Here is a 72,089-nt window from a genome sequence, read left to right as displayed (position 1 = left end):
CAGATCTCCACTGTCACACTAAGTCAGTTTCTGCAGGGGACAGTGTATCCTCCCTCTCCCAGAAAATCTTCCAGTAATTTCTTTACAGTACTCTTGGCAAACAGAAAACACAAACTTTCAAATCTTTATAGCACAGAACTTAAATCCCCCATTAGTCTTAGATATAGTAAGGAAATTCTTTATTATCCCTACTGAGTTCTGCATTTGACCCCAATTTTCAAGTTGTTTCGGGACAAGAACTTGAGACAAAGTGGGTTCATTTCACAGAAGTGAAATGAGTCAATGTATGAAAAGCAGAATTCCCTAATTTAAGGTTGGGTTTTTTTTCCTTCTTTAAAACAGAATTGCTGGCAATTCTGATATTTTAAAATACATATACATATGGAACCAGCAAGGTTATTGTTTTCCTCTTGCTATCACCTATCTTCCTCATTTTGTTCTCCAGATGAAGTTTTGACTTGCTAATTTAACTGCCCCATTTCAGTAACACTGAAACTCTCACTTAATTTGGGGCATGGGTTTTCAAACCTATTTGTCTAAACGGAGGGATTAAATTCTTTGAACTGTGGCTTAGCTGTACTGAAGCAGAAGTAGAAATAAAGCTTCCTAACAAGCCTTTTACATAAATAGTCAGCTTTACAGTTTCAGTCTATGGACTAAAGGATAGATGGATGGACAAAAAGCACCAGGGTTGTGAAGGAAAACAAATAACACCTTTAAGCTGAAGTTTATACTGTTATTTCAGAATTTTGTCAAAATCAAGACTCAGGAAGACGATAAACCAGATGTCATGAAAGGTGTATAAACTGTACTGGAACATGAGAGGAAAGTTACTTGTCTGCATCAATTTTTTTTTTACACACATAAATCAGGCTAGATCTTGTAAGAGTAAAGTCAAAGTAATCACACACACCAATTTCAAAGCATACATATGCACTGAGAGTCAAAGGAAGTTTTGCTACCAAAATCCATGGCCATATGCAACCATGAGGGTAGTCTAATATTTTATAGAACTCACATTTTAAGGAGTACTTTTAAATTCTCCTTCTTTTCTTTCATCATAAGGAATATCATAGAAGACAAAAGCATGAGAACAAAAAAAATAAATCTTGAATTCATCACATGTTCGGGAGAATGGAGTATATCCCTACATCATATACCTCCAAATGAGGACCAGATAGGTAAACATCTGTCTTTGAAGAGGTTGAAGAATTTAAAACAGAGGAGTAATGATACGCAACAGTTGTGCAGCATATTACAAATATTTCTTTTAAATAGCTTAAGATTTTATAACAGAACATCCACAAAAATGGCATGTTCTTTTGTTTAAAGTCTGTTCTTAAATTGTTTCAGAAAGTTTAAATAACTTAATGGCGCACCAGTGTGAACTGACATCAGTATTCTAAACATTGCAATATTTGCAATGGTAGAAAAATATACAAAAAATACCTGTTTTTTTTTCTCTAAAATCCAAAAACAATGGAAAATTTTTAAATCTCATTTACAAGTTTTCTAAAAGGCTTACTGCTGTGACAAGCCCTGAATGTATTTGGCTTGTGGATTCAGGTTCATTTCCTAACTAAAAAAAAAAAAAAATTTAGAACCAGCTCTTTATTTTACATAAATATGTATAGCATGCTTGATTGTGCTGTCTTCTTTACAACAAAAAATATAGCTTTCACTGACAGACAGTGAAAAAAAGTTAAAAGTAAAAAACAGATTAAAAGGAGATAAAGATCTAAAAAACACTACAACTGGAAAATCATTTTCCCTTGCTGGGGACAATAATCCATATGTCTGCCTTTAATTTCTTATTACAAGTCAAGTTTTAAATAACCTGCTTTAATGTCCTTCTCGCAACCTACTGGCACATAGTGCTGCATTTTTATCATAGCTGTTATAATAACTTTATATTTATCTTCAAGCCTCAGCTCTCAGAGTCAGGTGAGTCAGGTGACTGTATAAGGATCAGAACAGTCATTTCAGAAAACAATAAATTCTAGCTCTAGTAAGTGTAGGAAAAAAAACCCCTGAAAGTCTGGTTCAGTTATGCTCTAATGACTCAAAACTCAAAAATATATTATACTATGTACCTCTTAAAAGATTTTGAAGATCCCTCTCCTTAGTTACAAGCTCTTGGACAATGGCAAACAGGCACACGGCTTTCAGCCTACTTCCCAAGTGGATCCCCCAAACAACAGGAGATTATTTGCTGTACAGAAGAGAAATACTTATCACTAGACAGACAGCACAGAAGAAAAAAACCACTATCATTTCTCATCTGTTTTAACCAAGACAGAGAAAAAAATAAGGAAATAAAGCTCTTGGCACTTGTAGCAAAGTCAATAGCATTCTCGCAGAAGTAATCCTCTGAGAAGTTTCCATGTCAGAATACTTTGAAAATTGAGGATCTTAACAGCTGTGGTGAAAGTTAAAATTATGCAACAAAAGGGAAAGCTTTGAAGAGCACAGCTAAGTTGATTATTGTAATTCATATCTGGAAGTGAAAACACACATCCTGAAAAAACCCTCCATCTGGCATTAGAGGTGACAGCCAGTTCAGCAATACAGATAACACTGAACATGTCTTCTTTATGCTCTCATTGAATACTAAATCCCATCAAAGTCAGAGTGCTGACATTCAAAGATCTTCACAGAATCTGGCCAAAGGAATCACCATCTGATCTAGGCTCATGTTAGTCAGCTGCATTTTACTGGTAAGACGTAATACTTGAAAAGGAAAAGACAAAAGATTCACTAGAACACAGTTCACTCCCAGAAGGTAAATAAACGAGCAACAATTCTTGCTACTTCCCAAATACCTGGGAGTCAGATTTCCTTCTGTAATATTTCTATTTCCTCACCTATAAATACATCAAAGTCATCACACATTAATGTTTACATGCACAACAGTGAATCAGTGACAACTCAAAATGTTCAGAGGCAACAGTTAAGTAATACTACGAACAGCCTATCAGTTTCTCACCAGTATCAATCCAACAGAAAGAAAATTTCACAATTACTACCACAATTCATGGGAAACGTTATATGAGGTCTAATACAGATAGTTTTGCTTTCAGCAGTCAGGCATAGGTAAGGACCTATGGCCTTAATTTTTGCCATTAGGAGATAATGTCTGCACCTGTTGAAAATAGATCAGGCAGATAATCAACACAATTTCACAGACAAGCTAGAAGCTTAAATACAATCCAGGTCTGAACTGAAAATCACTATTGTGTATAGAAATTAAAAGAACAGAAAATACATCTGAGATGGAAAGAAACCTAAGTGTGCTTGCTGCAATTTGCTAAGTAGGGACTAGAGAATCTGCATCCCAGAACACTAAAACACCTGTCAAGAAATTGCCAAGCCATGAGAATAAACTTTTAAAACAATAAAGTCTTTCTATGGGGATTCTCTCTAGAATTTCCTCTATAGAAAGAGATAATACTACATCCCTGGGGAACAACAAGCATAGCAGCTGCATGCTATGTGATGTAATTGAGGTCACTGCAAATTAAACTTTAGACCTAATATTATATTAGCTTGTTCCCGGTAGTATAAAAGTCTGGAAAATCAACATAAAATACAATTAAAGACACAGACAAAAGGGGAATTTGATAACATTACCATTTATCAAAGTCAGGTAGCGCCAAAATAGCCTATTCTTTCAGAGGATAGTTAATTTTCTGGAGAGATAAAACAGAGTAGATCTTATCTATTCAGATTTTAATAAAGCGTGTGGTGACATGTCACGAGGGGAAGCTGTTAAAATTAAGATTGACACAGAAGTATTACATGGGGGAAGATTGCTAAAGCAGATACTGTGAAAGGCTTACTCCAAAGTGCAAAAAGTCTAATAGAGTTCTTCTAGACTTAATCTTTACACCCACACTTTTTATAACTTAGGTAAAAAAATAAGCACAAAAAAAAAGCACAAAAAAATAAGACTCAGCACTGACTACTGGACAAATGACTGTTGTGAGCTTAGAAATAATGCAGCTAGATAATTTAGATTTACCTCAGAAGAACAAAGTATTAAAATACCACATGAGGAACATTTCTTAAAGTCCTGCAGAAGCTCTGCTTTCACAGCAGTCTGAGCTGCAGAAAACAGAAAGCAAAAGAGAGTTTTGAAAATGTTTTACCCAGCAGAGATGAATCGAGAGTTAGGAACTGTTTGAGGATCACAGTTTGCCATCTAATACAGTTCTTGGAGGGCATTCAGCTAGAAATGTGAATTAAATAAACTTTGTAATCTGAGAATTAGGAGTGAAATAAACTGGCAAAGCTTATTAGTGATATGCTAAGTTGTTAAAATTTGGCTAAACTTTAAAGACATGATGAAGGTGGCTCAGGGGGAGTGTGTATCATTATGCAAAATTAAGCACAGAATTTCAAACCCAGTAAGTCTGAGTGACAAGTTGGTTAAGTTCATTGCAAGTAAAAATGGAGCTCTAAAAATTACAGGGAGCATGGAACTACAGTATTGTTACTTCTAGAAAGAAAAATCAAAGTAATGTAATGATATTACTTGAAGCACATACGGGAATCATGAAGCACATATAGCCTGGAATCTTAAGACTAACAAAAAGGGGAGTTTCTATTGGAGGTTTGAAAAATGGTAGAGAACAAGTAGTTCCATAAATAAGGTGACAGAGCAAGGAAATATTTGCTATTGGCAAGAAGAATGAATGAAACAAATTGTTTTTGTATTTGCGTTTCACAAGCAGAATATTAATAAATACAAGACTTCAGAATTTCTCATGACCACAGTATGCTCTCTAAAGTCTGAGATTAACCTAATACCCTTGTTTAATGCTAATGAGTATCTGAGATCTCACTTCAACTAAAATGTTGAATCTTGAGTTTGCCTTGCATTTTTTATTATTTTAAAAAGGTAGGACTTCTTTTAGGAGAAAAGGCTCCATCATGGCTTGCAACAGAAACATGAATCTAGCCAGGAGCTCCTGTTAGGTTCACAGTTGCCTACTGTCTCTGTAAACATTCATTCAGAAAGGATTGTATTAGGAGCAGCAGTATATCACTATCTGTTGACCACATTAAGCTCAGCGAAGCTTGTAAAAGTCTTTAATAAGAGCTCTAGACATTCCCTCTAAGTATGTTTCTCTGCACCATTCCCAGTCATCAATTGAAGAGAAAAAAAAGAAAAATAAGGACCGTATTCTCCCCCAAATTACGATTATTTCAGTTTTCTTTGGCAAAGTTAAGGAAAAAAAAAAAAAAAAACAATTAAAAAAAAACCCAAACCCCCAAAAACCCCTACCCCTCAGAAACAAAGCTTTCCCACTGTCTACAATGAAACTTCTTCCTGCTGTTCAACTTCTCACAGTGCTTCCTGAGCACAGCAGGTCATAACCTGCTCTCAGCCATCAGCTCCAGGGGACAGCTGGACACCGGCAGCACAGCAACAGGGCTGGCTCCTGTGCAGACAGGACAGTATGCACTCAGACAGGAAGGATGGGATGGGATAGGGGATCCTTGTGACAGAAGGGAAAGAAAACAGCATATGTGCTCATTCACATGAAGGTTGCTGTCAAGCACATGAACATGGTGGCTGAGTTAATCTTACAAGGGATATCCTCTCCTAAATTTTTAGATATAAACAATGCCTTTACCATCAAAGGGCTTGGTGGTTTTGGAATTTTTGCTTTTTGTTACCTTTTCTTGCTTATGTTTAGCAATCATAAATATGTACATGGAAAGGATAGGATGCAGTACCAAGGAGCTACCTGAAAGACAGCAGAATGTAAACCTTTATCATCACAAGCTTGAGCAGGACATGAGAGACACTACTTCATCTAGGGGGAATATAAATTCAAAAAAAATTAATAAGGGCACAAGTATTGAACAAGGACAGATCTATTATCAAATAAAACTCTTATTTCTTGCTAATCAGAGAGAACTAATGGAGGTAGAGTATGGTGAGTAACTCTTAGTAGAGGAGATTCAAATGGAAGTGTTATATTTAAAGTAGTGAATGGTTCTATGAGTTTCAACAAGCTTTAGTGCAGTCTTTTGGACCTGCTAATTTAGCTTTTGGAGATATGGATGGATTACATTTCCCTTGATGATTATCTTTTTTCTCTTTTTCAAGAGGGTGGATACAGCAATTGGGTTTAATATTGGTGTTCCCCTAGCATATAGTTGAAATGAGCCAATGTACTGCAAAAAAATGTTGAGTGGAAAAAAACCCCAACCAACCAACAAAACAGCAAACCCCAAACCCTAAAAAGGAAAGAGTGGGGGGAATGCTGTTTGTAGTTGTTCCTCAGATGGATGGCCTTTGGCTTGTTTCTCTTCCTATGCAACAGTTGGGCTCATGGTAGCAAAAAAGGCTGCTGTCTGAGCCATTAGGAGCCAAAACAAACAGAAAGATAGCAAAAAATGGAGGAAATGAAGACAGTGAGCCAAAAACTTTCATGTTTTAAGACAGTAATTCAAGCAATGCAATGTTAGTAATCAGGGTGTGAGTGATTCTCTATGTGCCAAGGTATAGAAAAAGCACAGGATAGTTCAGAAATCTATATGGATACGGTCTTTACTGCTTTCTGACTGATTACAATAACCCTGTAGCGTATTTGGGAGTATGTCATCAAACTCCACCACAAAATTAGCCTAGTGACTAAACCACTTGGTCATCTTCTCCTTGTTACCTCAGCTAGCATGTTAATACAAGTCAGAATAAACACAATGTACTACACTGGTCGCCTCTACCTCCAGCTTTTACTTCAGCTATCTGCCCTAACACAGAATGGATAAACAGTTTTCTTGCCAAATAGTAGTGGATTAGCCACAGCAGTGGTGACGACAGCACAGTGTGTGGAAGGATAAGAGTTACAATAGATATTCCCAAAGCAGTAACATGAGCTGGGATAAGGCAGGAATGAAATGTCACCATCTAGATGACCGTTTACACACTATGGAAATGATGAATAGTATTTGGATTGAGAAGAAGGGCGAATTCAACGTCACAGCAACTCCCCACAAAGTTCATCAGATGAAGGTCGTATATGCCGTACTTTAACCCCATAATCCAAATGCAGACTATGTTACCAATATTTATTCTATACAGTGAAACAAAGGCAACTACTCTAATAGTTATGCTATATTGCTTGTTATTGTGGTTACCTTTGATATGCTTTCAATCTGGGCCCAATCCTGGGAACTACTAAACATCTACAATTCCTATCTGACTGAAAGCCCTGCAAATCCTCAGAGCTTCTCAGGATAGGCAAATTAATTGACTGCAGACCTGAGAATAAATAAAATTTCCTAGATTTCAGGGTGCCTGGAATAGCTGAAGTGAAATACACAATTTCCTATGTATAAAAAAACATAAGCATTAATTCAGTATTTAGCAATTGAACAGAACATTTTATGACCTATTCAGTTCTGCTACTTCTGTAAATACATATTAATGTAGTAAAATTCTCTACCACTCTCAAAGCTGAAGCATGTTCATTCCAGTTTACACACAGTAAGTGTGACCAAAGCACAAACACTCCTACAAGCAGCACCTAAACAAGATCCTAAACCTTCAAGTCAGTTTCCAGTTGTATCACATTTGCTATGCATCCAGATGGTGCGTCCAGATTCCTACCTGAAGCGATGGAAAATCGTCATGTTATGTAGAAAACTATACTCTGATTGCAAGGAGCTCTGGCATTGCTGGGATGGCAGTGGAAAAAGTCCCCGAGAACCTTGTCCAAGGTGCCAGAATCACATTCTGGCAGACAGGAGACCAAAAGTAAGCCTACAAGTATCAGTCTTGTACCTTATCAGACAAGACTACTGTTTCTTCCTCTCAAATGGCCATTGATTGATATAATCCCAGTTATTTCAAAATTCTTTGGTGACTCTTGTGACATAACATATTACACTGTTTCTGAACTAATTGACACAGGGAACACTCTGATTCACAAAACTTCCTTCCTGTAAGTCCAGAAAGTTTTGTTAGAAAAAAATGCTTAAAATGTTTTTGGAGACCATTACTTACTTCCATTTTGCTCTATGAATTTCTACCTGCCATATTAGTGGGTGTCCTTCAGACTTTGGCAGCAAGGCACTTATCCTCTCAGTCATTTCTGGTGCTTGCCCCTTCTCTCTCAGTCTCCAGCAAGTCTGGAGCTCTCTCTGGTTCACTGCCTGGGTTATATTTCATTACGGCTGCCACATTATCTATGGAACTATCATTAAAAATGATGCTACATTATCACTAGAAAGGGAACAATATTTCAACGGCTTGTGTGGCAAATGGGGGCAGGATTTCTGCTGCCTCTTGCCAAGTTCTCATTGCTTCACTTTCCCCATTGGTTCTCCTGCTTTGTGGTTCAGGTTCTGAATTTATCTCAGGTTCCTCCTGTTTTGCTCTCATTAGGAAGGCATTCAGGCAGCATTCTTTTCCTCTCATGCTGGAAAATTTGTTCCAGGTCACTGCTGAGTTGTAGACAATGTCCTTGAACATGTAACCTGTGATGAAATAAACAATTGCCCTATTGGCTGCCAAACTTTTCATTCAGGACTCCCCATCCCCTCCCCAATGGATCCCCATTTACTGCTATAGATGTAGAGTAACAGGAAAGAGAAATATGTAAATAAGATATTGGGACCGTTCCTCATCTCCCAACATATGTTTAATAATTTATCTTGTGCAAGCCTCCATTCACCATGTGCTTAGGCTTTCAATACTCCTGAATAATTGTGCTGTACACCCAGATGTTGGTAGATACCAGCCATATGAGTATGCCTTAAGTTTTTAAACGTTAATCCAGCAGTTACTACTACAGAAAAATATCATAGAAGCACTAGATTATATCTCAGAGATGTCAATGTCTAATTCACAGAAGACGGATCTGTTATAAAAGAAGCACTTGTTTCTAGATATCCCCATCCAGACTCATGCAGCCATGCTCCTCTAAGCTCAAATCAAACTGCTGAGATATTAAAGTGAGTTTTCAGTCATATAGTACTTAGCATGGATTAACAAGGGTGTAGTTTGAAAAGTATAATCTTTCAAATCTACAATGCATGCCACCCAAATATTCTTGATTTCACCGTTCACAGCTCTTGTTCAGACAACCTACAGAAAATCACCACAAGACAGTAAAGGAAACTGCAAATGACATCCACTGTGCTGTTTGGGGGGACAGGAACAAAAACAAGTAATATGGGGACATCTGTTGGCTGGTGATCTCTTTGGAAGGCGAAAGAGCAAAGAAGTGCTTCAAAACTCTTCAGCCAACATTCATCCCACCTAATTTTAGACGGCTGAACATTTCTGCCTAAAGAGATGCACTGCTGCTGCACAAACATAAGCAACTGACTTAGGAAGGATGAGTTCTTATTAGAGTCTGTATGCTGTACATGTGAAAGAAAAAGTCTACCCTAGAGGGTAATTCACAGCGAGACAAACTCTGGAGAAGTGAAGCCTCACAACGATGCCCAAACTGAGATGCAACAAATTCAGATTTTGGTCCCTTTTGTAGTTTAACCTAAATTAACACAATCTCTTCTCATTCCGTTCCTCAGTCTCTGAAGTTCCTCTGAACCCCTACCTGAGGTTTCAGGAACTTGCACAAGGGAGCTGAATCACAGGTATGTAACCTATTAACCAATGCAGCTGAACATTTCTCCTTCAGCACTTCTGTTAGTGCAGCTGAAACTTTTGTTCTAACTTGCCTCTTCCAGGAGGACACATTATACAAAAAAAGACTCCAAGCCTCCATACCAGCAGTAAAGCAACCTCCTTTGCAAGTCTGCTTACTTGATTCAAATGACCATTGAAAATAGCCCAACCAAGAAACAATTATTTCACAATTAGCTGTGTTCAATTTTACTTTTTAACAATCACTACCCTTCAGAAATCAAAACTTTCACAGTTTCATGGTCCTCCAAAAGAAAGTAGAATTGAGCATGCTGCAGCTGTTTCTATACAGCATTTCTTTCCCTTGAAAAGTGTTTGCAAGTTAATTTTGATGAAGTTTGAAAGGAGTAGGCTTGTGCTCCATGCTGAAAATGTTTTCACTTTGACAGCTCTGTCGGTGTGGGGGAGGGAGAAAGATCAGTGATATCTTTAAGTTATGCAATAAAAAATTAGTTGTCTTCTTTGAATGCAGATTTCTATTGAAGTTTTAAATAGTCCTATTCACTAAGGAAAGGATTGAAAAGGTGATTAACATAAGTGAGCTGAAGAAGCCTGCTGCTGTTCCTGTAAATAAAGTCGACCTTTTGGAGTAGTGGCAGAGGCTGCTGACCTTGCTTTTCTCTCTTGCACCAGCAACTGCATATCCTTACATGAGAATCATATTACTAGACTAATAGTCAGCTTTCATGTATGGCAGTACAGAGTTAGCACACAGCTTCAGCATTTACTAAAAGAAAACTTGTTTGCTTTCAGAAAGGCACAGATGACTCGAGCTTATACCGAGCTTTGCATGGACTAACATCTTCCCAAGGATTGGACAACAGATTCCTGAGACTTAAAAGCAAAAAAGGTATCAAGGTTTTGCAACTAGTTCTGGAAGTCATAGGCTGTGAAAGATTGGATGCTGCTAACTGCAGAAGCCTTGCTGTGGGAAGATGTGCTTTTACCTTCTTTCATATAGTCCTGTGCCACTATTTCAGAGATGTAAGGCAAAGTTAGTTAGTTTAAATTAGTTGTCTTTAACCTTCTCCCAGTATCTAGTAGTTTACCTTCCATTTACAGTAAGGCAACTCCTTTCCAAAGGTTTAAAAAGTGGAGATAGTACTCTGGAAAGCAATTGAACTGTCTCTCCATGGATTTGTGTCAACTCCACCAATGCAATATCAAGACTTGAATCCATCACATGGATGAGCTTTAGCCTCACTGTGCTTCACCAAGGCAGGTATGTTTGTAACATTTACAGATTGGGCTTCAAGATAGCCAAAATTATCTCATTTACCCAAATCACAGTGATGTTTGTGGCTGAGGTACTTGATCAAGCCCAAGCCTCCCTCTCATTTGCTAGCAATATATCTACATGTAAGACCTCACCTTTTTATTATTATAGTCCACTGAACTGCCTCTGTTTCCTCACTGCTAGGAAAAACCTCAAACAGATAGTAATGACAACTTCTATTCCAGTAGGAATACTGCAGACCCAGTGGGGAGTCTGGCCACTTTTCCTACCACTTTTACTTGCCTTTTCTACCTTTCTAAGGTCACAAAAAGAGAAGCCCAGGAACAGCTGTAGAAGCCTCAACTTCTAAAAGCAGTGTTCTTTTTCCAAGCTCCTTCAGAAGGAGCAAAGAAACCACTGCAGGCAAATAAGTAATCTAGACTGACTGCCTGGGATCAGTTCTTCCAATAGGCGGGACTCCAAAGTAGCTGGCCAGGTCCTGCTCCAGTTAGTAGCCAAGACCAGAAGTTGAAGAGTACCATACTCCAACCAGACACACAGCCTCAGCCCAAACCTCTGCGTTGGCAACCTATGGCAATTCATGACTAGGTCCAAGCATCTCTCCCTGTGGTGAACATCTAGGACCTTCACACTGGTCAACCCTATGAAGATAATAGGGATATTAACTGATGGACTTCTGGGAGGAAAACATTTTCTCCCCACTAGGTTTACTGCAGGTCTGGTAGAAAAAGGAGACATTTGGAGGAGAATGAAATATTCTCTTTCATAACTAAGAGCGGTATATTTTTAGACTTTAAAAATTATATTACTTCTACATGTCAATCTTTCAGAATTTTTTCTAAAATAGGTATCTATTTCAAACGAAGTCATGTCATTTCAAAAGTTTTGATGTTATGCAGTTACTTATCTTTTTTTTTTTACCTTCTTTTTCTTTTGGATCTTTATCCTATAGGTAAATAATATGCTGTATTAACCACGTTACAAAAAGTTTTAAAATGTACACATTTCTTTTTGTTTATTTATTCAAACACTACTCCTTAACACTACAACTATACTCTTTCTCTTTGCTTACTAATCAACACCTTTGATACTTTCTATTTTCAGCATTATTATTCCCAAATTTTCAAACTCTGTCAAATGACAGAAAAGCACTGAAAAACCTCCAGATGTACTAGAGATCCAATATTAGAAAAACCTGTAATTATTTGGTAGTCAAGCATTTATAGCACATTATTTTGTGAATAAATCTAGCAGTACTTTCTATGTGGAAATGATGATGCTCAGAACTGTAAGCCACACAATGTAACTTTGAAGTTGGGCCTTGTTGTGTGGGGGTTGGACCAGCTGACCTGTAGTGGTCTTTTGATATTACAGTTTCAATAATTACAATTTAACCTGAATTATCATTCTATGAGATATTTTTCGTTTGTTTGCATATCTCCAAGAAGCTCTTGAAACACAGTATAGCAGAGGTGGAGCTGCTTACAGGCTGACTTCCTTGCCCTGCAGTCACAGAATCATAGAATGGTAGGGGTTGGAAAGGACCTTTAGAGATCATCTAGTCCAACCTCACTGCAGAAGCAGGTCCACCTAGATCAAGATGCATAGGAATGCGTCCAGGTGGGTTTTGAAGACATACAGAGAAGGAAACTCCACATCCTCCCTGGGCAGCCTGTGCCACTGATCCATCACCCTTACAGTGAAATAGTTTTTTCTTATGTTTAAATGGAACTTTTTGTATTCCAGCTTCATCCCATTACCCCTTGTTCTGTCACTAGATACAACAGAAAAATGTGATGTCCCAAACTCTTGACATCCACCGTTTAGATATTTGTAAATATTACTGAGATCCTCCCTCAGTATCCTCTTTTCTAGACTGAACAGCCCTTGTTCCTGCAGCCTTTCCTTATATGAAAGATGTTCCAGTCCCCTGATCTTCTCTGTCCCTCTTGAGCTGAAGAGCCCAGAACTGGACACAGGACTCCAGATGAGGCCTCGGCAGGGCAGAGTAGAGGGGGAGAAGAACCTCCCTTGACCTGCTGGCCACACTCTTCTTAATGCATCCCAGAATGCCATTGGCCTTCTTGGCCACAAGGGCACATTGCTGGCTCATGGTTAGTTCATTATCAATCAGGACTTCCAGCTCTCTCTCCACAGAGCTACTCTCCAGCAGATCAATCCCCAGCCTGTACTGGTGCATGGGGTTGTTCCTCCCCAGGTGCAGGATTCTGCACTTGTCCTTGTTGAACCTCATGAGGTTCCTCTCTGCCCAACTCTCAAGCCAGTCAAGATCCCGCTGAATGGCAGCACAGCCTTCTGGGGAATCAACCAGTCCTCCCAGTTTGGTGTCATCAGCCAGCTTGCTGGGAGTATACTCTGTCCCCTCATCCAGGTCATCGATGAAGATGTTGAACAAGACTGGCCCCAAAACCAGTCCCTGTGGAACTCCCCTGGCCACAGGCCTCCAGCTTGATTCCATGCCATTGATCATCACCCTCTGGGCTCTGTCATTCAGTCAGTTCTCCATCCATCTCATCCACACTGCCTGATGAGGATGTTATGAGAGTCAGTGCCAAAAGCCTTGCTGAAGTTAAGGTAGATGACATCCGCTGCTCTCTCCACTTCTAGTCAGCCAGTAATACCCTCGTAGAGGGTTACCAGGTTGGTCAAATAGGATTTTCCCCTTGATGAATCCATGTTGCCTCCCTCTGATAATCATCTTTTCCTTCTTATGTTTATTGACAACATTGAAGATGAGTTGTTCCATCACCTTTCCAGGGATGGAGGTGAGGCTGATCAGCCTGTAGTTTCCTGGGTTATCCTTCCAGCCCTTTTCGAAGACTGGAGTGACATCAGCCTTTCTGCAGCCCTCAGATACCTCACCTGTCCTCCACAATTGTTCAAAAAATTACGGAGAACAGCTCAGCAATCACAACAGCCAGTTCCCTCAGCACTCTATGATGCATCCCATCAGGTCCCACTGATGTATGAGTGTTAAGCTTGCCCAACAAGTCTCTAACCTCTTCCTCATTCACCAAGGGCAAGTCCTCTGCTGTTCAGACCATCCTACTATCCTTGCTGGACTGAGCTTCCCAAGTGCCGGCCTTGGCTGTAAAGACCGAAGAAAAGAAGGCCTTCATGGTACTGCTCTGCCAGTAACTCTTAAGCTGTCCTGATTTGATCTACAGAGGTTGAGAGTGACCTTGGGAAGATTGCCTCTTTGAGACAGAAGGAAATAAAGACCCATCCCTTCACACACATTTGATAGCCTCTAATTCTCTTCCAAACACAGCCCCTTTTATTAACATGCCAGTTAATTAGGAAGAGTGCTATCAGCCAGGCTCCTTGGAGCATGAGAACGTGGCTGAGGACATGCTACAGTCTTGCAGACTCTGCTGGCATTTGACCCCAAATCCACAGTAACCAGGACACCCCGTGCCTATCTGTCCCCAGAGAGTGAGAAATTGACTCCAAAGCCACAGTTCGGCACAAGCAGCTTGGGAGACAGCTCTAGCTGTAACACACACGACCCTCTCAGGTTGCATGTCCATAACCTGACATCTTGCTGCCCACGCCACTGGGCACAGTCTGAAAAGATTAAACTTGCACTTGGCAGGGTAGGAGAGGAAAGACATGGAACATTCCCTATGTGACAGGTATAACAAAGACATTTAAATAAAGGACCTATTTTCCACTGAGTAAAGAAGAAAGGTGTATCACGTAGCATGGCTTAAAAACTCCACATAAATTCAGTAAAAATCAAATAAATAAACATGTCCCTATAGTGTCAGGAATTTGGACAATTCCAAAATGTCTTTGTGAAAGAGAAGTTTGATTTTATGAGTTCTCAGAAGCAAAGCTGAGCAAATGCACTAAAAATCCAAAAATGGTAGTTACAGGTATTTACCTCAGATCTATGAATTAACTACCTGAAACATTATGAGAAAGACAGAAGTCTTTTCTTTCTTCTTCTTTTGTTAAAGACTAGGTTTATTAGTATAACAGCTCAGTGATCACTGCTGCTACTTTAATTCTTGGTGTGCTCCTCAGTGGGGTTTTAGCCCCTGCCAACAAGTAGAATGTCTGGGCACATTTTGGGGTACAGTATGTACCCAGGCAATTCTCAGTGAGAAGTATGGGCAAAATTGCATCATATTTGATTTCCTCACTAAGTCCTCCAGCACTGTCTAGCAGGCTTTTCTCCTCCAATTTTTCCTCATACAACCAGCCAGAGTGTGTAAAACTTCACTTCAGCTTCTGCTATAAAACCATCCAGCTCCAACAAGAATCAAAGTGCCAAAAGTCACATGAGAGAAGTTCCTCCCAAAACCTTGACTCAGACACTAATCCTAATGTCTTGGAACCAGAGTCATGTCAGACTCAGAGCCTAGTGCTATGTAACATAGGGTGTGACACAGTGTCAGGGCAAGAGAACTGATCACAGAGATTTTAGTCCTAGTTTTAAAAATAAAATAATATAAAATTTAAATTTCATTAAAAAAAAATAGCAGTACAGAAGGAATCTCAGGTTTTTTTGCCTTCGAGCAAAATCTTTCTCTGATATGGCTGCAGACTGCATGTTCAATAAATAGCATGTTTAAGATTCCTATATGCATAAGGGATATAATCTGCCACATTCGTTAAAAGAAAATCCAAGTACTTCTCCCTGTATTTATTAATTAATTTCAAATGACAATAAATCTACTTCAGTTAAAAAGCCTCCATAGAATACAATAGAGCTGTCATGAACTCCATTGCAAAATGTATGACTGATTCTAAACAAAGGCAATTTCAGAAGAAATTTCCCGTCATTTCCCCAATATCCATAAAAACACACATTGTATAAACCTATCACCATAGTCTGAGGTTTTCTGCTTAGTTTTTTTAACTCTGCCATCCACAGGGACAAAATTTCAAAGGCTGAGTCCAATTATCCCATTCCTATAAAGCTTTGCAAAAGATTTCAGACTATCTTAATGAGTAATAAAGGACAGAAACAACTAATACAGGCTGGAGGAAAAAAAAGATTTTAAAAAATGCATTGATTTTTAACTGTAAGCAATGTAATCTAATGCTTTCACCAAATGCCAGCAATAATGATAAAACCTGCCCACAAAAATAAGTCCCTTTTCATGGTCTAGATATATTTAAATTTGATAATATCTTAGCTGTCAGTATTAGTGGAGAAAGTGGACAACAAAACCATCTGGAAATAGACAAAGCTGGAATAACTAACTTCATCTGATGATGATTAAAAGCTGAAGGAGAGAATGCTTTTATTCCCTAGATCTGCAAGTCTAGATATTTAAAAATCAAATTGTTTATGAGATCAGATTTCTCTTACAGAAAGTATTTGCAAACAAAGGGAAGTATCAAATTTTAAAGTAGGTGTTTTTAAAGTACACTTTCTTTTTCTGCACCAACTTGAAAACAAAGAAGGGTTCTTAAATACTTAGAATATTTAGTTTAAGATCTCATCACAATGTAGTAACCTGATTGAAAAAATTTACTTTACGAAACAAAAGCTGCATTTTTGAAACTACATGTATTCAATGGCAATGTCAGAGAGAAATAATCTTTGCTAAAATCTGTCAGCCCTATTCACTTGATTGTACATAGTCAAGTAGCTTTTGTAGCTTTTACTGTTCAATGGTCCAGAAAGTGATTGTGTAAAAATAGTGTAAAATTACATATTTTCCTTGCATATGATCATATTCAAAATAAAATTAATCTGCTTTACTGGCAGAAAGTAAGTTTCTACTCCTAGCACTCTTGAAAAAGCATTTTTATCCTGCTATGTACATTAAGAATACCACCAACTAATTACACAATTATCTGGCATTGAAATAGGACATGATTACTTTCTAGAGCTCTGTTGAAGGCAGGCCAGAAGTCGACATTATTTTTGTATATGCATATGTAACTATTAAGCTCCATGACAGCAGAATGGTAACAACAGCCCATACTCATATCTTTAACGTTGAGTATTTCAAATAGCTAAGAGGTCTAGTTTGAAACTGTTCTCAAAGAAAAGTATGGCTGCATTCATCAGATATAGTTTACAAATGATTTTTGGAAATAGAAATCCGAATAGGGAAAATCCTGGATTCTATGAATACAACTCAAACAAGATCATCTGGAAAATGTATTTTCTGACAATAATAATATTCTGAAAACATCAGAATTTTTTTCTTAATGGCTCACATAATGAAATCAAGAAAATGCAATTTAAACTCCTAAATTCACATTCCTTTATGTTAAAGCATGCTACTAAATTAATTTTAGGATACCATTAAATTAACCATTTGCTGATAAACTTTGGGATAATCAGCCATACCTCCTTATTTACAGGAGATTGTTGCATAGGTAGTTTTATGCCAGAAGTGTACATTTAACATTTGTCCAACAAACGTAACAAATGAAGGAAAAATAAATATTTACCTAACCAGGACTAATATTTCCTTTATATGAGAAAAACACTCTACTGTCAAAAATCTCTGTACTAATGACAACAATTATACAATAAAATCCAAGTAAAATGAGGCACATAAGCTCTTTGGAGATAACACCACACCTCCAAATATCATTCTTTTGAATATATTTGCAAAATGAGATTGAATTTTGAATTTTCCATTTTAGGACCCTTGTTATAAGCAAAAAACACCCCAAAACTTTTATTAAACTAGTTTAACTGAGCTCTTTGATGTCCAACAAACAAAGACGGAATAAAGAATATTCTCACACGTTAGTTCCCTCATGTTCTGTTGAGAGCTGTTTTATGATGACATTACATAAAATCTTAGAAACCTTAGAAATTCAGAGAACTGGTTTAATCGGTCTGTTTATACCTCTGACAAACTTGAATATATCTTTCTTCAACAATGTAGCCCCTTCAAATCAGCCCTTCCAAGCAGATTTCTACTGCCACATCCTCCAAGCAGGCCTCTATTAAGAACAAAAAACCCAAAACTTCTGACTTAAAACAGAAAACAGGGAAGCACAAATAAAAGACAAGAAGAAAAATGTGGTTTAGACTTTTATACATCATAGGACAGCTCACTGATGTTCCCAGTCCCTCAAAGTAAAAGTCACACTTGCAGTTCCTTTTGCCAATCACTATATGCTGCATCTGAAACTACATCTGCTCCAGACTCAAAATCAAGATGGTTTGGATTTTTTTTTAATGACCCTACCAGCTGGGTTTTTTTTCATTTCCTGCCTGCCTTCTGCTTTCTTGCAATGCACATTCATATTTTCTCATTTCTTAAATGAAATGTTAAGATTTCAGAGCAATGTAAATTTCAGAGAAATTTACTGACAAGGCCCCCAAATACTTTCAAATATTTTATGCACATATTAATAAAACATTAAGATAAATGACATTAAGTTATTTTAATCTAAAGTATGGCAATATTACGTAGCTAATAAAATACCTGTGAAAACTTTCTTTTCATTCTTCCCATACAGCAAAGAAGAATTTAATCAAGGAGTTACTATATCAGACAGATACAATTCTTGTACTCAGTTATTTTGCAGACAGGCTACTCTACATAAATCAATTGAGAAACTAACTTTCCTTTAGAGAAATCCAATGATTCTCTATCAGCAGTATGTAACCAGACTGTTGTTGCAAGACGCTTACTAAGCATTCATAAGCTCTCCAGTCCAGAGGCATTAGGTACTCAGTACCTGGGAAACTGCTAATCTATGCAGGTTCAGATCTGTTTAGGACACTGAAGATCACACCATAAATGGAATTTCCAAAAAACCTTCATGCTTGTTTAAAACTTGATAGTTACAAGAGACAGATCTGGAGTCTGTAACCTTTTGGTGAAGGCTGGGTAACAGCTGAACAGATAAACTTTTGCAAAGTTTATCCTTACTTGTTCACAGTGCATGAGGATGAGCTAGTTTACAAATGTCTTGTCTAATAAATTTGGAAGAAGAGTTAATCCTTGATGCACGTTACAGAACTCCACCATCTATATTAAATATTATATCACATTGTTATTATATTGTGTCAAAGTATATGATTCTAATAACTTTAGAATTTTGAATTCTTGTCCCAGACCTGAATTTCAATGCACAATTGGTCACAACTCAGCATGAATTTGACATTGAGCTTTCATTTGAGTTTCAATCAGGGGTATCAAATTTTTAAAGGTTAAAAAAATCCTTTTGTTATCAGTGTTCAAGTAGTCATGGCATGAAATCCAGAAGAAAGACTAAATGTTGTTATTAATCTTACTGTGATTAAATTTCTTCTTCTGAGCAATGAGAGAGGAGAAGGACAGTACAGGTACTGATATAGAACTACTATGACTGTTTCTTACCATAAGGCATGTTTCCAGTTTTAAGATTGTCTCTGCCATCTGATTTTCATAATTACTAAAGATATTCCTAAAGAATTCTACATCATACAAATTTCCCTTGCCTAACATCCACTATTTATCAGAATTTTTCAAGCATTTCTTTCCTGTGCTTGTTTTCTTTCCAAAAACAATAGAGTAAGCATCTCAGGGAAAGGCAACGTACAAATCATTGCCTGAAATATGCTGGGAAACCAGAGAAAAGAATTTTAGCTTAGAATGAAAGAAAATCAACAAAATCCACAAAAACCTATAAGCATTAACTCCTTTCAGTGCATTCTCTTCTGCTTCTACTAAGCTTCTGGTACTTCTGTTCATATCCCACTAAAATTTACAACAGATTTGGCAGATTTCTTTCTCTTGATGCAGCAGCCTTTCCTACCAGGAAATGAAAAACTGAAACATTTTACAGCTACTTTGTGCTTTGTGAAAATTAAATGCTTCATTTTAATAAACATAGTATTTGGAATTTATTACTGGATTTAATATTATGAAATATCTGAGTTCTTTCATGCGGCATTTTGTCAAAACAAGCTCCTGAAGAGACAAACAAGACAACAGGAAACAGGGCACATTTTCATCAGAATTTTCAAAACCATCTTATTTGCCATGATTCTATGAAAATAGGTATTTGGAATTAATGAAATATCCTGGAAAGACCAATTGTGTTTATAAAACTGAAAGCTGAATCATGATCAAGTTCTCACAGTAAAGACAGTTTTGCAGTACAAAATTTTACCAATAGTTTGGAGGATTGTCTCTCATTTGATTTTGCAAGTCAAATATTAATGTCTTTCTGAAGAACTGCAGCAGCAGAAAAGACAGTCACTGACTCGAGATATGAATCAGAAAATTGTTTGCCTTATGCAAAAATATTAGATTAAGATATCACCCAGATCATTTAGCCTTAATGATTAGAGATGACAGTACAAATATTTCCCTGTATTTACAAAGAAATGAATCACACATCAGGAAAAGAAATACATAAAAACTGACGAAAACTCCAGCAGTAGTTTTTAATTGTGGTGCATGGATCTACAGGTCAATTTGAAGAGGGGCACAAATGCAAGCTCTAGAAGGGCTATTTCACAAATCACAATAAAGGAGTCTGCAGCTCTATGTGAATATCCTTAGAAGTCCAAAATGCAAAATATTTGAAAGCCACTGATTACAACTGCAGCAACAGATACTATATACATAACATTTTTTTTTTTCAGTTTAGAGACCTGGCATCCAGCACTAGGTTCAACAAGTCTGTTCCTGTGTTCTACCAATGACACAGCCAGTTATCTCAAAAAAGGTTACATGCCTGTGTGGTGTTGTTCTCACAGGGTTTCACCATGAGCAACTGCACATTTTCATTAGTATATATACTTTTTCTTTCTTTTTCAGAAGAAGTTGCCTTTGAACCTGTCTGATAGCTACACAGACAATGTTTTAGCATGGGAACAGACTGTCCAGAGGAGTTGTGCAGTAACTAGATAGAGCCCTGAGCAGAAAGTTGGACTGGGGACCTACTGAAGTCCCTTTCCACCTTAAGTAGCCCATGATGCTGCAAAAAGGCATCAAAGATATGTGGCCAGCTTTCATTTCACTCCTTTCACTTAATTCAGGCATCCCTAGAATGTTTTGTTATTTGCTTTTTTTACTTATAATGTTTTATGAGGGTCAGAGAGCATTCACGTCATTTTTGTATGTGCTTCTATACAAACATAAGAGTTTCCAAGATTTTTGTTGTTGTTGTTGTCAAAGAATGGGACCAAAAACCTTGTAGAAATTCTCATTTCCAGGAAGTTTTCAGAAAAGTCATATTATCAAGAGCCTCGTGGAAATCTCTGCAGCTGGTAAAATATCAGTGCAGAGATATCTAGAGGCAGGTTGTGTCTCAACCCCATGATTAAATCTGCATTGCCTTTCAGAGAAACAAGCTAAAATTTCCACCAAAAAAAATGCAGGGAAATTTGTTTGAAAATAGATTTGAAAAGTTGAGTGGAAATAAAAATGCAATAGCAGGCTTCTTTGCATTTATTCTCCCTGCATTTTGCTACCCTTTCAACTTTGAGACAGAAAGAACAAATTCTCAGTTATTACAGGATTTGACACTGCTGAGGAAAGAACACCTACAGCTGAAATACAGCATCAGAACCAGGCAACTACATAAACACTTATCAGAAATCCTTGTACTTTAACCATCTCACCTTGCATTTAAGGGACAAAAGATTCAAGAAGCTATTCTGTTTGTTTTCTATCTTTTAGAGAATGAATATAGTCTGCTCATAACGTTGGTGATTTGCTAAATGTCCCTGTGAAGCACAAAAACCTGCTGTCCAGTTTGCATGCCTGTGAGCATTGCAGTCCTGTAGAATAAGGCATGAGCTGCCATTTCCCAGTGTTCTGGTACTGATTTCAAAGCTGCTTTGGAAGCCTACATTTCTTTCTGTTTCTTATCTACATAAGCCTTATTTGCTTTCTTCTCTTAGAGGCCACCTAAAGGTATCGTTTAATTTTGAGGCAGCTTGTGAGTCTTCGTTTCTCCATGTGACAATATACCCATATATTTCCCACTCTGCTTATTTTGACTTCATGGTCAAGCAGCTTGTGGAACTCACGCCTGTCAACTGGTTTTGATATATAATATTCAGTCTCAGTTGCTCACTTCCTCCTTTTGTGTCTGAATTTCTCTCTGATGTACTATAAGCAGGTCTGGTTACTTTACATCTCTGACAATCAACTGTACAGCTCTAATGCCCAGCTCTCTCCCTTGCTCTCATTTTGTATATCAAACCTGCTGCTGAAGCACAGTCTGTATCACTGTTGCAGTGTGCTCACCTTGCTTCTTTTGGATTGCTACATAGTAATGCTTCACTTCACTGGTTGTTAAAACAGGTGGTGCTTCACAGCAAAGACTACATCTCACCTACTTCCTGCAGTATCCCCTTTCTTGTTTTTCTTGGTACAAGCATATATTTTTTTCTATTTCTGTATGATTTTTCTTTTTTTTAAACATGAATGTCAGCAGTAACAAAAGTGTTGGACTGGCAGCTCAGAGAGAGCTAAAGCAACGACCAAATACCATTTTGCTTCTGCTGCTCCTCTCCAACACCTCATGGTTGCTCTGAATGGCTGCCCTGGGTGGCAGAAGTGCCTGCAGCTCCGGTTGTGCATCTCACCCCTCTCATGGCTGAAAGCCAAAAAGAATTTCTGCTGTTGAGGAAGGGCTCATCAGGGCTGGACTCAGACACAGAACATCTTAGCTACAAACTGTCAAAGCACCTTAGCATGACAAAGGCATTCAGTGTCAGTTTGCTAGGCCAGATTTAGAAAATTAAGCCATCTGTGATCAGAAAGGCAGGAGTCAGAGGTCACACCCCATACTCCCTCACTGGCTCCAAAAGCTGCACAACTCTCTCTTCTTTCTCTCACCACTTTGCTCAGGTAAAAAGAAAGCCAAAGTTCTTCCCTCCCTCCCTTGTATCACTAAAAATTGTCTCCTTCTCTCTGGGAACCAACTTCTGCAAACTGGAGGGATTCAGGCAGCAACAAAAACCATGCTAAATGTGTCTCTCCAGTCTGAAGGAAATATATTGGGTCCCTGTGGGTCTCCTCTTAGGACACTGGGAGCAGCTGACTGGCATTTTTACACTGCAGGGTGCTGCAACTTGAAGCTTTTTCTTTAGCTGATCGTGACATCTTTGCTGCCCTAACACCACTCGTTCAAACACAGGACGAGATCCGAAAACCCCTTTTCCCAAATAACAGTATTTTCTTTTCCCCTAAGAGGCTGAATATTATTGTAGATCTGTAGCAGGAGCCCTGACGTGCACAGCAGTCCTTCTCATGATGGAGGTTTCAGCTTACGTCTAGCCCAACTCCACACTTAATGGGAGGTAGCTGGTTGCACTTGAAGCGTATCTCTGGAAACCTGCCCACTTTGGTTGCAACCAGAGACGGGGCAAGGACACAGATGTTGGTCTGTCAATCGATGCTCACTCTGCAAGCAGCTACAAGGCAGGGAGCTTGGAGCGAGGAGGCGGTGAGGGTTAGAAGAAGAGCCTCGTACAAACAAAAGGTGTGTGCTGACGTTAATCTCTGCTAACGAAGCCTGCACAGAGCCTGTGCTCTGAGTCACCCAGCTCAGCAGCGAGCCGAGAGAAAGCTCATGAATCAAACCACCCCACCGTAACGAAGGGAAGCAGCGCGGACAGGGGGAGGGGAGGAGAGCAAGACAAGGCTTGCATCAAACCTGCAGCTGCTGCCTCTGTGCTGCCCCTGCCTCTGCCACCCAGGCACCTGCCACCCCTGGGTGCTCTCACCTGGCCCCAAACCCCCAATCCTGAGTGCCTGCAGCAAAAACATGTCAAGGCAGCAGGAGTGCAGGAGGGCCTTGCCACTGCAGCTCCCCTGCTGCTGCAGCATGCAGCCCCTTGTGTTTACACTGGTATGGGCATACCACATTTGAGGAAAACTCTTCGACCAGGGCAGCCTGCAGCTTAGGGGAGTGAGGGAATGGGAAAGGTGAGCTCCTGGGGTCATGCCTGGCACCAGAAAAGGCCCGTGACAATAGGGTCAAGTCTCTTCTGCCGTTTCATTCAATTAGGTGCATGTATGTAAGATCGGAGCTGAAGCAACCAGCTATGGAGAGTGGCCCCTGAAGGTGATTTTTGGAGCTTTGCGAATGTGCAAAACACCAAATGACTTGAGTACACATATCTTAACTGTTTTACTATGGCAGCATGGGTGCAGAGACTCCCTTCCTCTCCAGTCAGCTGAAGACTCACAGAGAAGACTGGTGTCTTACTGCTGAGCAACTGGCTTCAATGCTTTTGTATAATCAAATGAAAGTCTAAATTAAAAACATATCAAGAGAAGAAAATAATACCTTACTCCTCCATAACATATACACCAACCAGTAAGCCATACATATCTGACCGTAATCAAACAAGACCTTTTTTCTCACAGCTACAACTGTAATCTGCTTTTCTGTTGGTTGAGTTCTTAGCTTGTATGCTCCAGTGGCTGGGCGGTGAGGGGTATGATGTGGCAATTCTAGGTGCTGGAGCAATTATACACCTCTTCACACATACATAATCCTGGGTTACTGCAGTGTAGGCCAGGAAAGAAAACTAAGAGCCCGCAAAGGTTGCAGGCTTTCTAGGCTGACAAGAGCAAAAGCCTCCATCTCAGAGTTCAACTACTCAGGTGCTCCTTGACAGAGAAAAACAGATTTAACTGACAGAAGGTTCATTAAAGGCCCACACAGCCTGTAAAACTGGTATATAGCACAGAGAAAACCACCTCTCAGTAAAGACTGCAGCAAGATTTTTCTTTTGTTTCTTGCTTGGGGGGAAAAAAGAAAGCAAAGAAAAAAAAAAGCAGGTCATCTTGGTGACAGATATGAAAGTGCTGGTTATACAAACTCCATAGCAAAGCACAGCATGGCCATCAAAATTATGTACCTTGGGAGCAGGAGAAGCACCATCAGCTCTGGGCTACCGTTTCTATGCAAGGATCTTGAAGCCCAGTAAATACTGCCCTCTCTTAGGGGAACCATCAGGAAGGAACAGGAGCTCTGTCTGAATGTGGTGCTTTGTTCAGTACTCACCTGGAAGGTGAGTGGTTTTTGTGATGACAAGCCAAGTACAAAAGCCTCATCCTGGGGATGTTCACTAGATACTAGTTTACTAGCACTTTCAGGAGAGACAAGCAAGAAGGAAACAAGACAGGTATGAAAAAAAATCCCTCTTTTCTGCAAGCATTTGAGAGTTGTTAAGACAGTGCCAGGAGACAACCATGTACCTCTCGAGATCAAAGGGCTCAAGTGATTTTAAAAGGGCCTCACTTAGTGGGGAGAGGAATTACAATTGCTCAAAGAAGAAACAAAGACAACAGAGAATGTAAGCCTGCTTAGGCTGTCTTCATAGAACAGCAGAGTCTCGGGTACAGCTATTCACATATGCTTTTTGTCTTAAATTGTCTGGTGTCAGTGCATCATTTCAATTATTAAAATAAATCATACCATTCAGCTATCACCTGAAGCTCAATTAATTCTGCAGACAGACATCATTTCATTCTGCCTGGTCCCAAGCTCAATAGAAGATTCTTGGCTTTGTTATTCTAACATCGAGCAAAAAAACATATGCTCTGCCTCTCAGACATATCTGTTAACTGGAGTTCAGTGGCTCACTAACTGCCACTATGCAGCTTTCAAGCAGAACAAGCTCATGTCTGCCCCAAAAATACTGCAGGACAAATAGGTCCCCTTCACTGGGTCCCATTATACATAAGAGGAACTGTAGGTATCTGAAATTATCTGCACCTGATGGATCAACAAAGCTGATCTGTAGCATGGATCTAGGCCAAGGTAAATGAACATTAGAGAAATTTAGGCTAAAGGGAAGTGAAAGGCACATAGCCTCAAGCCTGGAAAAGATGCCAATCAGAGAGAGCAGAACTAACTACAACTGACATTGATAAGGATTTTCCATATCTAAAAACTTTTGCAAGAGATCAAAACTTTCCTACAAGTTTAACTGTGACAGTTTGCCAAAGTTTTGACACTCAGAGACAGAGGCAAAAATAATTGAGCTGCGCTGATTTAATAAGGAAATTAAGTATTCAGAAAGTAAAAGTAGTCAGTGCCATCTTCCTGGGCTGAAAATCCTTTATCAGCTTGAAGCTAATTCTGCTATTCCTCCTACGGAGTCGCAATTTTTACTTAGAAAATTCATGCTCTCTACCTACTTCTGCACTGAAAGCTTGAAACAGAAACCTCTAATCTTGAGGGCTAGAGAGGGTGTACAGCTTTTGCTCAAGCCTGTTTGCAGCCATCATTTTTTTTTAAGCTTTGAATTTGAAAAAGCTGAGAGAGGAATCAAAGCAGAAATGGTCCAAATGTGATTTCACGAGTTTACTGGGTGTTTGCTTGCTTGTCACAATCTGAAAGTCAAACTGCAAACTAGGGGGAACTGCTGCCACTAGTTTCTTTTGAGCTTTTAGTTACTATGTATTTGGTAATTTCAGACCAGTAGGTTATCAATAAACTGACATCCCAGCACCGCTACAACAGCAAGATGTCCTGCAGAGCACACTTTAGGCTGTACTGGGAAATGATCAACACATGTATAGCAAAACAACTTTTGTCTCCAGCTTTTTTTCTGGTACCACTGCTAGGAGATCTGAGGTAGGTTTTTTTCCTCCTCACTGTGCACAGGTCAGTTAGAAGATTGGTAAGGAAAGTATTCCCTCGCTGTAGCCTGGCTAGAAGGGCCCAGGTTTCCTCCACCACCACCATCAGCATGCAAGGAAAAGCACCTGACCAGAAAAGTTGTGCTAGTTGAAAAGGAGATGCTATATGTGGTAGTTTTAGTTCCATCCACCAGAGGCTTGCCAATACATTGACTTCATGTTGCTGGCATTCAAGCAGTTAAGCACAACTGTGAACTCTGGAAGCTTTCCCACTCCTCACTGAAGCTTTTCCCCAGTACACTGGTAACTGGTAAACAGATGGTACAACAGATACAGTGTCAGCTCCCTCCTTGTTGGAAATGCAGCTATCCAACATTTAGTCAACCTGCCTACAGTGAGAAGTGACTGAATTAGAAGTAAAAACATGCTTGCATTTCCCTTTCACTTTTAACTACTGAACATACACAGCCTGTGCCTTTTACATCTCTAACAGTGTCCAAAATTCTTTTCTTTTTTTTTCAAGGGAGTCTTCTCACTGTAACTTTCTCATCCTGGCTGTTGTGGCAAAAGGTAGTAAAAAACTCCCCCTTTTTCAGTCTCCTACAACCAGTCTAGGATAAACACCAACTTAGACTGGCAGTATTTTCCTCCTCAAAGCTTTCTCCAAGGAAGAATATAGACATTGCAAATAGTGTCATGAACTCCAACACTTGCAAACCAGCAAGACTGCCAGAAGCAGCTGGCACTGTTTTGAAGAAAAGTTTTCAGTTTGTTTTGCATTGGCTTTCCTCTGTGCCTCACTGCCATCTCTTGACATCTCTCCAGTCCATGACAGCAGCTTCACCAAACTGAGCACCAAATTCTGCTGTTTGACAAACACCTCTTGCACCCTACAGCAACTCCTTTGCTCTCTCCCATGAGTCCTCCTTCATATTTCCCAAGCTGTACCCACTTTCATCAGTCTCCCACCATCTTTCTATTTTCTTATAACAAGGTCCATTTCTCTTCCCTCAATATAAGGTTTTATGTTCATTACTAACATGCTTCCTTCATTGCCCACTTTCCCCAAAGCTCTGCCCTGGAGCCAAACAAAATTCGCATCTTATTCTGAATTCTGCACTTCTAGCAGAACATACATTTTCTCTTGCAAATGCCTTATATCAAGTAACAACGATTTGAGATGACTTGCCAAGCAAATCTCCCTTTTCTTTATCTACCAAGCCATTTAAAAGTCACTAGACGTGGATAAAAAGAACACAGTTTTAAACAGGCTCTATTATTTTTGCCAGCAATGGATATGGTAAGGTTTGGGGATTTTTATGTATATGTGTGTTTTTAATTCCAGACTGAGTCAATATATTATGGAAAACAGATCTGCCTCCAGTTACCTAGAGACTGCATAACCATGGGGTTCAAGTGACACTGTAAAACCACTTGACAGAAAAGCCACTCAATTGCTCAATTCAGCAAACCCTGTTGGTGGATTTTCTTCCCTTATAAATCACACTTGCCCATTCATTATTTCACATATTGCCTAAGAAAAAAACTTTATTAATTGATGGAGATTTAGACTCTTATTAAGGCTGAGATTTAAACATACAATTAAAGCCAAGAAAGTAAAAGCTGTGGGTTTTCTGCTTTCACTCACTTCTCCATTATTTCCCCCTCATAAATGCATGCTCTCTCTCCTGTGAGCTATGTTACGGGATGAACTCTGTCATCAAGCACATACGCACCAAAAGCTTTGTTATTTCTAAAATGCCGCTCCAATGCCAACTTCAGCAGCTCAGTCTCACTCTTCTCCTGTGATACAGCAAGGTATTTATTGTTATTTTCACGAGTGAACTGGTTTCCCAAAGGATAAAGTTACTTTTCTCAGCTTGGGTGCTTAAAGCTTGGCTTCTTTTCCGGAGAGACCAAATGCCTGTAAACTCCCTCCCCTCTCAGGGAGCTGCACCTCTGCAAAGTAAACAACATTCATATGCGAGCCTAAATACAAATCCAAGTGCCTATCTTTAGCTGGGCCTGGAAATGTTGGTCTGAGTGAACAGGCTCTGCTTGCGGCATGAATCACTCTACAGAGCAAGGTTAGGACAGAGGAATTCCTGATTCTTAATTTAATTCTCTCGACCATCCTACTGCTTAAATGAGAAACCCAACTGGGAATCTTAATTACAGTAATATACTCACCAAATATATTGTATTCATTTATTTGAATTACTTTAGGAATGGCATCACCAGCCAGGAGAACAAAACCAATCCTGCACAAAAATGGATTAAAGACTCACAGCCTGGCGTAAAAGGAGTCCTTGAAGCTCATCACATTTGGAACCTAGGACTCCCGTGGGTTTTCTTAGCCACAGAGGTGCCACAGAGCCCCAGTAGCAGGCAGCAAGCAACGCCACAATGCCAAACCTACTCCTTTTCTCAGCTTGTTCTCGGCTAGCTCCTCTTCTGTCTGTATTCAGACAACCAAGTATTTGGGCATGAGTTATCATCATTGCAAAGATGTGATTTTATGCCCTCAGTTTCCATTCACCTGCTGCCCACAGGTCCCTTGTTTATCCACTACAATGAGGGAGGACTGTGCCAGAGCTGACACTCCATTCAGGGTATCCTTCATAATCCCCTTTTTGGTAACATAAGGTGGGAATCTAGTTTAACCTTCTTCAGCCCCTTTCCTTCTCCAAGTAGATACAGGTCAGGAGAAAAATATATGTCAGCTAGCAGAAACTCTTTGAAAAGAGCCCAATCACAGCAAAGGCAGGTCTTCTGTCTTAAGCTTACGTCCCTCCACACACAGACCGGTGACAGTCCACAGCTAGAAGTGGTTCACTTAAATGGAAGCCGTTAGGCAATCCTCCAGGTAAGGACGCACCAATTATAAAACACACTCACATTTGCTAGGGTAAACATCACAGATCTAAAGGTTTGGGTTTTTTCACTTTGACCTGACAGCTCCCGTTTTGTCCAGGATCTGCTCTCTGGAGATGTTACCTTCCTCCTCCCCTTGCATCTGCAAAGGACAATCTCATCAGAGGACAGGGAAACATTTAGAAAATCTTTGCATAAAACTCTTCCAAGGCAGAAGCAATTTGAAATGTTCAGAAGGAGAGACTATTTCAATGATATCATCAGGTTGCCAGGTCTGATGGGGCAACACGACTGCTTGGACGTGACCATGTTTGTTTGTCTCACTGGAAGCACAACCCTGGATCCTGCTGTCACATGCCTCTGAGCACTTCAGCCAGGGAATGTCTCTCAAGATTGTTGGTAAATTCTTATCTGTATTACAGTTGCAGAGGTGACGCTTGCAGACGTAACCCTGAGCAAATCTGAGCCAGGCGGTAACCCTGGTAATTTGGAGGAGGGTGTGGAGAACAGCAGCAGCCAGCTGGGAGCTGATCAAGATGCCTCATGCACAACTTCTTGTCTTCTACAGCTGCTAGGGCTCAAGCTAGGACCTGTAGTCAGCAAGACAAGCTAAAAACACACAGAAGAAATGTGATCACTGTCTGAAAACACAACAGGATGTGTTATTTATTTTCCTTGATGCTAGAAACTGCCTTTTCTTAATCTGCACTACTCACCACTTCTACACTGAGGCTTATTCAAACTTCAGAGTAACTGGAATATGGGGTGAAAAAGCATGCCTGAAAAACACACCCTTTGTGTTTATTTCAAAACCTGCTGACTGGTTGTCATGATGGCCTTTATTCACATCATCCCTAAGGGCCATGGTGTGTTTCACTGACAGGAAGATCCTTCTCTCTGACTATTGGGACAAAATTGTGTCAGCTGAGCACGCTTGCCACAAACAGGAGGTAAAACCCATTAGCATAACCCTCAGCAAAAGATGATTAGACAAATTTGCCTTATCTCAGGTTTGCCCCAAGCTATCAGATCAGTTGACTACCTTCCTCATCTCTGCTACTGTGTAATAATTCTTCTATCTGTTGTAACTCAGTCATATGCCCGAACCCAGTGAGGACAAGGCTGAAACACTTCATCCCTTTCACAAAAAGCATAGAACCCACATGGCTAGTCTACATTTGCTTTTTCTCCTCTTAACTAGTTTTGCTTTCCCCCCGCCTTGCATACTGCTTCTTGACCTCTAAGAGCTGAGGAAAGGAAGATAACACTAAGAAACCTACAAAACCTATCTTTATTTAGCCATTAAGATAAAGTTTACAAAAATAAGTGGGGAGTACAACCAGAGCTGGCTTTATTGTTTGTTTGTTTTCATGAACAGCTAAAATTAGCCAAAACCTGCCATTTCGGTGAAGCAAGGAGGGAGGCAAATAAGCAACCACTTCAGGACATCTCTAACAAAACTATTTGGCCAGAAAGAATAGGAAAAATGTTTTAAACAAAGTAAGGTTTTATTTCAACATTTTCTAACTGCAATCATTCATTTCAGAAATGCTGATATGTTTCTTTTCCACTGTATTACACATGTCAATGTTTTGCTATAACACAGAATTTTTTAACTGACTCAGGTTTAAAAAGAGGAAAAGAAGCTAAAAATATTAAATAGATTGAAAACTGAATGTCTCACTTATGGTTGTACAAAACATTTAGAATTCCCACTGTGCCATTTTTTAATTCGACAACTAATCCAGGAAATCTCAGATTTCACTCCAGCAACACTGCTTGTGGGAATGGTGTAACTTCTGCACCCAGTCTGTTCTCTCAAGTTTTAAACTGAAGATGGATTGAAAGTGTCTGTTGACTTTTCTCCCTTGGGTAACATCATCTCACCTTGAACAAAGTCAGCAGAACAACAAATAGTAGGGCCCCTACCAATTCACCCTAGCCAAAAGTCTATGAACCTCTTTTGCTCATGTTGGTTTTGATATTTGCTCCTGACAATAAAATTCTCTCAAATCCAAGCACAAACTGTTTTAAAGCACTACTCGCTTCACGCACCTCTAGAGAACTAGTCTGAGAAAGCTCCTCTGGGGTTTTCAATCAAAAGAGACAAAGCACAGCACTTAGTAGCACTTTGCTGCTGTGTCTACGCAAAAGACTTTTCACCAGATGGGATCTACCAAAAATTATTACCTTAAATTTAATCCTCAATGAATAGGTAGTTTAGGGGCTAAGAAAAATATCTCCTCTCCCTACCTAACCACCTGTATAGCTCTTTGCAAAGCAAGCGGTGGATAATATCAAATGAAACCAAGAACAATTCTCATTTTCCTGAGAGACTAAAGTACAGTTTTAGACATGTAATAGACATTTTTTCCTTTACTATTAAGAAATAGAATATGTAGACTATGACTGCCTTGACATCCTCTGGGCACTTGAGTTTAGACTTCCATTAAGAGCCTTATTATCAGTGATAGAGATAGTATGTTGCCTTACAAAAATGATCATCAATCTGTGCTTTTGGGAGCTAGTGTATGAGCTGTACGTCTGCCTCTTTGAATTACAGATTCTTCCTGTAGATAATCTAATAAAAATGCTAACAAATCCTTTTTCATATGATCACAGAAAAAACACTGCACATTAAGAAACACAAATGATGAGCAACAGATACTAAAAATGCTCTTTTAAGCACATTGGAGCGGTGTTGAACAAGACATCTGTATCCCGAGATGAGCAACAGCAATATCACTCAGTGAAACTGGTGTTAGTATCTGCAATAGCTAGAGTGAGTTCTGGATGAGTTGTCAATCAACCCTTCCTTCATCCTCACATATTCAGGCTCCTTAGGCCAAGCAATGCTTCACAAAGACAAAGGTTCACAGCTGCTGAGCATCCAAAAAAATCTCTCTAAGTCATTGAAAGTGGGAAAGGATCAATATCCAGTAGGCTAAAGATTAGGTTTATAGCAGTTTAAGGCTCCTAAAAACCTAACGATCAGAAACAACAATGGTGAGAGCTCCATTCTAGGGAATGTGAAAAGTGATGGAAGAGAAGAAAACATGCTGAGGAGGTGGGAACCCCAATAAAAAGCCCAGAGGAGAGCAAGGCTGCTTTTTTTTACTCCTTGTGCCTTACCACAACTGCCTTCTCAGGCCTATGGACCTCTTCATTATGAGGAACATTAAGGGTAAACCAGAGAAAACTTGCCAATATTGGATACTCCAAAGTCCATCAGCAGCAGTTTGCTGATGACAACAACTTGCAATTTCCACTTCTTTGTTTGATTGCTTGTGCATTTGTTTTTTTAAATAAATCTGCTTTCCACATTTTCCTATACTGCATATATTAGTCCTCTGGGTTCTTGTTTCTTCTTTGTTTTGTTCTCAGATCGTCATTTGCCATCATTAAAAAATTTATACAAAAATTTAAGGAAGTAAGGGTTGCTGCATGCTTTGAAGTTTATAATCCAAAAATAACTCAATCACTGGAGGAGGTAAAGGGGCTTTTTTGTTTTGTTTGGGATTTTTTTTAAGTTTTCTAGTGAAAAGTACCTTAAGATCCTAGTGTATACCTCAGAAGTTTTTGTTTAAAAGCACTGTGTTTATAGGCCTAAAAATCAGAGGAATGAAAGCACTGAGGCATTGTTTTTCCACCATAACAACAAGAAGAATAAACTATTTCTCTGAATAGATTTAGGGGGGCGGGGGGGAAATGTCTCTTGGGCAGGAACTCCATGTGCCAAATTTAATTTCTCTGCAAATCAGGATTGCAAGATTGCCCACCTTTGAAATAACACTTTTTAACAAAAGTACAGAGTCCTTAACCAGGACACTGAAAACAATCCTGCAGGAAGAGAGATTGAATGCATGTAAATTAAAGACATATTGCTAGATTTAATCAGTCCTATCCAGCATTTATAAGTGTTCTTAAAATACGAGATCTGAGTAGACATCATCTGTCTGAATATGTTTGTTTAAAGATTGTTTATTAAATGTTATTTATATGCTGTTAAACCTCAGAGGGAGAAATATTAAACATGTCTTGGATTCACAAAGTACACAAAACAGGCACTAAATTGTACAGTTTGATATATAACTTCCTATAGTGGATAAATCCACTAACATCTGCAAAATATGTACAAGATTTATTACATTTTCATAAGGTTTACTTACCATGTAGACTTCATGATTTGGCAAACAAAGCCTGACTATGGGGAAAGCTGTTATTTCATTATTTTAGACTCTTTTAATACACACTTTGGAGGTTGCATGAATATTTCCTCATTACCCTCTCCCTAGCCTGATGGAGGGAAAAGTCTCTGAGCCTGTTTTGCTGTCTGAGAAAGACAGAACTCATGTCTCACATCTTGTTTATAGGATGGAGCCTTTGTGCTTCTCTTGGCAGTTCCCAGACCAAGGTACAGTACTGCGTATTCTCTCTCTCCAAGACTTTGCTGACGGACTCACAGAGTCAACAAAGATCCTCGCACAGTGCGAAGACCCTCCCTCCCCCTGCGGGAGAGCTCAGCAGGCCCTTCTCCCAGGGCCAGTGAAGTCAGACATTTATTTTGGCATCCAGAAAACCCTTTTTGAAATCTGCGTGAAACTTGTTAAGTTCCCATAGTCTGGGAATCTTTTGATGAAATACTGTAATTTTTTTCTTACCATCAGACAATAATGCTCTATGCTGGAAATAAAAATGGAAAAATTGGGCACAGTGAAATCCTGTTTTCAAGAAGCTGGGGAAATCCCATTGCCATCTTTTCCTAGCCTCCTAGCTTCATTTCTTAGTTGTTCATAAAATTGAGCAGTCAAGCCTCAGCAGCAGCAGCGAAAACATTTTCCCTGGGTTTAGATTAAGATCTGGAAGTGAAAGAAGCTCAGTCTAGAAACCAGAGAAAGTTGAGATTTTTTTTTCCCCTTCGATGCCAGAGATGTGCATCTTCAGTACCTATCAAGAAGAAGACTGGAAGTACCTAAAGAACAGAGGACTACTCACCAGAAGCCAAACTCTGGGTTGCTGTGATTTACTTCAATATGTGAGCAAAATGAGGAGCAGCGTTTAACCCAGAAATTATCATCAATATGGACAAAACATTTTGAAACAAAACAAAGATATTTTCCCTTCTAGTAAGCTCTCCGCATATATCACTTACAACCTTGGTCTAATATACGGTGTCCTTCAAAAGGCTAGACATATATAAATGATCTTTCATTCCTTCTTTCTGAAGTTCTCTATATTCCTTTAAACCTTCTTAAAAAATGAGGCTAAACTTTAAGGGAAATATTTGCCATCAGGAATTTGCAAATGGGTCCTGCAAGGAGCAGAATGTAGGTGCAGGTGTATCTTGGAAAGAATTTAACTAAACAGAGGATAACACTCAACAGTTTAACTGAAACACTGATTTATTGGTACAGACCTCCACTTCCACTGTTGCTTATTTCTGGAGAAGAATTATTAAAGCACAATACCTCTACCTCTAAATGGCTGCTCTCAGCCATACAAAAGTAATGTAACGTACATTAAGTTCTTCTCTTATACCCTTTGATCCATCTGCATCCAAAACCCTCAGTCATGATTTGCTGTCATAAATCACCATCGAAGCTCTCCAGGGCAGGGGCCTAGCTTTGCAATTCTGTAAACTCTTACTAGGTTATCTACAGACTGCCTGGTATCAGAGATTGGCAAACAAGTATGTACACTCATAATATAGACTCCCTCCTGCTAACAGACTTAATTTCTTAGCATGCTGATGAAAACAACCCCATGCCTTTGAATACAGGATATGGTTCTGGTACCATATTTATTATTTAACAGTTGTGTGCTAGAACCACAGATGGGCAAAGTGACAAGCAATAGCTATTGGGGAAAAACATTATTACTCCTTGTACAAATACATCCCTAAGATAAGTTACAATATTCTCCTGCCAAAATGGAACAGCTAACGATTTTCTTGCAGTCTGAGAAGTCCCAGATCACAGATGGCCAGCTGAATAGTGGCTCAAGTAATACTAAGCAATGAACAGCTGCTAACAATGAGGAAATTGTGCTTATAAGGCCTGATTCAATGCCCATTGAAGTCAATGAAAATCATATAAACAGCAGAGAGTGCCCTAGCGGCACTATTCTTTGGCAAGAAGCCAAAAACCAGATAACACAATATTGTTAAATTCCCCCCCGCCAGAATATTCACAGCTTTTACAAAATAACTGGAACTTTGATCTCTAGACAGACCTAGAAGTATCTTAGTAAATGCAGCTGCTTTTAAAACGCTGATGTACACTAAAATAAGAGTATTATACATCCTACAGATGATTAGATATTTATTTAAAATGGCTGCAGATATTATGGAGTTCGGATGATTTTCTCCCAGATTACAGGCACGTTACAGAAAGCCAACACTTCATTTTGATAGACAACTACCTGCAAGTCCTTTCTTTCAGTAAATGTGCAGTATACCTGATCTAGGTGAACCTGCTTCTGCAGAGAGGTTGGACTAGATGATCTCTAAAGGTCCCTTCTAACTCCTACCATTCTATGATTATATAATGGTTAGAGCACCACTGCTACTATTCCCGATAACACGTGCCTATGAAGCATGTACAAGAAATCAAGTGTCTGCCTCGAGTATTTTGTAGTCACTGCTTTAGCTGGACTGATGGTGGCTACCAGTTGACAAGAAGGAAGGTCAGAGAGTTTGGGACAGTTTAGATCTGGAGCAGCACACAAAACAAGTCTCTTGTAGGTTTTCTTAAACCAACAAGCATGAAATGGCAGGTATCTGTGCTTATAGGAGCAGCAATGACAGCCTACACATGACATTTACAAACTTCCCATCAGTGCCCTAACTGAAGCCATATGAGTGCAGCTCCATAAGCTCATGAAGACAACCGAGCATCTTCCCAAGAGCTCCAGACAGCAAGGAGCAGTCCTTGATGGGTGTGACAGAGCTGGAATGCAGAAAGGGCAGGGCACTTGATGGGAACAAACCAGGAGACTCTTTAAAGCTTAGGAAGAGCTCATTACAATTCAGAGATGTGTTGCTGGTCAATAACATCAGTGTTAGATGCATCTCTCTGCCCATTACTTCCTTGATAAATATTCTCATAAAAGAACACCAAATTCAGGGAAAGACACTTCTTACAGTCACTCTCCTGATCTTACGCAAGTTTTTTAACTATCTGGTGCACAATGAATCTTAGCTGCTTTAAAAGCAAAGAGGCACTATTTCGAAAGCCTCAGAGACCAAAGACAACCGTTTCTAAGGGAGATGGGTTTTTTTTTCCTTTTTTAAAATATGTCTGCAAAATGTCTAATAGCATGCTCCAAATATATTTCTTCAGGTTGGTATCCTTCATGCTTTTGCAGTCTCTGAAACAGAACAGGTACTTCTGTCCTTCTTCATAGATTTTTCCATTCTGCTGCAGAATCTGTTTATGTTCCATAAATGCTCAGGTGCACACCTCTAGTCAGGTCACAGAGAAGCGAAGAATCGCTTCTCCTGATATTTGCATAGGCTGGAGGCAGGCATAGTGCAAATAACTCTTTGCAGCTGTACCAACATACTCCAGTCTCTGCTCGTACTGTTCAAATGATCCTGCTTTGAGGCACCTCTTCAAAAAGAGCTCAAAGACCTGGATAATCACCAGATTTACTAATAGTGTTGCTACAAAATTTTAAATGTTGAACTGGCAGCACAGAGAGACTATAGTAAGCCTCAGTAATGATGGGCACAACAGAACTCATACTCCTCGAGGGAAGTACATTTAACCAGAATAAATTGGGTGCTAACATCAAGAGAGCCCTGACAGCATTTCTGACTGTCCCTCTCACTCACAGCATGCACCTGACATTGCTGCCACCTGGATTTATCACGGGGGACTGACGACTTTGGTTCAGAGCCAGCTTGCAAGGACATGTTTGATAGGGAGCTCCTCCTTAGGAAGCACATTGTCCCCCCTAGAGTGAAAGATCTCCTGCTAGTCTAATACCAGCATACAGGAGACCAAGCTGCCTCCCTGCCCAGCACAGAGCTGGTCTGAAGCCTCACTGCCACCAGTACTCCATCATTACATCCTGCAGGGAGAGCAAGAACTTTCCCCATCTCTTCCCCAGATTATGGTTTAGGCTGCCCTGGACAAAAAGAGCAAGGGCACAAACAAGAAGCACTCGCTTCTGCTATGGCCACTACCTGCTATAGAGGAAAACACATTTTGTCACTCTGGACTGAGAGGTGGGCAGCCACAGTTATCTCCATTTCTAGTTTCCTGTCTGCCATGATCTGTTAGCAGCTTGTTAGGACACACTGAGCTAATCACAGTCTCCTCTCAGAGGCTGACATGTATCCTCTGGTCTATAGCATCCTAAATGCTGCTGGTTGCCAGAAAAAGAAAAAAAAACCACAAAAAAACTCCAGCAACCTGTTATGGATAACGTAAGCAAAGGCATTCGCTGATGCAGGGGGAAGCAGCCTCACATATCAACCTCAACAAATGCCCAGACAACATCCTTATGTGTCCACAACAGTTCAGGTTTTCCACATTAGCACTAACTTTTATACAGCCAGACAACGCTGCACAACAAGCTAGTAAACGATTTATCTCCTGCACAAATAAGACAGCCCAGATGGACTTCACTTCTTCTTGAGAGAGATAGAAGATAAGCACCCTGAACAACACTTTTTAGGATATGTTTGGGTTTCCTCAATTCTGCATAAATTCCTTAGAGAGTTAATCTTCTTTGAAAGTCTTAAACCTGAAACATCTTCTTTGAGAATCTTAGACCTGAAGCACCAAGAGATTAATATCTGACAGGAGGCCAGTGGCACACCTAGGGACTAGATCAGGGTTTCCCAGGTTGTAGATATACTTCGAGACCTTTGGACCAGCCTCATTTGCTAGTTTAATGGTATTACTGAAATTACAATCAAATTGTACTCAGACTGATCACTGTCTAATTTTGAAAGTAGTTACATGTGCTGACAAGATGATTACAGATTTATTCACCCATTTTAGACTCAAATTTAAAATAAAATACAGAGAGATTGTATCACATGATAAATTGCAGTCAGCTCTTAAGTCTATTTCTTCCAGATTTAATTCTAGCATTGTAAAGCTGACAGCCTCACACAGCTCAAAAGAAGAGTGCTATACTTTCCAATAGCACAAGTCTGACAAAGCAATGCATAACACTTTGAGGCCTGGAGAGTCCCAATCTACTGGCTCTAAGACCACAGCCTGGCTACTAATTGGCTTTAAAAGTCTGTTGAAAACTCACATGCACTCACTTTCAAATTCTCACTTATATTCTTGACTAGCAGAGGCTAACAGAGCAGTGATTTTAGGCATGGCTTAGAAAAGCCCTTAGATTTAGTAACTCTAAATCTAACTCTAATCTTCCCCATGACTGTGTAACTGAGTCCATGACAAGAGAAATATCCAGTCTGTCCCATTAGGAGATCTGGATAGTTAGGTATGTAAAGGGTTCTGAATTGCCCTATTGTGTTTCTAAAATGATCTTTCTACAGTACACAACCTACAGAAACAAATGCCTTTTACATAAACTCACTTTGATTTTTGATAGTTCAGAATGATCTGCTTAATCTGTGTGTGCTCTCTTTCACACATAAAGCAACTCTTGTAAATACATGGTGGTGACACAGCGTTAACATATCTCCTTGCACTTAAAACAAACCCATACACACATATACCATACAACAGTCCTTGACACAAGCTCACATAATACAGCTGTCCACATCCTGCACGTGTGAGATTCATCTGTGCTCGGAAGCTGTTAGCACAATGACCTTCCCTTTGCTTTTCCAGTGAAGTTTCGTGTTTGCTTTTCTCAGACTGCTTTTATTTGGACTTGTTTAAATGTTGGCGTTGACGAAGCTGGAGAGAAGGGGCGAGTGTTAGAGAGTTTGTGCCCTCTGGTGTTCAGTGGTGGATGCTGGAGCCCTGAAAATGCTGCTGCTTTGTGCCACTGCAGCATCCACTTCTCACCAAGCCTTGGCTTCCTGTAAAGCAGCTCCCTTCAACAGCATTAAGCGTTTAGCCCTGGTCTGCTTTCTTGCAGAAAAAAAATCTCATAAAAATACTAAGCAGACACCACTCTCTATTTTTAAGACTATCTGCATACTTTACAGAAAGGCAACAAAGCTGGCGAAGGGTCTGAAGAGCAAGTCTTATAAGGAGTAGCTGAGGCAACTGGGGTTGTTCAGCCTGGAGGAAAGGGTGCTGAGGGGAGAACTTATAACTCCCTACAACTACCTGAAAGGAGGTTTTAGTGAAGTGGGAGCTGGTCTCTTCTCCCAAGTAACCAGTGATGGGACAAGAGGAAATGGGCTCAAGTTGCGCTAGGGGAGGTTTAGATTGGAGACTAGGAAAAATTTCTTCACTGAAAGGTTGTCAAGCACTGAAACAGGCTGCCCAGGGAAGCGGTTGAGTTGCCATGGTTTAGTGGTGGATGTGGAAGTGCTAGGTCAATAGCTGGACTGGATGATCTTAAAGGTCTTTTCTAACCTAAATGACTCTATATGCAAGATTTTAGCTCCGGGGATGATTTCAGTAAGATCTACGCCAACTCAGTGGTTTCTAAAACTGAGAACTCTGGATGTGGCACACCTTTGTGTATTCATTACTGCAAAGTGGCAAAAAAAAAGAGCCTAGGATCACTTTAGAAAATGAAATCCCTTACTGACTGAACCCCCTGAGTCTCAAAGCTGAGGATACAGACTGTTTAGACTACATTAAAATACAGAAGCTCCTACCAGCATGGCTTTCAGATGGCTGGTTCACATTTCCCATTACCATGCCTGTAGTAAATTCTTAAAAATCCCAACTAAAATCAAGTTTGTGGGCATAACATTAACACTCTGTTATGCCCACAAGCACTAAATCTTTGCCAGGGATGACTCAATTACAAATTTCAGCAGGAAAATTCCGAAAAGAAAGCTGAGCTTACTCTTTCTGAAATGCATGCAAATGCCACAGTTCACTCTAAAGACACTTTAATGTGGTGAAATTGAATGTAGCTTGCAAGGATTTTCACATTGTTCAGTCTACAGGTACCACTATTCCACCATCTAAGCTACATACCTACTGTGTTGCCATTGCCCAGAAGCTCTAGTTTTGGAAGCACTAGTCACCTTAGCACCTACCACTGACAGGGATACCAGAAAAGGCTACTTCTTATCATTTGGAGTATCCAAAAGCCAATAACAGCTTATGAGATTTTGGAGGAGTACAGTGGCAAATGCATGTACCACTTTTCTAACAATCTCTTCTGCCCTGACTTCACCTACAAACCCAGTACAACAGCTTCTCTACAGTCTGCAGTGGCTTCAAGTAATAAAGGTAGTTTAAACTCATATTCTGATGTGAATAAGCAAGGTCCTTTTATTTAGACTTTGAAGGAACTATTTTCCTCCAGTTCCCACAACCTTCCCCACAGTTCTGATGGAGTCATTTCTCCTTAGGGGATTAGAGAAAAAGACATGTTGAAGACCTCATTTACCAATATGACCCTCTCATTAAATGCATCTTATATGATGATATTCAAAATGGTAAGTTAAAAGTTTCCATCATTGTAAGGAACTACCCTAAAAAGAACAAAGCTCACAGAAACACTACTCCTCCCCCCCAAAAAAGGGAAAATAAAAAGAAAAAAAAGCAAGAGTTAACAAGAATCTGGATTCAATAAACTGTTTCAATGGAAAGTTAGGAGCCTAAACACTGAATCTGAGCCTAATAGCACTTTGCTACAATTATATTCACTTGAATGTTGAGCACTGTGTCATTAGATGACTGTGTTCAGACAGCACACTGCAGTAATAATTCACAAAGTGTTTACATTTCAACAAAGCTTTCTCTTGTGTGTTCTTCTAACCATAACAGCACATTTAGACATTTTATAAACACAGCAGATTTGTTTTTAATTAAGGAATTTCACAGCAGTGAACTCTGATCATTTAATATTTCAAATCTGAAGATATCACTATTACAGCATGCTAAGAGATTATTCTCTTTGTACTTCACACTCTGTACAAATAACATTTCCCCAAAAATGTCACACTGCCAGCAGACAACACACAAAGAGAGTGGCAATGCTGTCCCTCCCTGTGGATCTGCAAAGCTGTACCTGTGACTCAGGAGAATATGTGCAGAGGCACTGCTTTCAGGACTGATCATGATCAGCTTTTGCATCATTGAGAAATCCTGTCTCTTTAAAGCAAAGCACAGCTGAAATCAATACTCTGCCAAGAAAAGTGGAGAGACTTTGTTTTAGTGCTGTGGGATTCATTTTCATGACTGTCAATCATATGGCAATTTTCACAATTCCAGTGCTTTAGTTTAACAAGTGCAATAATCTGTGGCCCAGACTTCTTGCCAAGCAGGAGTGATTTAAACTGAAAGACTAGGACACAGGAAAAGAGGAAAGGAGTGCATGTTTCTCTCCATTTGACCAGTATGCAATTTACACTTGAAAGGAAAACTGGGGAAAGCTAGATCTGGTAGGAACTGTTGGCAGCAGGATCTGTTTGCAGCAAAGAAGCCAACAGAAGGATTGTATCGTAACAAGACTTCTGTTTCCTGCATGAATTTCAAATTACAGCATTATGTTTAACCTCAAAACATCTGAAAGGAAATGATGAACAAGCACCAGTCACTGATTGGTCTTTATTTCTTGGACAGTCCATGGGGAACAAAAATGCTCGGTCAGATCAGAGTTTCAGAGCTGCTATGAAGGCTATGGAACTTTCCTTGGTGGCCGCTGGCTTTTCTGCTTCAGCTGGCCATAATCAAGATAGTAAATGCAGCCTACATGAAAGATGGAAGTCTTGCTCTTGGAATGAACTTCCAAGTGTCTTATATCAGCTGGGGCAAGTGACCTCTGTGGGAATCACAGAGTAATAAAACCACCACCATGTCTCTAGAAGCACTTTTAGAAGGAATACCTTCCAATCACTTCATAGGCAGAGCAATTTATATCTGCCTTTCACCAGAGTAGCTTGCAAGAGTTCTCAGTTTCCTGTTAAGTTGATGTGCAGTCCTCAGCAAAAAGAACAAGAGAGGAGTAGAGCAAAAAATCTCAAATCAGCCTCACTAATACCACTATAAAATAGCCCTTCGCGGCTTTATCCCATGCTAGTAATGAACAAAAGCATAACTGCAGTGAGCATACGTGGGACACAGCTCTCAGGCAGCATCCAGGACCAAACACCAAGCTTAAAACACATCTTGAATATATCTCCCATATGGATTACACACACTCCCCAAACACTGAGGGTAGTCCCGAGGTACAGGACAAGCTCTGTGAAACATTTAGAGTGTTAGCTGTTTGTAAAAATATTTGTAGTACTAATCGTGTGCTGTGACAGCCTACCTTTGGTTAGTGCCTACCCCATATGCTCACAAAGATTTCTGTTAATTTGTTTCCATGGGACAACCAGTAACCTCTCTAAAGAAGGCTTCTTCCACTGCTGATCTGGCTACCAAATCGGCAGGTTGCTATTCACCTTGCTTGCCCTTCACTATTCACAAATGCTTTTGGCCTAAGTCTTGCATTGTTATAAATGGGCTTATTCATGCAAGACTACAAAGTCTTTATGGACATTTTAAAGCCAAAACGGGAACAGGACATGAAGGGAACTTCCCTAGTCTGGTCACTCCACAGCAAATATGAAAGAAGCCAATCCCATACCATCTGTGAGCAACCCACAGGCTGATATTAATTTGCAGAGAAAGTAAACCATCTCTGTAACAACTTATTCTCCCTCAGCTTCTGCTTGCTTAAAGGCTTTAATGATACATTTGGCAAAATCACTCAGTTTAAGCTTAAGCATATCCTTTAATAACACAGATGGTTTATTTGACCTTTAACATTAAATCTGGATATCTGTTACTTAATGCATGTTCTCTGTGAAGTCCTAACACTGTGTGGACCAGCACGATGCTGACCAGAGGTCAGGAACTCTTCATTTCACCTCCTGTAACTCAAGAGTAATTTAATCCTTGCTTCTGTGAACCTTCCCAGGTCTGAAAACTGCCTCTGACACTGATGATAAGGGCTGCAGGAAACATGGAAAACAGTATATACCAGGAGCACACCAACAGCAAATATTTGTATGACTGTTCAAAATAAGCATGTAATGCTTATTGTATTACAGAATTTAATAATAAGCTGTAATAAGATATTTCAGGTATAATAGAAAGTAAATGTATTGTAAATGCTGGAGAGTAACTAGAATTGATTAAACCAGATAATGTTGTTCATTGTTATTTACTGCTAAAAGCAAAGATTTTTGTTAACCTGGGATGCAGAATTGACTCTTAGAATAGTTTTGCTTACAGAAAAAATCATACATTGACTTCTTTTTTCATTAGTTAAAATGATCAAAATAGCACAACAGAATTTTTTCCAAGATAGTTTAAAAAAAGATAGCATCTGAAAATCTGCAATGGTCTAACATGCAAATCACATACGTGACTCGTTGCAGCATCACCTGACTGCCAAAGCTCATGAGATTTTCCATATTCACTGTCATTCTGGCTATGTTTGGACAGAAGTTGTTTCTGTAACACTTCAAACTAAATCTGTTCCTGGAAGATTCTCGAAGAGGCAGTATATCTTACAGTTTCCTAATCACACATTTATTAACAAAGATATTTAAATTAATAAATGTAAGAAAACAAGACAGTCCATTATTAGTTGCACTGGAATATAGGAGAGTTGTACCATGGGCTCTAAACCAAAGCATAAAATTGCCTAATCTCATCTCTGCTCTTATACAAAAAAAATATAGAAAAAGCTTCCCACAGAACTCTGCAAACTGTCATAGCCAGGAGCCTACAAGCTAGCTGCTCCTACTCTGTTGGAGCAACACAAAACTGATGATATCCACAGAGGGTCCCCATCATGGAGCCAAAGCAGATAAGCTGCATCTTTGCAGGGGGTAAATTGTATTTGCCAATGTACGGCAATTGCCTATTCATGATAAGATCTTCTCATATCTAACTCCAAAAACTGTCCCATGAACTAAGGGAGATCAATTTTTTGTCAATTTGTGTCCTTTATCCTTTAAAATTTTCTCACTCCCACAGTAACAGCAACCTCCCTAATGTTTTGTGTGTGAGAGAGGACGTGTTGTGGCTAACTCTGGAGTTAGATATCTGTTGCCCGACTGGCCTGAACATGGGAGGAATGACGACCTGGATGCTCTTGAATATAATAACATTTGGTTGAAGTTTGACCAGTTTTTCCTCTGCCAGGGAACTAATTTGGGTCTCTCTCTTCCACCAGCATTGCAATAGAAACTAATGAAATTAATTCTATTTTAAATTCCTATCCCTTTTTAAACTTCAGCTAAATTTAGCCTGACAGTTCAAAAGTCAGGAGGAGAAAAAAGAAGAGGAAAGGGCAAAGGGAGAAGATCCAGATACACTGCAGCCCAACTTCCTTAAGAAATTAAACTTAACTATGACTGGATACTTCTATGCCTGCAATGTATCACTGCTACTCAGGGCTAGTGAACAGGTGTCTCCCTCAGGTAAGGATCACCAGGTGACTTCTAATGGGACTACCTCTAGTGAATAATTTCTTAGCGGCCAAAGTGCATGTGTCCACTAATTGGACACAAAGCTGCTAATGATGATAGGCAGTGGTGAAGATGTCCTCACTTCCAACTCTTTTGTGGAACTGAAGAACAGAGAGTTCAACACTGAGCATCTTGGCAAGTTTTGCCTCCTGGTGTCCTGCCTGCAGGAAGGCAGAGAGGAAAGCACACAGTGGCATGCAGAAATACAGCAGAGGAGACAGAGAATAATCATCATTCTCTTGCCAGCTGATTGTGAAGTATGTGACGCACAAGACGAATTGCGAAGTAATGAGGCTCAGCAAAAGCATCACTGAAAGAGATGCAGTTTAGCCTATCAACAAACAGTGAGCAAGCAAAGGTAGTGTGAAAACTTAGCTATGCTAGCAAACGGTGCCAAAAAGTCACCAGCAAAGGAAAATGTAAAGAAAAATATTTTTTTGTACTAGCTTTCCTCACAGTTTTCATTCTGTTTATTAGTCTGTTCCTACAGATATCAAAATAAAATAAAAATAGACTTTATGAGGTCAGCTTTACAGTTTGGTTTGTACCTCAGAGCGCAGACAGATTATGTCTGTATGGCCAACATTCCACAGAAGTCTCTCAATCACAGAAATAAAATTGGTGTTACAGTTTGCAGATCTCTCCCTTACTGCCTCCCATTGATCCCTCTCCATTCACAACTCCCCTCTTTAAAGGGACATATAGAGATCCAAGGTTTATCCTCTCCTTCCCAGTCTCTGTTTTGTGTGTCACACTGTGGCATTAACTCAGGACTGTGACTGCCCCAACCACATATAGAACAGCATTACCAAGCACCAAAAGCTTGAAGATATCTTGCTGGCATAATTATTTCCAAGCTCTCCAATAGGGTTCAGCAGGCCTATTCTACTCTTTTAAATGACAAGCTAAAATTTTCAACTAAAACTATACCACAGCAGTCGAGTCCAGCACTGAAAAAAACCCAATAAAATCACCAATCAGGTCCATATATGCTACAGTCTCTTAATGCAGGTCCATGATGAAAGGGAGAAAGAAAAAGCTCTGGTCTACCAGCTCCTGATACAAAGAAGGGCTGTAACGCCTGAGACACAAAGGCCCCCAAGAGCTTCCTCTGCAATATTATTATCAGCTAGCAGATAGGAGGGCAGTGTTACCTCAGGCCTAACAGACATAGTAACTAGCAAACAACAGAAGTATTTAACAATTGTAACTATTTTCTCAATTAACAGCAGGACAACTCAACCCCCACCTTAAGAGATTTCCAGATAGATTCTCCTTAAATATACCAAAATAGCTGTAGAGCTTCTGTTTTGCTAGCAAATCAGTGCAAATAAGAAGCCTTCATCTTTCACCACTAACATAGTAAGATGTGCCATAAAGACCACAGGACTGCTATCAAGCTTTACCTCGCTGCATTGCGTATCTTCACCATGTTTATAGTTCACCTATCATTGAAGCATACAAAAAGACTCCTGCAGATTTTATTGAGTGTGACCTCAGACACAGTATTTTTTTCATTATTCATTTAAGTGAGCTATACAGCCTCCAACTGTGAAACCTTTCGTAATTCCAAAGGGACCTATAGAAAGTGCGAAAGCTGTTCCAGTCAAATATTAAATAATACAGACAAATAAAAACAAGAGAACCCCAAAACACTTGGGGAGAATTCTCCAAAAGGCATACTTTCATAAAAAATCAAAATAAACAAAAAAATCCCACAAACCACAGACCTTCTCTTCCTTAACTTTTCAGCTCTTGAACTGCTCAGAGAAATGCACATATTTAGTACATTATTTCTCCACCATACATGTACACACACTTTCTGTGTTCTATATATGTTTAACTTGTTTTTTCTCTTTTTTTTTTTCAATAAAGTTCTTCCCTTAGGTATTGAAGCAAATGAGAAGAAACCATGAAGAATATTTATGCAGCCATCACTGCAGTGGCTGCTATACAATACAATATCTAAAAAAAAAAAAGAAATAAGATGAGTAGCCTACAAAGACAAAAAATTACAACATTCAAGTCCACCTACAATTTATTTTCCCAGAGTCTGGTGTTTTAAATGTGGTATTGCAGAATGTGAGCCTTATACTGATTCCTCATGAAACCAGAATCTCAGCTGGCATAGTTCAGTATGGCTCCACTTTAGGTTTCTACCCTTACAATCTGAAATACTTCTCAATATGACATGGACATATTGATGGTCAACTGATGTAGCATTGTCACAATATGGTTGAAATAACTGTGGGAGTGAGAGAACCTGCCCAGTTCTTAGCTATGCTGATCTGTGTCTCTCATCTTTCTCCCAAAAATTTTTCTCCTACCTTATATGAAAGCTCTGTTTCCCATCATCTGGACAGACTTCATCCCCTTTCATGGTCACTCTCATTAGCTCTGCTGTTAGAAAATGGCTCTTCTTTGAATATACTTGCAGTCTCCAAATAAAAATGGAGGAAGATGATGGCTATTCAGTGAAACATTTGTGCACATGGCCCACTCCAGCCAGATGAGAAAAGAAGTGGTGAAGAATTAAGCTGTTAGGAAGAAACAGCAAGTGCACCACTTCAGGGCAAAATCTGAAGGCTCAGACCACTTCACCATTAGTCCATCACTTTTTGAGGACTATTTGCTCTGCTAAAAAGGGGCTCATTGTCTTACACCCAGTAGCACCTGGTGCTCATTTTGGCTCTTGCAATAAGTAAACCACTACTCAAATAGGAGAGCCCCAGCAGAAGTAAAGGTTCTCTAGAAAAAAATCTTAACCAGTCATTTGTGGAGACTTGTTTAAATGATGAGAAAAGTCAGAAAAGGAACAAAACTTCCTACAACAACTGCAACAACAAAATAACTTCAAAATAAACTGAATTTACTGGAATATATAGCTGTAGTTTGGCAGAAACAAATCCTTTAATACTCCAAATGACTTTTTCTTAGAAGAGTAATTTCTTAATCTAATCTGAGGAGAGAACATACCCTTGACCGATTCCCAAGTAATGCACAGGAGAAGAGTCCAGGAAGCAAAAACAACTAAACCACTAAAGTAACCACAACATCATTGCTATATTCCCTCTGGAGAAATTCACAGCACTGTTAAGAAGTCTGGAAGGGATTCTGTGCAAACAGAATGGTTAAAAACAGCAGGAAGTAGCAAAGTGAACATTGTTAGGCTCCAATTTCAATGCTGACGCAAAAGGCAATCTCAATTAAAGACGCTGCTGCACCTTTCAGCCCAAGGGTTCATAAAGGTGTTTGTACATACTCATAATACTTTTGTAAAGAACTAAAGATGAGCAGGAAAAATCCTGTGCTGAATTCACTGTTACTTGACTTAGTGTACCTCATTTAGAAAAGCGTGACTCAATATTCATTTATACATGACACTCATGGGACAGAGTACATGCAAATTTTTATCTCACCTACACGATTAAAATGAAAGACAGAAAGGTGAAGTACTCTGTCCTTCATTTCTCCCTGTTCAGAAAAAAAACCCTATGTCTAAAGAGAGAGGAGGAAGGGGAGAGAGAAAGGAAACTTCTAGCTAACTCCTAAGAAATAATACTTTTCCCCATCTAGCTGGCTTCACTTCCTTTCTTTGGTCAGACGGTAACACGTCAGTTGATGCTGTTCATCATCTGCTCAGACTTTGCTCCCATTTCTACATATGCATTTTCAATGGCAGTCACTTACGAAAACCTGATTTAATGTAGCTCCATAGGATGATTCCACTCTAAGAAAGAAATAAAATACAGCAAAATAAAAATATGAGAAGAACAAGATGTGACTATCTCTTCTTTGAAAGGCATGGTTTGAATATACTGAAAACGATTGCACTTTTTTTAGCTCAATACTTTTCATACTATATTTCTATTATTCCAAAACAGCCAGCACAGCAGCATCCTGATCCCATGGCCCTTAGAGGCTATCAGTAGAAAAAACAAATAATGTTCCTTCTGACACTGACATATACTCAGACATTTCATAGCTCTGAAGTTCTTTCCACTGGTTCTGTCATCTAAAGCTACTGATACAGATACATGCAACATGACTATATTTAAGTATAATTGCTGATGGGAGGTTACAAATTAAAAAGTTTTAAAAGATGTTTCCATGGATTTTAAAGACTCTGCAATTAACGGGAATAAAAGAAAACTCATCTTCTGCAATAACTTCAAATCAGATCTGTATGTACATTTCTAAAAATAGATATAAAAATCATGTCCCTTGTGGCAGAAGACAGCTCATAAAATTCTTTGCATTTATTAAACACAGTTTCAAAAAAGAACATGTTGCAAAACTCTTTTCAACACTGAGATCAACCTGCTAGCCAAACCAGGAATGTCCTGGCACCAGGCAGAAGTCATCACTGTGTTGTTTTGTTTTTTTTACAACTGCACCTATCCTTTAGGTGAATTGCCCATAGAGATATAAGGAGACCCTACCTGTTCATCTCTGCAGGGCAGATGCAGAATCTGTCTGTAGTTTATTTCTAGATTGCACAGTCAGAGAATGCAAATGGGCAACATCTCTTCACAAACCAGTTATTGTCACAGAAGTCACTTCCTCTGCTAGTGCTTCTTTGATATGTCTTTTTCCTCTGTATACATGCTACTGCTGCTGATTCACTGTACAACAGGAGACATGTCGAGGATTTGAACACATTGTAGCCCAGCCAACGTATCATGTAATCCTAACAAACCACTCATTACAATGGGTAGATTTATTTATTTTTTTAATATTCCCACATATCTTTAGTACAGGATCTTTAGTGCTCTATAGACCTGTGTAATTAATTGACCTTTCACGTTGCTTTTATAAATTAATGATGAGAGAGACACATTTAAATAGCTAGATTAATTCAGATAGAAACACAGTTTCCTGAAGATCAAAATTGTCACATTTACTTTCACCATTTTTTTATTTGTGATTTTTAAGGAAAAACAATACACTACATAGCTACATCATCTCAGCCATAATCCTTTTCTATCAGCAAGGTAAAAACAGCAAGGGAGATCAGAAAAAGAAATACATCTTCATAAAATACTTTAGATAAGGATGCTGTCCCTCTCAACTACCTTTCTATCTGCTACAATTTCTAACATAACGATTGTTTGGTTGAAAACAGAGAAACTCGTAACACAAAGTCACTGTTCAAAAAGTGAGCCCATTAATCTTTTGACAGCATCATTTAGAAGCCAGGAAAGCAAAAATTAATGTATGCTCTCAGTGAGTTTTTTATGAAAGCATTGTCTCAGGATTTTTCAAGCAGACCATCAGGAGGAATAGAACCTATGTGGCTACAGATTACCAACAATAACCTTTGCATACAAAGGTATTCTGCACTGGAGACTGGCAAGCGGTGTTGCCAGGTGTACAAGCACTAGTGGAGCACAGTCTGTCTGAAGTATCTTAGTGTGGCTGAAGACCCAGCTGGAAAGGAAAAGATGAATGTCACTCTGGATTAATTTAAGAAAATACTAATTCCTTATTTTAACGGTTAGGTATTTCAGAAATGAGAGAAAAATCTCTGCATGCCAAAACAAAGAGTTCTTAGCTCCTAAAGTAGAGTTTCCTGAAAAATAGACGTGACACGCTTAACTGCTAAATAGAGCCCCTTCCTGGTTCAGAGTATCACCAGAACCACTAACGATGGTCCAGAGAAAGGCATTCTCTTATCAAAAAAATGGTGTTTCCACCAATGTAATATCTTGATCATAAAGGGAACATATGTGTTATAATTAATAGCTATTTGTATGGCACTCTTGCAAGCCTCTCTTGCTGAGCTGCACATACCTGGAAGCCACAATCCCAAAGTTTCAGACAAGTCTTCACCAACATCTTTGGACAGATCTGTAGATGGATAAGGAAATAAGGTACGATTGGAAGTCTTTCTTTGGCTGCAGTCAGCACTGCTGTGGTGCATAATAAAGCACCTCCTCCAAACACTATGTTCCAAATTGAAGAAAGCATTAATTTCTCTTCACTTTTAAGCCAAAACCAGGCAAAACAAGTAAAATTTATCAGACAGAAATTGTTGCAGAAAATAACTGTACTACACCACAGGAAAAGAGAGGTCCCTTCTTTCTGATCCAAGCTGCCACACTCACTACACATCATGCAAATAACTTCTTTACTTTTGATACAATAAATGACACCACTTTGAAATGCTGTGGAAACAGTTTGGGATTTCAAGTGGACCATTTCCATATGCTGCATGAATCACTACCTAGAAAGACACATCCTGGAGGCCATTAGCAGAGTTCTTTATAACTGAGGACACCTGCAGCTAGAGTTGAAAGCCAGGACTGCCTTCTCAAACTTAATGCTTTGAACAGATGGGAAAATTGGTCTCAATACAGAACACAGTATCAAGTCTCTCTTTCCAAGAGAGAATGAGGGAAGCACTAAGAAAGGGGGGGAAAAAAGATTAAATGATATCTGAAAGCAAGTCAAAGAAACTACTATTTATCCTGTATTTTGAGAAATGTATTCTTCTGCTGACCACACAAGATGTTAAAATAGTGTCAATATGTTCATAATGATGAATATATTGGCCAGACTGTGCATGTACTCCAAACATCTTTTTGTTATCTGGTTCCAACGTAAGCAACTACCCAGCCTTCCAAGATAACAAGATAGTGACGGGACAGCACAGCTTTGCCAAGGATTCCTCCTCAGAACAAAGTGAGCTCTCTTCAATTAGTGTTGGGGAGGACAAAGATGAATGATGAAGTTCTTTTGTGTGGTTCACAGGATCAAGCCCTGCTGGAATGCGAGTATCAGCCTTTACAATGACAAACTCGAGTCATAGCAGTCATGAGGATAATCAGAAGCTGTGTCTCTCTCCCATCTTCTGCACCAAGGATAGAAGAATTCAGTTTGTTACAGTCATGGTAAATATCTTCCCAATGCCTTTGTATGAATGCAGATAGACCATAGTTTCACACTAATGATCAAAAACCCAGGATGCAAACTTCCAAAAGTGAAAGGAAAAGGGGGGAAGAAAGAGGAACAAAGAAATACATATGAGACCTGCTTTTTCCCAGTGGGAAAAGATGAGCTAGGATAGGATAGCCTGTATATAAACCCTGAAATGATACATAAACAAGTGGGAAACATAGGGTTCAAATGATGGAGACAGACCAAATCACTTGAATTCAGAAAGCTTGCTTTTCGACTCTCTAATTTGCTTTTAAATTGTCTTACTTTTTAGTACATCAATTGTTTGAACAAAGAATTCTTATTGAGCTTTAAAAGTAAGACAGAAGAAGATGTATGGCGTAATGCTTCCAATTTACATTCAAGTCTATGCACTATTATCTTCTTATTATCTCCTAAAGATTTTTCCAGGCATTTAATTAACATATGACAAGATACCCAAGTTAGCAAGAAAAAAAAATAAATCACCATTTAGTGCACTATCTATAGCCTTTCAGAAGTTAGCTATCCATTGTTTTTTCTCCTAATGTACTACCTAGTGCACATCTATTACGCTATTTTAATAGTAAGGCTCTGTCACAGAAATAAAAGAAATAAAGTTCTCAAGGTACCAATATTACATTTTCTAATTTGACTCCAGAATAAGTGTCTTTCAAAGTCAATGAAACAAGATAAAGTTTAGAAGTTTCCACCCAAGGACTCAGTTGCGACAAATGGTGCAGACAGTCTCACTCTTGCAGGAGTTCTGGCCAGGTGATGAGTCTCAGAGAAACTCAGGGTAGGCATTAACTTTAACTGAAAGTAACGCTGACAAATAGCCTCAGAACATCTCCAGAAAGCTGGTGAAGCAATTACCAGGGCCCCAGGGGCTTCCCGTGGGCTGGGGGCAGTGGGGCCTGTCCATGGGGAGTCTGTTGTGGCAGGGCCTGGTATCTAGGGCACACTACACCTCCTCAGCCAGAAGCAGGCAGTTGCAGGCACTGGGGCAGCCCCAGCCCAAGGCATAAGGCACCTCCCTGAGGACAGGGACAGGCTGGGCAGGATGGGCCATGGGCCCACAGGTGGGCCTGACTCAGCAGAGCTATGGCTGGGCAGCACAGGGCTTTGGGGAGCTGGAGGCTGGCTCTGCTTCAGTATCACTGGGACACAGTCTGATAGCCTAGGCAGGCTGACATGGAGTCACAGGCTTGGCAGGAACAGTCAGGTCTGGTGGTGATTCCAGAGCTCTGACAAAAAAAACCCTCCATACCCCATCCTCCGTTTTTTTCCAGAGTCCCTGGACACAGAGCACTGGCCTTTCCCACTTTCAGCCTGGCCCAATTCTGCCAAAAAAATCACCCTTGAACAAGTGGCAGGATACACTAATGTGCTTCACACTTATGTTTTATGCATCCCATCTCTACCAAACTCATGAAGCTGTCTGAGCTGCCGATCCAAGGGAGATCTGTGGGTTCTACTTTACTAATGTGGCAGGAAAAAATGTGTTTAAGGATGAAAAGATAATGTTTAAAGCAAATTCTCCCACCAAACAAGAGTTCACGTTTCTCAATAGTCTCATATCTAGTATCTTACACAGCATAAATCTTGAGGCTTTGTTGGTTTGGGATTTTTTTTTTGCTTTCTTTTTGTGCTTTTTTTTTTGGTTTAATCTACTCCCACCACCCCAGAGAAAGTGTTTCTAGTAGCATTTGCCAGTCACTCAGCTCAGCAGTCACAGAATCTCAGGATGGTGGGATGGAACTGCTGTAGATCACCCAGTCCAACCCTGTCTGCTCAAGCAGAGTCAGCTACAGAAAGTTGCTCAGGGTTGTGCGTAGTTGAGTTTTTAATATCTCCAGGGATGGAGATTTCTCAGCCTCTCTTGGCAACTTACACATCTGTTCCATGACCCTTAAATTTACAAAATATTTTTCTTACGTTTAAACAGTAGCTCCTGAATTTCAGTTTTTGTCCACTGCTTCTTATCCTGTTGGTGAGCATTGCTCAGAAGAATCTGTCTCTGTCTTCTTTATTTCCCCCATCAAGTATGTATAAACATTGGTTAGATTCCCCTAAGACTTCTGTAGGTTGAACAGTCCCAGCTCTCTTAGACATCTCCTCAGACATCAAATACTCCAGGCCTTTAACTCCTTCACGGCCCTTCGCTGGACTCACCTCAGCATGTCTACATCTCTTGCCTCTGAGCTAGTACTTCAAATGTGTCTCACCAGTACTGAGAGGAAGAATCATCTCTGCCAGTCTGCTAGTACTGCTCTCCCTGATGTGACACAGGATGCTGTTGGCCAACTTTGCCTCAAGTGTGCCTTACTGACTCATCTGTACCTTGCTGTTCACCAGAAAACCTAGGTCTAGTTCTGCAAAGCAATTTTGTGACCAGTCAGCTCCCAGCACATGCTGGTGCGTGGAACTCTTTCTCCCTAGGCTCATGACTTCTGGGTTTGCCTTTGTTGAGCTTCATAAGCTTTCCATTGGTCATTTCTCCAGTCTATCTGAACTGCAGCACAACCATCTGCCATACCAACCATTCCTCCCAGTTTTGTATTATCTACAAACTTGTTTAGGATACACTCTGTCCCATCCAGGTCATTAATGATGCTAAATTGCGTTTGGCCCAGTGCTGATCCCTGAGGAACACCAGACAACTGGACTCTAGTTGGACTTCATGTCCCTGGTCACAACCCTTCAAGCTCAACAATTACTGAGTGCACTCTCAGCGAGTTTGCCAACCATGCTAAGCTGTGTGTTGCAGCTGACATCCTGGAGGGAAGGGATGCCATCCAAAGGGATAGTGACAGGCCTGAGAAATGGGCCCGTGCAAACCTCTCAAAGTTCAACAAGGCCAACTGTAAGGTTTTGCACATGTGTCGGGGAAATTCCAAGCACAAATACAGGCTGGGGGATGAGTGGATTGAGGGCAGCCCTATGCAGAAGGACTTGGGGGTACTGGTGAAAGAAAAACTGAATAAGGCCCACCAATGTGCACTTCCAGCCCAGAAGGCCAACTGTGTCCTGGGCTGCATCAAAAGCAGCTTGACCAGCGTGATCAAGGGAGGTGATTCTCCCCATTTCTACTCCACTTTCTGAGACCTCACCTGGAGTCCTGCATCCAACTCTAAGGCCCCAACATAACAAGGACAGGGACCTGTTGGAGCAAGTCCACAGGAGAGTCACAAAGATGATGTGAAGGCTGGAGCACATCTCCTATGAAGACAGGATGAGAGTGAGTTGGGGTTGTTTAGCATGGAGAAGAAAAGGCTCCAAGGAGACCGTGTAGCAGCCTTCCAGTGCCTAAAGTGAGCCTACAAGAAAGCCAGAGGGACTTCTTACAAGGCCATATAGTGATAGGACAAAGGGTTATGGCATCAAAGGGGTAATGGGATGAAGCTGGAACACAAAAAGTTCCACTTAAATATAAGAAAAACTAATTCACTGTGAGGGTGACAGAGCAGTGGAACAGGCTGCCCAGAGGGGTTGTGGAGTCTCCTTCCTTGGAGGTCTTCAAGACCCGCGTGGACATGTTTCTATGTGACCTGATCTAGGTGAACCTGCTTCTGCAGGGGGGTTGGACTAGATGATCTCTAAAGGTCCCTTCCAACCCCTACCATTCTGTGATTCTGTGTGATTCTGTGAAACTGAAAGAGAGTTGATTTAGATTAGATCTTAGGAGGTTTTTCTCTGTGAGAGAGGTGAGACACTGGAACAGGTTGCCCAGAGAGATTTTTGATGCCCTATCCCTGAGAGTGTTCAAGGCCAGGTTGGATGGGGCTTTGAGCAACTTGGTCTAGTGGAAGGTGTCTCTGCCTGTAGCTGGGAGATTGGAACTGGGTGATCTTTAAGATGACTTCCAACCCAAACCATTCTATTCTATGATTCTATGAATTCAGCTCGTTTTCAGTCCACCTCACTGTCTACTTATCTAGCCTGTACCTCATCAGCTTATCAATAAGAATATTTCATATATAAGAGGTAGCTTCAACAGCTTTGATAAAATCAAGATAAGCATCATCCATTGTTATCCCTACATTCACTGAGCCAATTATCTCACCACAAAAAGTTATACAGTTGGTCAAGCATGATTTCCTCTTCATAAATCCATGCTAACTAATCCAAATCAATCACCTTCTTATCTTTAATGTTTGGAAATTGCTTCTAGGGGGATTTTCCCCTGATATGCTCTTTCTCAGTTTATCTCTGCCTAGAGAGCTGGCTTACTGCTCGACTGTATTAGGTCTTCTGTGGGACTGTTATAGCCTCACCAAGTTGCTAGAACTAATAAAGGTTTTGTTCCCCACCCTTTTCCCCAAGAGGAGGAATGGAAAGACAAAAATTTTCCAGTCATGCCAGCCAACTTGGTATAAATTCAGAAGCAACAAGTACTTAGAACAACCTTCACTAGAGAATAACTGCATTTTCAGTTATTTCTTCTTGGTGGAGAAGGAGAAATCTGAATGCCTGAACTCCTACTTTGCCGGAAATCCTCATAATCTCTTGCTCCTTGAAAAGGCAAAATGGAAAATGTGGTAAGAAAAACCTGGCTTGCCAAGAGGAATAAGAGGACAAATTTTACCAGAAAACACTAGTGGCAAGTAACAGGAACTTGAGAGTTAAGGCCAAACAGTTCTACACTCAAACTTAGCCCCATTTCCCCAAAATTGTAAGTTCAGTTCTACAAGTTTTCACTTTCCTGTACACAACTGAGTACAACTGCCTTAGGAAAGGCACACATTGCTCAATTCAAAACCTAAAATAAAAGCAGTACTATTTGCAGATTTTGGATTTTCTGCGACCCCCAGAAAGAACTGATCTCACTTTTCATATATCTGTAAAGTCATTCAGAGTAAGCCCATATTAATCCATCTATTTAATAACCCCAAAATGTTTTATAGGACTGAAGAACATTGATTGGGCCATGAGATGATCCAGGAGAAAAGAAGTCATCTGATCTCTTTAACGTGCAAGAAACTTCTGGAAGTCCTGTCCAGGCTGCTCCCAGCTATCAGACTGAAGACTGGACTCTCAGAAAGTGCAGAGAAGGAACAGCTGAGCAAAGAGAAGAGAGCCACTCTCCACTATTTTCCTACAAAACATTTCTTCTGTTTCAGATTGAAAGTGGTACATACAACTGTGAAACATTTTTATAGAGGAATATAGACACTATTTCTATAGCTGATCTGAGTTTTTCTTTTCTGTTATCAGACTATCCCAATTAGTTGAAACCAAGGGCCTCTGCAATAAAGACAGAAATCATTTATCAGGAAAGTGTCTCAGATGCTAAGTGAACTTTATTGTTAAGAGCAAGATGGAAACATTTCTGCCCTCAATCTTGCATAGAGTACCATCCTCCTGTCAAAGGTAACAATTCTACATGACAGAAAAGATCCAGGCGAGAGTCTGATATCTGTTGGATCTTACACAATCAATGCAAGTACAGGAGCCAGTAAGATATTTGCTATCTAAAGCATCATTACCTTCTTTCTCAGTTTTTCACAAAATCTTGCCCTAGGTTTGCTTCATCACTGTGGATCAAAACACTATAAGAGCCTAGTTTTCCTGCTCAGTAGCCTTTTACCTGAAGCTTCATTCTTTGTAGTGCTGTGAACATTTTTTTTCCCCAGGTATCTGGAACTTGATAGCTCTTAAAGCATTTATTACTCTAACAGCTGAGTATTAAGCAGATAAAACGTTTTAATTTTTTTAAAAAAAGAAAAAAAGAGATGAATTCCCAATTCTAAAAAAGCCAAACCTCAGATTTCCTTAACAACTTCAATGGAGTTGCATAAAACTTTTCTCCATTCTTTCAGTGACATATAAGCCTTCCTTCAGGTATCTGGGAGAAAGAGATGCACGCTACACTGCTCAAACTAGAAACAAGAGAAGACTTTTTGCCTGTGTTTTCTCTTCTCAACAACCCAACAGCTTCCTTCATCCTGTATATTTAAACATTCCTCATTTATGTTAACCTACCAATGTTTGTTTGTGTGTGCCTCTCTCCATGTACCACAGGATGGCAGCAAATGTTAGAATATAAAGAAAACAGCTAAACCGAGAGACAAAACAAAGCATTACAATTGATCTATGTATATTGTTACTTCAAACAAAAGGACGAGTTCCTGAACTGTAATCCAACTTCCCAAGCGCATAACCAAAAGACACATATGCTCAGCCACGTAAGCACTGTAATGTGTGAAACCACACTAAGGCAAGTCAAAGGCTTTAAATTTATAGTTTAAGGGAAACAAAAGATATGGGATTCAATTATGAAAATTGAATTAACAGGATGTTTTGTTTGATATAAAGTAAATAATAATCAGTAAAACTGAGATGAAGAACAATTTGTGTGGAATGACAGTAAACTGTAATTGAGAATGACTACATAGCTTAAATTTGTTGAAAAGGCATCTACAAAAACTAAATCAGGGGGGAAAAAAATCCATCCAATATTTATACCAAGAGAGCAGCACTCTTCCTGTTTCAGGTACATTAAAAAAATTATGCAAGACGTTTCATGTAGATGGGTTCACTTGATTGATGGCATTTGCCACAGGCAAACAAAAAGAAGCTGCTAATTTTAAAATTAAGTAAACTGTGCATATATCTTGCATGGAGTTCACAATTGATACCTCACCATTTTTTAAAGCCTTCTCAGTAATGATGAGTTCAAACAGAAAACAAGGGGAAAGAGAACAAAGTGTATGAAAAAAGCACCAAATAATCTGACGATGGCTCCTTCAACATTTCATGTGAGGTGTAGGCTTCAAGAGTTGGGATCTGAAAGCCTACATTCAAGATTATTACTAAATTAAAGAATAAGAAACAACAAGAAAAAACTCACAAGCTAATAGGAGCATTTTTAGAATGGATAAGAAAAAGTTTTAATGTATTTTTTGCAGAGTAATCTTTAACTGAAAGTTACAAACCAGTTTCACAGAAACTTGTTCATACAATTTCTACTGATGAAAGGCTTTATAAAGGGATGTGGCCACTGTTCAAAGTTATTCTCTCTAAGCCTTCAAGTAGATTAAAAATTTTATGGTAAATTTAGAATAAATATTTATTTTTAATTCATGATATATCTGCTTCTGCATAAATTTTCCCTCTATCTTCCTACCTTACCTCTTTGCTTCTCTGTCCAATAACAAACTAATCAAGAGAAATGCTAGCATAGCTGGTAAATCAGTAATATTTTGAAGTTGTAGGCTATGTCAATTGTAACGCATCTCTTGCCAAAAAGATCAACCAGTCTTCTTTGAAGAAGCCATAACTGTCATGGCTTTGATTTCAAGACTCCAGTTAAACTAAATTTGTGATCTCTGCACTGCAATGGCTAGACTTGACTCTTGCTCCTGACCACTCTTGAATATCCCTACAGCTAAACACGACAAAATGCACAATTACAGTTCAAAATCAGGATGGGGCACAATTGTTCAGAATTGTTCTTAGGGCATCAGGAAGGTATGTGAAAAGAAAAGCTAGAAAAGATCACAAAATCATAGAATCGTTTCCGCTGGAAGAGATCTTTAAGATCATGAAGTCAAACCTTTGTCCTGGCCCTATTGACCACTAGACCATTTCCCTAAAAGATGTTCATGGCCTTGTCTCAAGCACAGAACAACTTAGGTGACAGACATCTTGGCTGGCCAAACAAAATTTACACTAACATATTGGACTTTTTTAAAAATAAGAACATTTCATATATCTAATGCTATTTCATCTAAATTTACTATAAAATTTTTAAACTGCTTGAAGGCTTAGAGTGAATAACTTTGCACAGCAGCCACATCCCTTTATAAAGCCTTTCATCACTAGAAACAGTATGAACTGTGGAAAAAGTGACTTCTGGATGTTACCAGCAGTTAGGGCTCTCTACTATATCTACTTGTATTATAGCCATGGCTTTTTCCCTCAAAAAATGGTGGGATGACCATTGTACATGACTGTTCTAATCTGCAGCCAGATCCTGACCATATAGTGAGGCAAGTATAAGGGTGCAGTCAGTAGCCAAGTCAGTACAGTATTTCTTCCCTTCAGGTCACTGTCATCTCACAGATATGAATAAGGATGTGGAAAATAAATGTTTTCTATAGTCTTCTGCAACCTTCTTGCTGTAAAAATAGATTCTAACCATGCTTATGTCATGCTGTTGCTCAGCAACCTTTTTCTCCCCCCCTTAATCTCCCCGTTCTTTAATATCTTATTGGTCTTCACCATGACCAGTCTGCAAACTACAACTCACTAGTCAGAAACAGCACTGTCTGCTAAGCTTGCAGGACATTCTGCCCTCCAATGAATACACAGGCTTAGGGAGATACACTTTATGGAGTAGCCAGAGACAGGATGTTGACCTGCAGGACAAAGAGCTAGTGCAAAGCAGGAGGGACGGAGGAATAAGATGAAGGTAGAAAAGGGGCCCTCTATCCTGAGGAAGCTTCTAAAAACAAAATAAAAATTAGATCTTTAATCCCTTCCCCTTCTGTCAAGGTCAGAGGAATTTATACCCTTATTACAATCTCTCATTTTCCCTAATGATCTCTGGAGAAGGATCTTACACTGAAAGGAGGAGGACTGTCGGGTGGAACTGCAAGGACCTTCAGCTCTCATAGCACCTGGAAAGTGTACAGTTTGAAAGGAAATGACAGGGAAGTGAAACTTGCAAGCACAGCTTTTGCACACATAGTCATTTGTGTGAATGGACTCACCAGATGAGTACCCAATGAAGCAGTGACACTGAACGGTAAAACCCAGCTCCACAGAGCTATTTGTAGAGGGACTCAAGTGCTTAAACTTAGGCATATACGAGCATTTTAGAAATCATAAGGTATTTAGTTTGGTTTTCAGCTGCTGCCCTGCAAAAGGGTGAGTCTCCTGTAAACCCTACATCATACCTGCCATCTCTTTGCCAGTGTCTCAGGTGCCACAGGAAATTCAAAAACACATTACCTGCATGCCTGTGCTTTGGTCCCTGAATCAATCCTCAAATACCTGACTTCTATAGTTTAACCTTTATTGGTTTTCCAAGAGAGAAAGCTTGTCCGGATCTCCTGATGCTTGCTATCTTTTAGTACTTAGAAACATAACATCTACTTCAAATAATCTCTGAATGTTTAAGTTTTGAAAACACAACAAAATCCTAGACAAGATTTTCTACCTTCTTTGAGAAGGTTTAATCCTTTCCAGTGGAACCTGTGACTTACCTGTCATTTCATCTCTCTGCAACCACATCTCAACTGACTTGAGGTCACAGACCAGAGCAGCTGATGGGAGTGTTGCCAATATTAACCTCAAGAGCAGTGTTAACAGTGAGATAGATACAGAAATATCTTCACATTTCCAGATGAGAGATTCCTCAGAAAAGCATATATAAAATGTCAAGGTAGAAATCCCAATGCCCATTTAAGGTAGCACTAGTTATAGCACGAAGAGTGAAGCACTGTAGCAGTCCCTACCAGCTTCTCAACATGCAAGAATCACCATCTACTTTTGCTCTGTATTACTGATTCTTAGTTTATCCACAATTCAGTGGCACTACATGTAAACTTTAATGCTTACAACAAGCACACAAAATTTCACCAAATGGAAAATCATGAGCTACTTCACATTGCTTTCTTCCAGACTACATCAGATGTTTAATTTCAGCATTTCACAGTGAAATAAATACAACACTTCACAGTAGAATGACAGCTTTTATTCAACAGCATTAGCCAGGAGTAATATTAACAATGATAAAACTTTTTCTTGTACAATTAGGAAGCTAAAGATGACAGATACAAATCAGCTACTCTGACCTCTTCAGCTATTCATTACAATAACAAAAGCAAATTTAGATTTGCTTTTGGTGAGCAGTAAGGACATTATAGAAAATCTAGATGTAGAGTACGACCTTGAACAGAAGGATCACAAGAGGTCACTGTTTAAATTAACCAGAAATACAAAGAAAGCAAATTCACAACCAATTTCTACAAGGAAAATAGACAGCATGATAAACTCTATTAGTAAAATCAGATGGGTTGAGCATGTCAGAGACTTGACTGTGAAGCAGATCTGGAATTTCTCCAAGTCAGAGGTACCGAGGTTATAAATACTGAAATCATATTTTCAGTAATTAGGAGTACTTTTGTTAAGGGGCAGCAGATTTAGTAGGTAAGTAAATACCTGAAGGAGGATACTAAGTGGAAAGCTTACCAAGTAATTTAAAAGAGGGTGAAATGGCAAGGAATGAAACATTCCTAATACCAGAGATCAAGAGGAAAAGGGTAAGTGAAAATTACCAAAAATCAAGTCAAGGTATACTTTCTGTGTGATGAGGGAGTGAAAGAAGGTTATTTTTCTACAGATAGAAGATAATAAAGATAGAACAAGAAAGAAGACACTGCAATTGGCACAGAACAAAAGCTTACACAAGTATGGTCGCAAGTCTAACTGAATGCTTTGTCTGAGATACAAGTAAGTATGAGAATGAATGCCTGTTATAGCAGGATGACTAAAGATAGGGAAACAAATTTTGCAAGTAAGCCAGAAGTTCAGTGTACTCACAAATGTGTCAGTACACACAGGGTAAAGACACAGGTAACCATACTAGGACTCTGAAAGATCCAAAAGCTAAAATGGCTGATTCAGCTCTACAGGGAACAGTAAACATAGGACCTTTATTTCAGAAGGAGAGTGGGGAGGAAGGATCCAAGAAGCCATGAAATATTACTTGCACACAAGGATTTACAACAGATGTCAAAACAAAGAATATTAAAAGACATGGAGCTGAAAAGAAAATAGGATAACAACAGATTAAGGATAGACTACTAGTCTAACTTGACAGACCTTTTTTAATATTGTGACCAGTTCTGGGCCCCTTAGTTCAAGAAGAACAGGGAGCTGCTGAAAAGAGTTCAGCACAGGGTCACAAAGATGATGGAGTGGAGCATCTCCCTTATGATGAAAGGCTGAAGGACCTGAGGCTCTTCAGCTTGGAGAAGAGACTGAGGCGTGATCTAATTAACGTTTACAAATACACAAAGGGTGGGTGTCAGAAGGATGAAGCCAGGCTCTTCTCAACGATGTCTAATAATAGGACAAGGGGTAATGGGTACAAGATGGAACACAAGAGGTTCCAAAGAAACACAAGGAAGAATTTCTTCACTGTGAGGGTGAGGGAACACTGGAACAGGCTGCCCAGATGGTTGTTGAGCCTCCTTCTCTGGGGACACTCAAAACCCACCTGGACAAGTTCCTGTGTGACCTACTCTAGGTGGTTCTGTTCTGGCAGGGGTTTGGACTAGATGATTTCTTGAGGTCCCTTCCAGCCCTTGAGATTCTGTGATTTCAGAAGAAAAAAAAAAAAGCAACCAAAAAAACCTTGAGAAGTCTTTGATACAATAACACTAAGGAAATAATTTATTAATAACTGCTGAAGGTATTGAAAAGGTGGAGAAAAAGCTAGCAATAAATAGTGCTAAAAAACACTACTATCTATAGGAGAGAAATTGTGTTCCTCATGGTTGGTCATAATCTTTTCAGTAAATACTTCAGTATAAAGAAACTGAGAGTCTTGATGAAAAGGTGCAGAAAATATGCATTTCAAGGGCACTGTCAACACCAACAAGACTTAAAACAGCAAGAGAAAGACCTTTGAACAAGCTGAGAATCACATTGATGAAATCTCTCCCATCAGTGCAACCTCACCAAGGTCACACATGGAAACAGCAGCAGGTGTTGGGACTGTAAGCCCTCACTACTGACAGGTGAGCTTCTCGGCAAGAAGCATGGTCCTTTTTGCCACTAATAAGTAACCTCTTCATTTACTCCCTACAAGTCTCTATCCATTGCTTTGAGAAGCATATGCATCTATGCACACACTGCCAGTAGGACTGATGACAAGACCTGGGCTGGTAACTGAAGGAAAAAGAACATGGAAAATAAATAGTGAAGAAGTGCTGAAGGCAGCATATAGCAAGTATGTCTCCATTCATACTACCGTAAAATGAAGGTTTCATTTCTCATTTATTTATATGGTTACAAAACAAAGCTACAGTTTACAGCTGGAGACTTTCAGAGTGATTCAAACTATCTAAAATGATCCAGCAAAATAATTTCAGGAGCTGTCTGATGATTTAAGCCAACTGAAGTGCCATACACCTCATTAAAATTACCTTCACAGGATCTGGAACTATTTTAGGAGGCAGTGGAGTCTTTTTGTGAGTAAAATATCCCGCTTTTTTTTCTTTTCTTCCAAAGGTTTATTTCCATGGAGCATTCTGATTTAAATATATGCCTTTCCCCTGACTGTTTCAGATTAAATAACAAAGTGCATTTATTAAAGAAGAAAAAAAACCCCACCACAAAACCTTGGGGTGGGGGGTGGTATCTAAAGAGGCCTTTTTCCAACTGTCAACATTTTGAGGCTGAGTAATAACACAGCCCTGGGGTTGCCATGGGAACATGTTTCATTTCCTAGGTGACAGGGATTGTATGCCGTCACCAGTGAACCGCACAGACTCTGGAAATATGTCAAGTTTCCTTCAGACGTTGGCATCCTGAGACTTCCTGCTTCACCCCAGGCACATACCCAGAAGAGCTCAGGCCAATGCCTCCAGAATGATGCAGCTCCCAAGGGTGCCAGCCACTCTTTCTGTCCCGATGAAGACAGTCTGATTTGGCTAAGGCTGGGGCAGACTCACAGATACTTTGTTTAGAAGATCCTAATAGAGCAAACTCACCTTTCCACTTGGTAGCTTCTTCCATTGCCTAACTGAACTCCTACAGGCACAGTTTCATTCTTCCCGGTGCATATGCTTCAACTTCCAATCTTTTGGCCCTGGATAAGCCCCATCAGCAGGGCTTCTCAGTACTAAATACCCTAAGAAGCCTTGTTTCATGCTAACAACAGACACATTATTTAAATCAACCATTTCTGAATCATCCAGACTAATAATCAACCTCTAAAATTATCCAGAAAACTCAAAGACTTGTTACAATAAGATGACTTTTAACCTGAAGCCTTTGGTTATATGACTGAAGGCCCCTCTTGGCAGCACAAATGTTCCCCAACACAACTTCACAGCTTCCAGCTACACAATATGACCGGCAAGATACACTTACCTAGTAAGACCAGGGATGACAAATAAAGTAGAATAACTTCTCCATAACAGCTCCTCAGTGCTCATGCACTAGTCCAAAATAAGCAACTCTGATTCTGTAATAATTATTCTGCTCTGGAAGTACAGTGATTATTTTATTCTGGGATAATTATTCCATTTCCAAAGTTAAATAATTGTTATAGAATAAAATCATTTTTATTTTGGAATATTTCATCCACATGTGGGAGTTATTCTGGAACAGCTAAATTATACCCTAACAGCTAGAAGAGAACAGTCCTGCCAGTCAATTTCCCTCATACAGGCAAATCCTTAAACTGTAGTGTTACTGGAAGGAACAGTGAGGAAGATCTCATTGCACAAATGGAGCCCTCCTACTGTTTCATTTCAAGAAGAATATGCATTCACTTAAAAGAACTATGGAAAATAACTTCCCCAAATCATCTATACAGAAATCCATGAAGGAAGTCACAAGTATATTACGAGATTTCAAGAGCATGTTACTAGCATTGCTGCTGGTAAGCAGACCTCATTATGGGATATGAAAACACTATCCATGCCATTGAATGCCTTCCCCACTACACTCACATGGATAGAAGTTGCTGCCAGGGTGTTCCTGGTCTACACCACAAAAAGCCCTGCCTGCAGAGGTAAACAGTAGAGGTATATACCAGCTGTACCAGCACTCAGTTTCCAGGGGAACTGTAGGCATACCCTGGACATACAGGTACTGTGCTACCTGTTCTAGTGTAACTAGCTTAGATAGAAGTAAAATTTAAACCCATTTACTTGAAAATACTTTCAAAATCTCTTTTGTCTTTGCTCACTTTTTTCTAACACATCCACCTCTCAGGAGACTAAGAAAGGAGTTCAATGCTAGCACCATTTTTACACTGCAAATTTTTATAATTGAGCATTAAGCTAGGCAAAGAAGTCAGAAGGCTTAAAAGTTTAGGTCCCCACAGCAACAGCAAGTCAGAAACATTTAAGATATATAACAGAGCATAAATTAACAGTTATTGAAAAAGCTGCATATGTGCAATGTGGTCATGTTAAAATTGCTATGGGAACCTTAGCTTTTCAATAGATAAAGATTTTACCAAAATAAAAACCATACAAAAAATAATCATTACAGATTTTGCTGGAAAAGACTACAGCCAATTCCTCATCTGCAATCTGTTGATGCATAAGGACTCTAAAGCCTCAGAGATCCAAACAGGTGAAAAATCACCACTAAGAACACTGGGTCTCAGAGTCATTAACTATGGCTGACACCAATGCTGTAAATTTAAATTTTACTGTCAAACTGTATGCAAAATCATTCCAGAAATTACAACAGAGGAAAAAAAAAATCCCACATACAGCTATCAACCTTCCCTCTTTTTTTTTCTCAGATTTGCATACATTAAATATTTTGGAAGAACAGACTGTAAATTTTCTACTGGCCTTAGTCTTTTCCAGCAAATTTCAATTTAGGGGAAAAAAAATTAAATCAATCAAGCTGTGCTCTAGTATATGTTTATTTAGTAGCAGTAAGTCTGAATTGTGTCTCTCATATTATTCTAAGTAAATCCACAGTGTTCACTTTTTAAAAAAAGCTTAATTTCAACAGGTCTTTGAGGATGGAAGTTCCTATATTTTTAAAATTAACCTAGTAATAGTAGGGTTGCTACCAAGGCCTTACTCTCTTGCAGACTGGACATTGCTTCAGAGTAAAAAAGCAACATTCTGCTCCTGGTTCTACAGCTCCATCTGATTTCCCACGCTGCATGATCTTGGGCAGGCCAGGCTCACTTCCCTATGCTTCAGTTCCTTGAGCTTTCAAGCAGGAATAAGGACACTCACCTTCCTCTTTATGCATAGGTCCAGTTCTTTAACTAAGTGGGTTTTCTCCCCCATTTAAAACAAAGAAAATCTTCAAGGAAGTTTTTTTACAGCAATTGGACAGAATTACAGCAGCATCTAAAATAATCTCTCTGCAAAGCACTCTGCCAACTTGCCATCTATGGAAAGAAAAACAAAGTAAAAACTCCTTTCTTCCACTCCACCCTTTTGTTACAGCGTGGTGAATATGGTTAGTCCCATCTAAAATCCTGTTGGATTCCCCAGAGTGACTGCAAGATGGCCAAATATTTTGAACCAACAAACAGGGCAAGTTCCAGAGTCCTGGAACTGCAGAGGCAAGATAAATAGTGTTCTCCAATCCAAGTCAGTGCAACTTGAAGTTTTCTCCCTGATATCCTGGCATGTATGCCTGGAATTGTACTAACATCAGCAGGATTTCCTTGCTCATAGGAAAAGCAGGATATTGGCTCTGAAACAAGACATGCAGTTCAAAAAGATCTAATCTAAATTATTTGAGGTGACTCTGATTTCTTGGCATTTATAGCACAGACTTTATGAAGATTACATGTGCGTATCACTTGAACATATTTTCTGCATATCATTAAGATTTGATTCAAGCCATAAACTTCAGTTTCCCTAGAGTGGAAGAAAAAAGAAAATCAGTTAACATGGGTCAGAATAGTGCTGCCTTTTACAAAAACAGAGGTATGCACTTAAAAGAGGCAATGACATCCCTCACTAATAAATAGGAGGTAGGCAGATAAAAAGGTTTGCCCGGTACATGCATGATTGAGTTTCTCAAGTGGAAAACAGCGACTGTATTATTTGGTCAAAATTGAAGAGTTTGTACTTCTTTGTACTCAAAACACTGGTTCCTTATGTTCTTCCTCCAAACTCTCCAGGAAGAGTACTGTATTTTCTGGACTGGAAGAAACAAGGCCACTATGAATGGAGCTTGTGAAACACAAAGTTTAGGTTGAAGAATTGCATTTTCAAACCATACATATGAGGTTGCCAGAGAAAGAGAGAAAGTATGAGTTTATTTGAAGGCCCTGTCATTTCAAGATGTTTGCAGTTCCCTTCAGTGAATTGCAAGGTGTTTTGATAACCAGCTGCCTTCTGTATTTAGTCATCCCTCATAAATGGTAACCTGAGCACATTTCAACCTCCAAACCACTATGTCCAGCATCCCGAAATCACTCTTCAGCTCTAGCCAGCACCTGCACTGTCTCTGCTTGCCTAGACCCCAGCCCAGCTTCAGAGCATGAAGGACATATTTATCTAGACAGCTTCTGTTACTGTCTGATTCTTTCGTGAGACAACTCCACTCCTAATTGCTCCTCCTATGTGACTGATCCCAATGTCCTCAGAAGCTGCACTGCTGCATTACAACTCTTTTTCTTCGGAAGTTATATCAGCTGTGATGAAGTCCAGTCTTTGTTTGCTCAGCCCAAGGAGTGAGAAAAAAGGCATCACATTTGCTAGTGAAGCTTGTAAATAACTTAGATTACTTTTTATTTAAGCTACCTTTGGTTCATCAACGGATCTTAAGTGAACCTTTTCAGCTATGCAGGTGGTGAATTTTTCAATAAACGCTTCCCTGCCTCATGAACTTAACTCTGAAATACGGGAAACATCCCTAGCCTTACAGGCTCACATTTATGACAGGCAGGAATTATTTAATTTGGTTTTCTGGGACACCAGGGGGACTCACTGACAAGCAAGACCCTTCATTGTACTTTGTGTGCATATGACAATACCCATCAGTTTGCCGAAACTCTATCATGCTGCCTACAGAAATTACTTCCGTTGTTCCAATGTCTTTTTCATCCATTATCTGACCTCTTGATCTTTACCACTCCATTCCCAGAAGCATCTTCCAGTTCTATAACGTATAAAACACTTATCTCTGCTGTCTGGCATACTCCGGAAAGTGTAGAGTACCTTCCAGCACTAATTCAGCACCAACCTCTGTCCTATGCATAACATTGTGACTTTTGGGAAAAATTACTTCCTATTAGTTCTTGCAAGCTTGAATAACCACCATATAGCACTCAAATATCTCAAATAGACAGATAACATCATTTTTTCTCTTGGCTTGAATTTTCTTTTTCCTTTCAACCCTATCCCTTGCTAAATGTAAGCTAAAAATAGTTCATGACTGTTTGAAGCTACTCTCCCTCTCAATGGCATAACATAGTAAGGGCTAGAGTACTGGTAGTGAGTGGGTCATATTATATACACAAACATAGTGCTTCCTGGCTAGATGCAGATGAATTTCATTTATAATTTGATGCCTTGTCTAAAAGCTACATATCCTCTGTTGCCAATCACTATGCTAATGTTTTTTATTAAATATCCAAATTCATCCCACTCTAAATAATATTAGTAAAAAAAATGGTTTCTGAAATGTCAATGAGACTAAGCTCTGCCTAGATGTTTCTGCTTAGATAGTTCTAAGTGCACAATAATACTTAACATACACAAGTTTTAATAAACATTGGCAAACTGGAAACATCTCCTGCCATAATAGCATATTGTTGCTTTTAAATACTTTCTAAAAAATAGCAGGGATTGTCCAAAGTCCATTCTGCATATCATTTAACCATATGCTTTTACTATTGTTGAGATGTTAAGCTTCCTTTTCCTTTTGTTGCCAATGACAAAGATGGCAAACATGCAAGTCATGTTTCTTAGCCTCCTGATCTACGTTTTTATCAGCCAGCAAAAAAATTCCAAAATGCAGTGTGCAACTGGAAGCAATCCCTGAAGGCTCTTAACTCACTCAGACATTTGGTGTAGCCTCATTAACATCTGGCATCCAAGTCTCTTCCCAAGCTCCAGAGAGGTAAAGGAAAGGGAACATTGGAAATTCACCAAAGAGCTGAACAGTTATAGACAGTCTGGCTGCTATGCAAGACTTAGAAAAAGCTTCAAAATATGCAGGAATAAGCTAATGACAGATTTTTTGTCAAAGAGTTAAATTATTTTTTATGCAATTCAAGATGCTTTCTGCAGTGCAAAAGTGATACCATATTTCTTAGCATACTGTCCCAAGAACAAAATTTGCTTTCTCATCTTTCTTTACTATTGTGTTTGGTGCCGTGACTGCAAGAAAGTAATTAAATAAATAAATAGAACATGCATAAAACCACACAACTCAAAAGATGATATACCATTGCTGGCCAAAAATCAATCCAAAAATCTGCTACAAACCAAGCCATGGCAGTTTGGTAGCAGCACATCATTACATTTATTAAAATAAACTTCTGCTCTAAAATGAACTATGCTGACTACTGCATCTCAGGCCTGTAGATAAGTATCTGGCATACATCAACTTGGTGAGAAACAGACCAGAAGAAACTTCAAATATGACTTTGCTTTCTGCGTTATTAAATCTTACACCAGTTGTCCTGTTATTAAAGCCCCCAAGATAGTCCATTTTTCTCTGTGTGATAGCTTAACCCTCCTCTGTATTTACAGAGCTTCTCAAATTTCTTCCATCATCCAATTTCATCATTGTGCTCAATTTTTGTCTCTGAGGTCAACATCAAAACAGTATATGCAGGAGGCCCAAGACCAGCCCTCAGGGAACTCCATTAGTAGATCTTCACTCAGCAAGCCTAGCACTTCCTTCTTCATTTCTGCCTGCAACTCTCATGACTTTATTTAGATCCTTAGCTATAATATAGTACCTGTTTTATTCCTTTTCCTTCTGTTTAACCAAATGTCTTCTATGTGGTACTGTACTAAAAGTTCAACCTTACTGCCTTCGGAGACAGCAGCAGTATCTTCCTCTCCATTTAATATGTTTAGATATCCACCTAGCCACAGAAGGAGACTGCTATCAAGTAGGTAAATAGATGGGGGAAAAGTATTCCCAAACAAGGTAACCAGCCAAACACCATTCAGCAGTGACAGCTGCCACCTTCCTCCCACTCTTACTGAACCCATTCTTCCTGTCCTGTGTGGAAAGCTGAACAATACAGCAGCCCCTCAGTAAATGAGAGGTGCAATGACTAATTATTTCCCACTTCTACCAAAAAAAAGCATCCCAGAATCCAAACTCTCAAAGCAGCAGAGTCAAGTCTCGTCCCTACTCAGTATGAAATGACAGCAGCTCCAGGGAAGGTTCCATTAACAGTAGAAAGACAGCCACCAATAAAGCAAAAACATCTAACCAGAAAAGAGCTCATCCTACTCAAGTTGTCAGTAAACAAGGACTTGCTTTCAGCTTTTTGGGCACAATGCAAGACCAAGCCCACAAACAGCCATGTGAAAACAGTGAGAGAGTTGTTTTTAATTATTTACCCATTCTAATCCTGTTCATTAAAAACATTTTAAGGATTATAATACATGACATTGACTTAGCCATGAACTATAACACAAGTACATTGCCCATTACAGTTATATTTTCACTGCTAAATGTCATTTTCAGAATCCTTTTAGTTTATAAAATGGTTGGGAGATTTTACCAAGTTAAAATAGAATTTTCCACATCCATCCCATATAAGTGAATGATTGCTCATAATAAGGAAAAACAGTTTTACCTTGCATAACTTTCTACAAAATAAACACAGGTCTCAAAATTTCAGTTTTGTAAGAGGTTTTTGTTACAAATTAAAACACAGAAACTATTGCCCAAACACAGAGAATACAAAGATAAGCCTACCCACCTTACAGAGATATTTCCATATGGTTATTTAATACTTGGAGAGTGAAGGCATCTCTTTTCCGATTACGCTGAAGTAATAATAACAGGCTCCAGGCAAGCAGGCAGCATTGCTCAAAAAATTATTCAAAATTTGTCCAGCAGAGGGCAATAACATATACACACACAGAGTGAAAAGTTGAATTTCAAATGCACACTTGTAAAAATAAAATTTAATTAAAATAAATCAAATGCTTCAGAACTACAAGGCTATTTTTTTTCATGTAAAATATTTACTTCCAGAGATACATAGATCATTGTGCCCCACTTTAATGCCTCAAAATTCAAAACTATACATTAAAAATCTTTCTGGTGTTTTTCAAAACTGATCACTATCTATACCGGAATAGGACAGCCTTCCATAAAAGAAGAATGCATTTTTATGTTACATTTGACTGCAGGATGAATGCCAGATGTGGTTTTGTCCCTTTGGCAACACATATTTTAGTTGCTAAAAAACCTTCACTTTTTCTTTAAAATTGGTCCAGATGAATACTGTTAAAGCACTTTCTTCCTGCCACACAACCATCTACTGCAAAGAACTAATAGCCATTAAATAAGATATCATGTTTACATGGAAAG

This window comes from Colius striatus, chromosome 2 (assembly GCF_028858725.1).
Source record: "Colius striatus isolate bColStr4 chromosome 2, bColStr4.1.hap1, whole genome shotgun sequence".
NCBI lineage: Eukaryota > Metazoa > Chordata > Aves > Coliiformes > Coliidae > Colius > Colius striatus.
This window is presented reverse-complemented; position numbering follows the sequence as displayed.